Source organism: Trichosurus vulpecula, chromosome 4 (genome assembly GCF_011100635.1).
Source record: "Trichosurus vulpecula isolate mTriVul1 chromosome 4, mTriVul1.pri, whole genome shotgun sequence".
Taxonomy (NCBI): Eukaryota; Metazoa; Chordata; class Mammalia; order Diprotodontia; family Phalangeridae; genus Trichosurus; species Trichosurus vulpecula.
The window spans coordinates 332153263-332225351 of NC_050576.1; the positions used below are offsets into that span (position 1 = coordinate 332153263).

A 72089-nucleotide genomic window follows, 5' to 3' on the forward strand; every position below is an offset into this window, starting at 1 on the left:
GCTTCCCTTAAGCCTGAATAAACACCTTTACTTGACTTGGAAACAGCCTAAGTAAATTCTAGAGATCACACCTCTTTTTCATCCCAACAAGGTCATAGATTTAGAGGCCGAAGGTAACCAATGAGTCATCTGGTCTAACTCTCCAATTTTACAGATAAAGAAAGGGAGGGCTGGTTTAGTGTAAGTTGCTTATCAAAGGGGAGGGAGGGATTAAGCATTTATTAAGCATCTACTATGTGCCAAGGACTGTTTTCAGCAATTTACAGATATTGTCTCATTTGATCCTTTCCAGGACCCTAAGAAGTAAATGCTATTATGATTCACCCCTTTACAATTGGAGAAACTGAGGCAGATAACTGTTAATTGACTTGTCCTGGATTGCACAGTTAATAAATGTTTAAGGCCAGAATTCAACTTAAGTCTTCCTGATTGTGGATCCAGCATTCTATCTACCATGCTACCTACCGTCCTGGGCACGTGCAAAAACCCTAAAACATGTACAAATAGTTTAATGAACACTTTTCAAATGTTTTAAATATTTTTATTTCTCTTTCCCTTAGCGTTTCATTGTTTCTGAAAATCATTAATGAACAATTTAGTACCAATTTTACTTCCTGGTCATACTCCTTCTCTCTGCTATCCCACCTCCATTATTCATCAGATGATCACACTGGCTTTCTATAATGAAAATATTCATAGCACTTCACTTTTCAGACCCTAGTTTTATGTTCTGTACAATGGGAAAAATTAGAATGTCCATATAACAAGAATGATATCTGTAAAAAATTCGGAGAACTTGAGGGATAACAAGTGTCCTATAAATACAAAATTTAATATTAGAACTTTCTTCACTCTGCAAAATCCTCCTTCACAACTTTTAATCTCTAATATTTGTTTGACAAAGTTCCATCAACCCCCACATATTCATTTAAGTTTCTTGATAAATGATAGTACTTAAGGTTGAAGGACAACTTTAATTATAATCTACAGTGTTATAAATTCATAACTTTCTGGAAATTATTTCTGGTGAATAAAAATGTCTTCAGTTTGATTTCAACATAGGAATTAATATTTTATCACAGTTGAGAACAATTTTTGATTTCTCAAAGATTAAAAAAAACCTCTTACTTTTCCTATTGCAATGTTTATAGATTTTAAAAGGTCATGATTTGAATTTACATGTATAACAGCTGGTTATTCTTAGGCTCTTGTCTAAAGGGCAGATGTATAAAAAATGGCCCTCTATCCACAATAATTCTGGATTTGGAAATGTAGTTATGAAACAGCTTATGCTCCTGGTTAGAGAACTGAACTGGCTAACAATTGGTTGGGAGTTAAATAATGCTCCCAGCCCCGAAATAGGAAAGATCATTCTCCTGGGTGACTCCCATTGTCAACCCAGACACCAGACCATGTAAGGATATCACACATCACAATGTCAAGGTCAACCACAGGTGTTTGTAAGAAATATTAATTCTGGCAAATGTATTCTTTTAACAGAAAAAATAAACCCACAATTAAGCAGCAGTAAGTCTTGTAGTTTACTAAGAGGTTTAATAAAATATCACTATTATATGATATCAAATTATGATATTGAAATTGATTTAAAATTGAACCAATATCATATGATACTGAATTAAAGACTTACCCTCCCCCCAAAATAGGACTGCTATACAATATCTAAGAGGATAAACTATTTAAGTTCACAGAATTGAGAATACGACACAAGAAAACCAGGAAAAAAATCTTGGCTCACCTTGTGATTACCTAAGTGACCTTCAGCACATCCACCTCTAAGGGCCTTAGTATTCACATCTGAAAAATTATGGCTTAGGGCACAATTCTTTCCAAGGTTCCAATTCTAAATCGAAGATTATAAAATCATGGCTGATAGGTGAAGGGAAGCACAAATCAAGTGAGGACATTTTCCTAACAAGAGTTTGGTATTACTTTTCTTATTTTATGCATGAGTAAACACTGACTTTCCCAAAGTCACAAAGCTAGCAAATCGTAGAGCCATATCCAGAATCTAAGTCTTGTGACTCCTAGCTTATCACCCCATCAAGAGGTTACCTCTATATGTCTCTTTAGATGAATAACAAAAAATGCGACAAAATCAAGTCTCAGGAATGATGACAAATTTCTAAACATAAATTAAACATATTTGTACGGTAAATTGTTTTGAAATTTTCTAGAAATTATGTGCTCTTAATGGAACATAACCGGAGCCATTTGTAGCTCAGTAAGCATGCACATTAACTGAAAACAGTCTCCTCTTAATGACAGAATCAAAATTATGAATTGGAACATTCTCTAATTAGTCAGTTGTATGAGTATTTTATTTCACCCTGATTTTACATCTTAATCATAAATTCTGAGTCTATCTAGCCTAAAGTAATTGGGAATATCTGGCAATTAGGTTAATTTAATCAATATATAGATAGACAAGCTAAATAATTCAAGTTTTTACAAAGTGTGCCATGATACTATGGACCTTCATTTGGTACTTTTCCTCCACTTGACATCTCACTATTGATAACCAAATTCTAAAAGTCTAAGCAATCAGTCAAAAAGCAAGTTCTATACCCAATTTATTGTGATTCATTTAGACTATATTTTCTTGGTGAAGGGGTAATGTGAAATTGGGTTTAAAAGCTCTGAAATTAATAACATAACACATACTTTCTTAGGAAACTAGAGAGGTGACCCAAGGAAATCCAATATCTGGAAAAAGTGTTTATCCTCAAAATTATAAATTACTAAAGAACAAAAGATACTGTCAGAGGATATTGTTTAATTAAATAAATGTTTATTCAGCATATATTATATACCTACTTTATAAATCATATGTTAGATACATCTTAGATGGGAACAAGACATTCTCTGAGACCATGAGGTAATACAATTTTGCTACTGAAACAAATCATACTCAAATATCCAAATGCATTTGAGAACCCATTGGTGGAAAAATTCCATCCAACCATGTAGGTTACAAGTCCAGATGCCCATCCTGTGCAACTCTTGTCTCTGTCTTCCTTTCTATAAACTCATCACACAAAGCCCAGTACGCTAGACACTATCCTGACTTTCTTTTGCTCTCACAGGTGCATCATTTGATCACACAGGCTACAAATGGCTATCCCTTTCACTTATTTCCTGACCAGAATCTTCTTTTTCACGCATACAAATTTATGATTTAATGAATTGGTTTTTTTTTATTTCTCTATCTTAATTCCTTGTTCATAATGTTCATCCTGTACATCACCATGTATTTTTCTATTACCACACATGAAATAAAGAGGAAAAAAAGGCAGCATTTTATTAATTGCATATCTGAAGCCCATTTTTTTTCTGTATCTACTTTTTGCCTTGTTTATTTTTATAATCATTAGAAATAAACTAGTTAAAAAAGGATTTATAAATCATATAGTTCCATTTTCACAACTGCAGGCATAAAAATTATCCTGGGTAACGCCTCCTTAGGGAACTAACCAATTCTAGGGAATACTAAGAAGTGACTCCCCTACTTCTGCTGTACCCAAATTGTGCTTCACTGCAGCCAAAAAAAAATGCACAGCCTTTTACACAAAGCAAATGAATTCTTGAGGCATTTTATACCTTTTTGAAATGTTAATGACAACTATGCATAACTATCAGCTCGGAATTCATTTCTTCATTCAGGTGTGAAAAGCATCCTTGCAGTTATTTCCCAAAGGACAGAGTGTAAAACCAAACTGAGGCAAACTCAGAAAAAAGGCCTATATCTCTTGCCATAATTTTAAAAGTTTTAGTTATGCATTTATCCACTATTTCAGAGTAAAATGATGGAATTCTTTATGGAAAAAGAATACTTTTTTTAAAAAAAATTTATCAAATGTTTGAAAAGAAAATATCTAAATAATTTATGAATGCTGCATTTGAGGGAGAAAAATTCCTCACTATTTTTTGCACAAAGCATTTTAATTATTGCTAAAGTTGGAAACATAGATATTTTTCAAAAGATAAAAAGCAATGTTTTCTTATAACAAATGGATAATGAGGTAGATGGTGTTGCAGGGGATAGAGTCCTTGGCCTGAAATCAGGAAGTCCTGAATTCAAATCTAGTCTCACACACTAACTAGCTGTATGACCCTGAGTTAATCACTTAACTTCTGATTGCCTGTTTCATCAACTACAACATGTGGATAATGGGACACATCTCAAAGGGTTGTTGTGAGGATCAAATGAGATATTATTTATAAAAGCACTTATCACAGTGCCTGGCACATAGCAGGTACTGTATAAAAAGAGAATAACTCTTCAACCTAGTTCATAGCTTAATGGAAAGAAAATAAGATTTGAAATGCATAAAAATATTGAAGAAAGATATATTTAATAACAAAAAGCTAAATTTAATATTAAAAATAATAATAAAAGATAAATGAAAGAAGTAATGAAAGATCATTTATTAAGTCCTTATTCTGTATAGTGCCTATGCTAAATATTGGAGTCAGAAGACCTTGGAATCAGCAAATTTGCTTCTTAGGGCCAACACAGAATCTTAATAACTTGTGTTAATAATAGGGAAAAGTCACATAATCTCTCTGAGCCTCTGTTTCCTCATCTGTAAAACTAGGTGGTTGAAGTAAATGGCCTTGAAGGACCTCCTTCAGCTCTAGACCCATGAACCTAAGATGGTAGCATTTCATTAATAGAGATCTGTCTTCTATTAAACAAAGAGAACCCAATAGAAAATTCTGGTCATTTTTACCCTTTGACATTTTTAATTTTTATTTTTATTTTGCCTCAAATGTAAGGATTTGAGATCTCAATTGTCCAAAAGTTAACATGTGTCTAAGCAAAAGACAACCACTGGGCTATGGGGTGCAGAAGGAGAAAGGGAAGGAGCAGGCATTGCTGGAAACTGGCAATTGTAGCAGAACTCAGATGCCGGGCACCACATAATGAATAAATTACCAAAAAGGGGAATAATATTTGGTCATTGCAACTGAAAACAAAGAACAGGACACTTCGTGGAACCACTCTGCCAGCAGAGGGCAGCACAGATCCAGCTGAAAATCAGCTGAGACTAACACCCCGCACCTTCTGTGGGGAGCTATGGGGAGAAAGGAATTGTTGCTCATGGGAGAGTTTCTGACTTGATGCCCTTGTCCTGTTGAGGAAACTCTTTTTATTGGGAAATTGCATATTGGCCAGGGCGTTGGTGTCAGTGCATTTGGGTGGTATCAGGGAGTTAAGGCAAAGAATTTAAATGTCTTCCATTGCTTACCCGGCTCTTCATGCCATGATACTCTCTGGCACAAGAGTGCTTTTGTTTTTGTTGTTGTTGCTGCCACTGTCTCTTCTTTGTTCTCCCTGACTTAAGATTGTCCACAGCTACCAACATGATTTTCTTGAAGTGCAGACCTGATCATGTCACATGCCCACACCACCAATAAATTCTAATGACTCCTTATTACCTATGGGATCAAATATAAATTCTTGTTTACTGCCTGAATCCATGCTACTTTTCCAATTTTTATATAGGATACATCCCTTTTTGAACTCTGCAATCCAGCCCATTCAGACCTCTTTACCACAATGATACAAGTCCCATCTCTGTGCCCTGATACTGGCTATTCCTCATGCCTGGAATGTACTCCCTCCTTTGACTCCATGTCTTGGAGAACCTGGTTTCCTTCAAGACAGCTCAAGTGTCATTTTCAACATGAAAAACCTTTCTTCATTTCCCATCTGCAGTGCTCTTCCTTCTAAAGCTGATTATAATTTTTTACATATTAGGTATATACTTGTAGAGGAGATGCTCCTTCTTCCCTCCCTGCCCCTCTTAAAATGGAAGCTCTTTGAGGGCTGGGATTGTTCTATTTTCCTCTTAGTATGGAAGACTTAGCACAGGGTCTACCATAGACTTTACATTTTTGTTGTTTAGTCGTTTCAGTCATGAGTGACTCTTCATGACTCCATTTAGGGGTTTCTTGGCAAAGATACCGGAGTGGTCCACTGTTGGGGTCCTCTGCCCCAACACCCAACTTGTTGGGGTCTGTTATCCCCCAACACCCAGGCCTTTGTCCAGCAAAGGACCTGATCTCGTGGACAATGAATGGGGCGGGAGCTGAAGGTGGTGAGTAACTGTTTTATTCAGGTTAAAAGCAAACTTTTATATCTTTGGTTACGTAGGCATTAGGACTGCCCTGGTCCTGCCTACTCTCCTCCCCTTCTCTTCCCGCACTAACCGGAAGCTCCCTGTGGTCAGGCAGTCCAGACAATGAACAGGAAGTTCCATGTGCTCTGGCAAGCCCAGACAAAGACCCGGAAGTGCCATGTGGTCAAGCAGGTCTGGGCAAAGACCTGGAATTGCTACAGAGGCAACAAAGGCGAGACCCCTCCTCCTGGCTCCACCCATATCTCAGAGCCCTGAGTTTACCTCAGCAGGCCCTGGGCATGGAGGTCCGAGGAGGGCAGGGGTCAGCTCTAACTCACCCCATAACAATCCACCGTTTCCCTTTTCAGCGTATTTTACAGATGAGCAAACTGAGTCAAATAGGGTTGAGTTACTTGCCCCCAGTCACATAGCTAGTAATTTTCTGAGGCTGGATTTGAACTTAGGGAGAGGAGTCTTTCTGACCCCAGACCCCACATTCTATCCACTAAGCCACCTAGTAAGAGCTTAATAAATGCTTATCAATTGTTTGTAACTCTTGAAATTGTCCTAGAACAAGTACTTGATTAAGCAAGAGTTCCCAATAATTAGGACTTTAGAATTTGCAGCTAAAGGCTTTTAAGACCAGCTTTGCTCAATGTTGCACTTCCTCAAGTTCAGGCAAAATTAAATTCCTAAATGTATGGCACAGATTTTAAGTGATAGAGGAGGTCAGAATAGGGACAAATCAATGTGGACAAGAATAGAAGAACTGAGAAAGTTTATGAAGAAGGCTAGATTTGAATTAAGCCTAGAAGCATAGGAGTCTTTTTCCTCCATAATTTAACAACCACCAGCATTTCAGCTTGGTCAAAGAATTGTATAGATTTTAATTCTGAAGGTTTTTTTTTTTCCAATCCTGTCTTGGTTTCTCATGTTTATCTGTTTACTGTATAGTTCTGGCAGTCTATCTTGTATTATTGTGCATGCATTTCTATTGTAACTATAGTAAGCCTATTTTGTTGAACCTCATTGGTTCTAACTCCAGACTGTTTTTTAATTAAGAAACCTGATCCTATTTACAAAGTCAGATAGTTAAAAAAAATTAGGGGAATGCTTTCATATACATGTAATGGGTGTTGTGGAGGGACTGGCCAATGAGATCCCCATTCTTTGAGCATAGATAGGATGATCTGCATATTTGCAGAATGAAGGCCTGGAGAATGAGCTTCCAGATTATTAGCATCTTACAAGTGCTCCAAGGACTGGAACATCCAGAGGACTGGGACTTTCATTGTCTAGTAATGCATAAATGCTAAGAACACACACATACACACACGTACTGACACTATGTATAGGCCAAAAATTATCTGAATATATATCATTTATCCATCTGAGGATTCATCCAGAGATTTATAATATGGTTTCCTTTTCTATCTCCATCTGCTTCTGGTAATTTAGCTGCTTCATTGGTTATATACAATACTTTTTTTTTTTTTATCAGCACTCTGGTTCATTTTTCTTTTTAAATTTTATCTCTTTTTCTGATGTTTTTTCTGTCTCTCTCAGTTATTTTTCTTGGGTTTCGTTTCAGGGATCAGGGGAAGCAGGGAAAGGAAGATGAGGTGAGGAAACAGGCCCCCTTCAATCCTCTCACTCTGATATCTTAGGTTAGGCTCCACTTTGTAAATCTTAAAGCAGCATATGAAATCTGAACTATTTTAATTCTACAATTTTGAAATGTCACAGGAAAGTGGTTTAGCAATCACATCTCCTCTCCCCAGGACCTGAAAGAATTGGCAATTGTCATTGCTGGGTCACTATCAGTGATCTTTGAAAGATCAAGGAGGTTCTGCAGGATTGGAGATGGTAACAGACAAGCGATTTTCCAAAGAAGAAAAAGAAATGTCTACCTGGAGGAAAGTCTGCTCTTCAGTGTCTTAGGAATCTGCTCTTGGCCCTTTACCATTGAACATTTTATCAGTGACCTGGTTAAAGGCAATTATGCTATACTTATGAAGTCTTCAGTTATCACAGAGCTTGGAAGGACAGATAAAACTTAATGGCAGAGTAGAGATCATTGGTCTGAATCTAATTGAAAAAGTTCAAATGTTACAATTGGGTTCAAAAAATCTAATTGACAAGTACAAGACGGGAGGAGGCATAGCTAGAAATTGGTTTGTCTAAAAAAAAAATCAGGAGTTTCTAGTGAACCACAAACTCAATGGGAACCAACAGTGTGGTGTACATGTCAACAAAGCTAATAAAATCATAGACTTTGCTAAGAGAGGCATGGCATTCAAGAATATAGACCTGAAAGTTTGTTGGACTCTGCCCTGGTCAGATCACATCTAAAATGATCTGGGCACCACATTTTAGTTTCATTGATAAGCTGAAGAACATGAAGAGGAAGGCAGCTAGGACAGCGAAGAGACTTAAAATCACATTATATGAAGATCAGTTGGAAAATGTACGGATGTTTAGACTGAAGATCTGAGTTACGGGTTTATGTAGATATCTTTGAATATTTGGATGTTTGTCACCTAAAAAAGGGATTAACTAAATCTCATGTAGAGAGGAGGATTAGAAGCAATACACAGAGTTTACTGAAGTAAATTCAGGCTTGATGTAAAGAAAAAAACAAAAACAAAAACAAAAACCAAACAAAAAATAACCTTCAAACAAAGTGATCTGTTTAAAAGTAAAATGTACTTACTTGAAAATCAATGAGTTCTCCCTCCCTGAAAGTCTCGAAATGAAAACTGAATGTATTTTGTTGGTTGCGTTGTGCTGGAGGAGGGGTGTTGCAGAGGAGAATTCTTGTGGAAGTAGAGATTAGATTACGTGGCTTCTGTCTTCCTTCCAAAAGATTCAGGAATCATTAGTATTTATGGAAATATATGTGTGCATCTATTTGGGGTTGAAGGTAAGGGTTTAAGTACTGACATAAAAGGCTAGCCTTATACATATATATATATATATATATATATATATATATATATATATATATATATATATATATATATATATATATATATATATATATATGCATATCATGAGCAACAGCATGGCATAATGGTGGCTTTATTCCAGGAAGATCCGAGTTCAAAGCCTGCCTCTAACATGTACTGGTTGTATGACCCTGGGCAAGTCAATTAACCTCTCAGTGATCCAGGCAAACCTCTTAATACTATATGTTGCAGAGAAGGAGCTGACCTGAATGGTAGAGGGAATTTATTAATCTGAGAGTTCTCTGTACCAGTGAAGTTACAGATTCCTTATCTAACCTTTATTCTACTTCAGTGTATGATGTCATTGGGTGTTTATGTTCATGAGAATGCAGCAGAAAGAACCCTTGCTCTAAAATTCCTCTCCCATGTCCCTGTAAAGCCTGCTTATAAAAACAATTATTTTTTTTCTCCTATTTAAAAGTTTCTCCTATTTAAAATGAACCTCAGATAGATACCTTATTAAGTTATGAGTGACCATTCACAAATTGTTTTATCAGAGAATTAGGTGTCAGTGATCTCCTGTTGCAATCCTAACAAGGGGGGATGTATAACAGGTAGGATTTTTATAGGCAAGATGGCAAAGGAGTGCCCTCGGAAAACAGGGCACTCTCCTAGACATTGGTCCCAAAGGAGAGGCCAGGTACAGCCCTGGAGAGGCAGGTCACAGCAGCAGTAGTAGCAACAACTCATTGGAAGTCCTTAGAGGTAATCTAGGCTCAAGAGCAGTACTAAAAGAAGTAGAAAGGAAACAGAGACGAACCCTGCCCACTTTCTGTTTTTTCTCTTGGATCAGTCCTGCTGGAATAAGTTATAAAGTATGATGAATCTGTATTAGTTGCTTGTTATATTGTACTTTTCCAAAATGGATGTTTGTCTAATAAATTGCTCCGTATTTCTCCCTTAAAAGAGTAACAATAAGAACAATTAGTTACTCCTTCATGTAATCAGTCTCTTCTACCACTAGACATCCATTTTCATTTGTATTTCTATGCCTCAAAGGATGGGATTTATAGAAGCTTCACACTAGAGTTGCAAAACTCACATGTAAAGAAATGTTAAGAAAATGTTATTTTTTCATATTAAAAAGAGAAGTTTGATGACTTCCTTTCTTCCGTGTTTACTGTTGTTTCTACATTATGGAGCAATAACTAGTCTCTTGGGCATCAGGTTTTACAGCAATTTATTTTTGCTATTTGGATTAGAAATTCATCTTTTGGGAAGGCCATTTGCACAGAGTTTTGACTGAATTTTGCTTACCGAAATTGAAACCAGGTCAAAACCCCCAAATGAATATGATAATTAACCTGAGTCAACATTGAATCACTTTTACTAAGGCAGAGGGCTCAGTAAATATGGCAGGATTCCTTAAAAGGATAAAACCAACAGTGAATAAATGAGATAATCATCTACCATAGATATAGACAGCCTGAGGGCTGAAAGAAAGCCCTATGTGTGTGTACTCATGTATTTTAGACCTACAGAGACAATTACAGTCTGATAAACATTGTAAAAGTCTAATTTCTAGAACTGGAGAGGATTCGTCCTAATTGCTTCTAATCACTCTCAGAGAAAAACTGAAGAGAACATCTAACATTATAAGAATAATTGACTATTCATCAAAAATAACAAATGATTAGAATAATTTGTTTTCCATATTTCTAATTTCAGTTTAAATTTCTGCTCAAACACGATAATTTGTAAACTGTTTGTCTGTTTTTATCACATATTTCTGCTTGTGCACTTTGCTTCATCCAAAACTCGTAAAATATTGTTTAAGAATGACTGTTAGAATTAATATTGATATGAGTCATGTGGGGTTAAAGGAAAGCTAACCACTTAAAATATCAGAGAGTGGCATTTCAGAATGTTAGTCATAGAATTTTAGACCTGGAAGAGATGTGTATCATATAGTCCAAGTCACACATTTTACAGATGAATAAACTGAGGTCTAGAGAGGTTGTCACACACAGCTAGTTAGTAATCATTAGGCCTGAGGCCTTATGACTCTGAACAGAGGACTTTCTTCATTATACCTTGAAAATAAAACAAAAAACTCCACAAGCTGAGTGGACCATGTCAATTGGATAAAATACAATGTAGCAGGTATATGTCATTGAAAGTAGAAAAAAAAATATATATATAATATATATATATATATATCTTATATATATATATATTACAAAAATACAAATGAAATAATCTAGAAATTTCATCTCAGGCTATAGTTTCAACATCTTTTTCTACTAAATCTTTACTTAGAGCTATCAACAGAAGGAAAAGCTGCCTGACCTTAATGTAGTCCAAAGCCTTTCTCTTTTTTCATCTTTTCAGTGGAGGTAGAGAAATGGCCAGAGATCTCACAAAGAGGAATGGCATTAGACCCATATGTTTCAGTGTTGCCAACTTCCTTGGTACTGTTTCACCTGTTAGAATGAAGTGAGCAAATTGCCAGGGAGCAAAGAACCTGGGCTGTAATATTAATCCAAGACAGTGAATAGTCTGTTTTACTGTTGTTCCTAATGGATTGGGTTGCCATTAGGGACTTCTTTGTATCTTATTTTGAGGTGTTACTGGGCTGATGCTGTCACCAGCTACTTTCTTGCCACTTTCTCCTCATTCTCCTAATCAATACGACAAATCAGAGAACATGCCTTAGGGAACCCCCACCCTGGAAGTCTGCTTTCCTGAATGTCAAAAATACCTGAGTTCGAATCTGGCCTCAACCACTTACTACGTGACCCTAGGCAAAGTCACTTAACACTGTTTGCCTCAGTTTCTTTATCTGTAAAATGAGCTGGAGAAGGAAATGGCAAACCACTCCAGTATCTTTGCCAAGAAAACTCCAAATGGGGTCACGAAGAGTCAGATGAGACTGAAAAACAACTGAACATTGACAACTACCTCTTTCACAACAGCATTTGAAGAAAACCCCAGACATGCTTTACTTTACTCTCTCCTCTCTGGTTACATTCTCCACAGCCCCTCACCCAGCTCTTGTGGATTTGCATGACATTTCATTCCTCCACCTCCCCTGCCCTGTCCCCTTGACTTTCATTCTGAAACAATGAACTATGATCAAAACAATTATGCCATTGTTCTTAGAAAAGACTTGTCAATCTACTCCCCAGTGACTCCACACACCATCCTTTCTGGCTAATATCAGCTTAGGTACATTATTTTCACCATAAAGTATGAACAATGTGGTTGCTTTTTTGTTTGTATCTATAGCCTTAGCACAGTGCTTTGCACATAGTCAGCACTTCATAAATGCTTATTCATTCATTTATTTCTTCATTCATTCAATCACTCAAAAGAGTTCAGCCTAATTATTCATAGCAGGAAAACAGGTAGATGAGAAGCAGTTATGATATAGACTATGGCATGCAGTTGAATGGAAAACTCATAGAATTGGCTGAGGATACATATTGGAATAGGCACAGAATTGAACACCTGGAGAAGAATGGGCTGGAGGGAAAAGCTGCACCTGGAGTCATGGAGACTTGAGTTCAAATTTGATCTCAGGCACTTAACTAGCTCTGTGACCCTTAGCCTCTTTCTAGCTCAGATTACTCATTTCTAAAATGGTGATGATAAGAGCTTCTGCCTCAAAGGGTTGTTTTGAGGAGAAAATAAAAAATGTTTCAAAAGTGTTTCATAAACCACAAAGCCCAATGTAAGCGTAGTAGTACTTGTTATTCCAAGTTTTCCCCTGACACACATGGCCATATTTTTTTTAACATCTATATTCTTCTACCATTATATGTCTAAATGCCAGAGTATCTGAAGAATTATTATTGCCTGGGCAGTGGAGGAGCACTTACTTACAAATAGGTTGCAACATATCACCATTGAAGAACTGAACGAGAGAAGCAGCATCAAGGAAATTGGTAAAGAGACATACATCAGGACTTGAAAATGAGCTGGCCATAAGGGGTAACCAATGTTAAGCCTGCTTGCTCAACTGAAGTCCATACAAATATCAAGATTTCTAGAGGAAAACTCCTGCTGGCTGGTGGACTGGGAGCTGATGATTTATGGGAGGAATTGAACAATATTAACACAATGACATAATTTAGATGGGCTATGAATTGTGCTAATGGAGGAAGTACCCATATTAAATTCCATTAGAGTATTTTTCCCTAATATTTAGTGGGGAATCAGATTTTGTCTATTTTAATTTTCCTCTCTGAATTATTCTCTCGTAGCGATTATGACTTTTGAAGCAATACTACTACTACATGCAACTGTTTGAAAAAGATTTGGAGGCAGTAGTATAACAAAATTAAAAATACCACCAAATACATACAATGCTTTTCAGTTTTCAAAGCACTTTCAGCTCTATTTTCACAACAACCCTGTGGAAAAATGATAATTACTCTCATTTCTATAGTACTTTAAAGTTCATGAAGCAATTTCCCCACAACAGTCCCATGGGGATAATCATGGTGTGATGGAAACTGAATTGAATTTATAGACACAGGATCAGAGTTGGAATGCTGACTCTGTCTCTTACTTCCTCTGGAACTTTGGATAGGTCACAGTTTCTTTAGACCTCAGTTTCCTCATCTGTAAAATAACCGGAAGACCTCTAAGTTTACTTCTCTCTCTAGGTTTATGATCTTGTGTTTCCTCCATTTTATAGCACTGAGGGATTGAGAAATTAAGCAATGAACCAATAGCACAGGCCTGGCAGAACAGGGGCTAATTTAATGTCTCCCCCCCCCTCCCACTATATTTCACTAATTCTCCTACATTAAAAGATGAATAAATTAGTCAATCAACATCCATTTATTAAATACTTAGTATTGCTATGCATTGTACTTGATGCTAGATGTTGAATAAATGTTAAAGGAATGAATGAGATCTTGGTGGCAACAAGAGAAGTTAGGTATTCCCATGTGCTCTGGTGAATGACTTCAAAGCAGGAGGTCAGCATCTTGGGCCTAATGTACAAAGGAATGATCAATGTGATGGGCAGGGAAGACAAAGTTGACAGTCTGCATGGCATTTGGCCTATCCCACACTATAGCAATGAGCATACTAACAGGGTTTCCCAATAGGTGGGAATATCAGTCACATTCCTATTCGATCATTGTCTCTGAAAGCAGAATAGACAATGTGCCCACTTAAACACAATCATGCATATACACATACAGGAGATCTGCAGAATTACAACCTCCGCATTTCTAAGTGACAACAGAAAAGTATTAATATTTAAAACCATTGTACGCCTTTATCTCCTGCTGATAACTGTTTTCCTTAAAAGAGCTGTAAAAGACATTTTGAACAGATGGTAGCTGGTTTCCTCTACCCTGAATCTCTTCACAACTGCCACAGAGACTCGCCATTCATTAATCTTCCATAGGCTTTCAGGAGCACAGAAACTAAATTACACACATGCACATACTGAGGCCAGCACTTCTGTCAGGCTCCAAATTAAACCAGAGAGCGCAGTGCCAAGTCTTCTAACCAAACTTCACTATAAAACAGTTAGAAAAATAAACATTTAGCTTGGAGCCTGACCCACAATTGTTCAATCTTAAAAAGAAGAAAAAAAAATATCAGTGCTGGCTGGTCATTATATCTCAGGCAGTCTCTCCACAGCAAGTTAGTGTATCTGAAAATTCAGAAGCAGGAATACTATTTGAAAACATCTGGTTTGAATTCACCTTGATTCATTATAGATTTAGAAGAGGGCAATTTCCTTGATTTTTGGAAGCTGGGAAAAAAATATTAGCGATACTAACCTTCACAAGAGTAGTTATCACCTGCTGTTCAGAGGCAAATAAAATCCTAGTATGCGTTCTTAAATTAGATATTAGTCCAAACACCCTAGACTGTTTTTTGTCTGAAGAAAAAGGAACACTGATCAACTACTTTAAATTGTGCAATCGCCTTTCACAATTCGATATACATTTGCCTTGCTAGGTTTTTTTTTTAAAATATTGTATAAAATGTCACTGTAAGAGGCTAGAGGAGTAAAAAGTTCATTTTTGTGTTATGTTAGATCTTCATTAGTAATTTTAAAAGTTATTTATCAACTTAATAAATAGGATATTTATTTTCACAAAATGTGCCCATCACACAAAAAATAAGTATGAAAAAGCATGGTTTTCTTATACATTAGTTCACACAACTCCCCCCCCCCCACTGATTATCCTCCAAAGATGAGAAGTTAATCAACTATATAAAACACAAAGCAATAAATTAACATCTTAGCATAGCAACAATTTTTGTTTCAACTCTCTATGTGTATATATAAGTGTATATATGTTATATATACACACATATTTAAATATGTATGCATTATATATATATATATATTTGTGTTTATATTTCTTACATGTATAATCCCATTTCCCTAAATTCAGAAAATAATGTTAATACAATATTTTGAAGACAAAGAAAAAAGAAAGCCCTTTCCAAAAGCAAATTATTAAATTCCTTTACTCTTTTTGTTGTAGTATTTTTGCAGAGAAAATAAAGATAAAATTTTACTTGAGAAAGTTTTATTGACTAATCTAATTATTATCATTCAAATGCAAATTTGAGGTTTTAATTTAGAACCAGTGCTATCTTTTAATTGCATCAGTTTTAGTGGAGAATTAGTATTAGGGCATAATCTCCACAATCTCCATAATTATGGAGATTTCTGCAGTGGGAATCAAGAAGCTCAAGATATTATGTACTGAAATTTCTCTATTTGCTTTCACCTATCTTTGTGGCAAATAAAAAAAATAAAAATACAGGTACTCTAGACAACGAGTTCAAAAAGAAGCCTTTTTATTCTGTACTTAAGATTTGATGTTTCAAAATGCTCTTTACCTGAGTCTGAGAAATTAGTTATCTTGATAGAAAATTATATTATGCTTTTTTAAGACCCCTATTTTAGGTAATAGATACATGAATAGATGAACTTCAAGGTGATTTTGAGGAAATCCTTGCCTCATTTGAACCTCAGATTCAGATCTGATCTCTCTGTTCTGTGACATTCCAAGGGATGTTTACATTTGTAACTTAAATACTACCTATGTTAAATGAGAGTAGAAAGGTTGACTGGTTCTGTATTTGTGTTTCAATAGTGCCTCTGGGAACTAACACAATCCCTGATATCTTTGGAATATTAAGACTGTATGTGGATACATTTCTATACATATTTGAAAAAAAGAGATATGTATATGCAAATGGATATATACCCTGCTTTCTTAAAAGGTAGAAATATCAGATAGTAAATCTTAGGTTTAAATCAGTGAACTATATTTATACAGAAATACCTTTACATTCATATTCATAGGTTTAGACCTTAAAATGAGAACCACAAAATAACTTTCTATCAGGAAAAATATAGCATAACTAACTTAGATTGAAGTAAGGTGTGTACGTGTGTGTGTGTGTGTGTGTGTGTGTGTGTGTCTGTATTTGTCTACAAGCATAGGTACCTGAGTTTGTGTGACAGAAAGAGAGAAACACACAAATACAGTTAAGGTTTTGCTTTTTTCTTCCTGTGCCCGTTATCTTTTAGTGTAAAGTAACTTAGGCCCACAGGAAGATGCTCTAAATTTTATAGGCCACTAGAGAAGTTGCTGTGCTTCTCTAAATAACTATCTTACAAATACCAAAAATATTAGTAACTAGGAACAATCTGATTCACTTATTATCAATAGTATTCCTTTATTTTAAAAGTATTAATATAGTTTGTTTTGTCATAAGACACTGCAACAAACATCTGGGGAAAAATGCCTTTGCATAGCACATGCACTAAAAAAGTTTCTGCATTATTTACCAAAGATTGGTTAAGTACTTGCAGAACTTTCAAGCTAGAAGGGGCCTCAGATGCCATTTACTCTAAATATTACTTGAAAAAAAAGCCTTCCATAATAATCCCGCCAAGTGACCATTATACTTCCGTTGGAAAACTAAAAAGGGAAGGATATTCAAATACCTACCAAGATAATTCATTTCAATTCAGGACAGCTCTAACAGCTGAAGTTTTTTTTTTTCCTTAAATCAAGCCTAAATTCACATCTCTATACCCATTGTTTCTATTTTTTCTTCTCTGGGGTCAAGCAGAATGTATAATCCCTGTTCCCTTTGACATCCCTTGTAATACTTAAAGATGTCTATCATGTCTCCCCCTAAGTCTTTTCTTCTCCATACTAAACACCCCAACTTCCTGCAGCTGGCTTTTGTATGGAGTAGTCTCCAGGTCAGTCAACAACCTAGTCACCCTGTACTAGATTCCATCTAAGCTGTCAATGTCCTTTCTACAATATGGCACCTTAAACCAAACAGAGAAGGCTAGATGTGCTCCTACCAGGCCAAAGTACACTAGGATAATCACCCCCTTCCTCCTAGATACTATATCCATTAATACAATCTAGGTTTTCTTTGGCTTTTTTGGGGGGGGGGGAGGGAAATCATTGACTTATGCTGAGTTTGCAATAAACTAAAACCCTCCGATAGGGATTTTATTTTATTATGACATTGCTAGTTGCATTCTAGACATCTCCAAATCAACATTTCCAAAACTATCTACCCTATAAAATTGCCCTTCCTCCACACTGTCATAATTCCATTGAGGGTATCACTAGCTAGTCAAGTTCATAATTGTCACAAGACAGACAGCCACCAAACATTTACCAATCACTTACCACGTGCCAAGCACTATGCTAAGCAACAGGGATAATAATCTAAGCAATAAGACAGTATTTGCCCTCAAGGAGTTTACATTCTAATTGGGGAACACAACACATCAAAGGGAGCTAAAAAGGCGTAGAACTCAGAAAACTTGCCCAAGCTACAGCCGTGTTGAAGTCTCAAGAGTCAGACACACAGGAGTGGAATGAAGCATGGAAGGCTTGAGCCTTTCCTTGAAATGGAGCTCTCCGACCCCCAAAAAGTATTTACTATTGGAATAAAAAGGAACCAGTATCATAGAGGGAAGTTTTAGGGTGAGAAGGAAGCTGTTGCATGTTGTTAAAATCCTGAAAGCCAAAACATAGCTCGCTGGGAGAAAGGTGAATCATTCTTGTTTCTTTCCCTCTTTCTCATCCCTAAAACTAAATCAATTGTGAAGTATTTTTGGTTCTACCTTCACAATATCTTCAATCCATTCATTCTTTTCAAATCACAAAACAGCCACCTTATTTTAGGTCCTTATAACTTCTTATCTAGACTACTGTAAACAGTTCCCTTACTGATTTCCTTGCTCAAAGTCTTCTCATTCAGTCATTCAGTCATGTCTGACTCTTTGTGACCGAGTGCACCACAGCATGCCAGGCCCTTATGTCTTCCACTATCTCCCAAAGACTACCCAAGCTCATGTTCATTGCTCTACTGTCCATGGGACTTTCTTGGCAAGGATACTGGAGTGGTTTGCCATTCCCCTATCCAGTGGATCACCTTTTGTCAGAGCTTTCCACTATGACCTGTTTGTGTTGGGTAACCCTGCATGGCATAGGTCATAGTTTCATTGAGCTAGGAAAACCCCTCCATCATGACAAGGCAGTGATGCAGGAGGGTTCCCAGTCCTCTACCATTTTCTTAATCCATCTTCTTCAAAGGTACTAAAATTATTTTTCTAAAGCGTAGCTAAGACTGTGCCATTCCCCTGATCAGAAAAGCTTAGTAGCTTCCTATGCTGCTATAACGAAATATTAATTCTTCTGTCAGGCATTTAAAGCCCTCACTTATCTGGCTTTGAAAAGAAATGATATTACTCACTTTTATACATTCTGTACTATACCCCAGCTAAACTTAACCATGAGCTAGTCTCAAAACTTGACCTTTCACCTTCTGTGATCTCTTCTGTGACTTCACACAAGCCATTCCCTATTACTGACATGGATTCCTTCCTTATTACTACCTCTCATAATCTTTATCTTCCAAAATGACTCAGCTCAAATTTTACCTCCTCTAATCTTTTCCTGAGGTCCCCACATGGTATTATTTTTTCCCTAATCTACTGGAAGGATAGAAAATGGGCACAGATAAGTAAATAAAATGTATATGTGAAGTGGAGATGCAAGAACAGTTATTGAGATTAGGGTAGGCTCCCTATAGGAAGTGTCACCTGAGCTTAGCCTTGAAATAAGTTAAGGCCTCTGGAGAGGTAGAGGTGAGTAGGGAAATTGCTCCAGGTTTTGGGCAATAGGATGTGCAAAGGTATTGGGGTGGGAAAGGAAAAGTTATGCACACGGGATAGGAAGCCATATTATGAAGAGTTTTCAAATGACAAAGGAATTTCTATTCAACTAATATGCATTAGGAAGCCTATATAATTTATTTTGCAGGAGAGTGACATAGACAGACCTGTCCTTTAGGAACATCAGTTTGGCAGCTGTGCAAAGAATGAACTAGAGAGAGGAGACACAGGGAGCAGAGATATCAATCATAAGGCTTTTACAATAATCTAGGTGAGAGGTTTTGAGGGCTATATGTGTGGTGAGAAAGGAACAGACGCCCAAGATGTTGTGGGGATAGAATAAACAAGACTTGACAACCAATTGGATATGGGTAATGAGTGAGAAGAAAAGGTGAGGATGAAAGATGACTCTGAAGTTATGATCTTGAGTGACTATAAAGAAGGGCTGCCCTTGACAGAATTAGAGAAGTTAGGAAGGTTGGTTCATGAGGGAAAGAGAATCAATTCTATTTTAGGCATGTTGAATTTGAGATACCTCTGGAACCAATAGATGGAAATGTCTATCAGACAGTTGGCAATGTGGGATTAGGGCTCAGAGGAGAATGTAGATTCGAGAGTATTCCATGTAAAGGTGGTCATTGAATTCATGAAAGGTGATAAAGAAGAGAGAGAAGGGCTTGGAAACAAGCCCTATGGTACTGCTACTCCAGTGGGACATGTAGGATAGTCCTGCAAAAGAGAATGAGAAGATTCAGTTAGATATGTAAGAGGAGAACAGGAAAGAGGTGTCATCAGAACTGAAGAAGGAGATTGTAAAAGGTATCAATTAAGAAGTCAGGGGAAGGAGAGGGGTGTTCAACAGAGCCAATATCTGAAGATAATTTGTGGTAGGAAGACAAGAAATTCACTAAGGTCCCCAACATGCAGGTGGGTAGGCATGGTTGTATTGGATACAAACCCCATGACAGACTATTGGAAAGGGTATGTTCCTCATCTTCCCATTTTCTGATTGGTTGATCACACATTCTGTAGAGTGAGATCACAGTCATCTAGGGGTTCAAGGACTGACCACTGAGCTAGGGTATTAAAAGACTAGCTATTGGGGCCTTCAGACTAGTAAGATATCAATACACTCTTGATCACAGACATTTCTGCATGGAGATGAGAGGGCTACATTTCTGTATCCTTGATGTGTGACCTTGGGCAAGTCACTTAACCCCAATTGCCCTGCCTTCCCCCCTCCAAAAAAAAGAGAGAGAAAAAAAAATAAGGATAAGGACTTTGAACAAAAGCCTTTGGACATAATAGTTAAGTTATCATTGGTAAACTCTGGAGAGGAATGTTTCATTTGAGGGGTTGGTTTGGAAACCAGATTTCAAGGGCATGAAAAGAAAGTTGGAGAGAAGGAAATGAAAGCAATGAATGTAAATTCCTCTCTCTAGGAGTTTAGTTGTGAAAGGCCATAAACTTTAGGCACTATGAATGGGCACTAAATGCTGAAATATAAAAATAAACAATTACCTAGGTATGTATGCCTTTCCACTCCTATGCTTGTGCAGTTGAGTTTGCAACCCAAGTTTTGAGCTTTTTGCTTATGTTGCTTATTAAATTTGTCACATCATTGTAGCCTGTTATTTTTTTTAATCATGAAATGATATGGTAAACATTTATTAGGTAAATACTATGTGCCAGGCACTGTATTAAGTGCTGGGATACAAATAAGGCAAAACAAAAACAAACAAAAATATCCATTCCCTGTCCTCAGGGAGTTCACAATCTGAGGTGGGAAAGGTAATATACAAATGGAAACTGAAAATCAGGTAAGGGGAGAGAGACCATCAGACATGGGCATGGTGATGACGATGATATGAGTCAAAATCACTCAGAGCAAATGATGGCTAATGAAGAGATGGCTGGAATTTTGAGCTCTCCATAAGTGAGAGGAGCCCCCCCACCCCACCCCAGCCACACACACACCCTTGCCCCTATAGTCCTCCAATCAGAGTGGCAGAACAGCTGAGAGAACAAATGAGATTTGAGTCCCCAAAATGAAAAAATCTTCATCATGATGATTTTCCTGGTGATGAGCTAATGCTGGAGGGCTGATAATAATGTGAAGTGATTGTGAGGGTGGTGGAGTCAAAACCAAGCAGAACAGTTGATTGCAAATTGAACAGTGATTCTGACTTTTTTTTTTTCTGGCTCCCAACATGTTAGCCGTCCTTTCCAGTCTCAAGTGATGTGTATTTTGATAAGCCATGCCATCTATACCTTTACCTGAGTCGTTGGTGGAAATGTTGACTTGCATTGTCAAACAATTAATCAACAAACATTTATTAAATGATTATTATGTACTGACATCATGTTAGGCAATAGGATACAAAATCAGTAATGAGTCTCTGGCCTCAAGGAGTATGCAATCTATAGAAATCCCTGGTGCATTCTTTGAATGTGGCCATCGAACCAGTTTGATTGTTGAATCCACCTAACTATATTGCTATTTATACCTTTGATCACCAGTCTTGGCCATAGGGAGAGCAAGAGAGATTTGCTCTATCTGTTTAGGGTATAGCACTGATCCATTAACCTCTCAAAAAAAAAAAAGGGAGAGAAAGAGAATTGAGAATCATGGATTGTTTTTGGTGTAGTCACTGTGGCTCTTTTAAGAGATCAATACTTTCATTTTTTTAAAAATTTTCACTAATTATATGTTTCACTAATTATATGTTTAATAATGTATTTCACAGTTTTGCCAGGAATCAAAATGAAACTCATCAGCCTATAATTGAAAGTTCTCTCTCTCTCTCTCTCTCTCTCTCTCTCTCTCCCTCCCCCCTCCCTCTCCTCATCCTCCTCCTCCTCCTCCTTCTCTCTTTTCTCTCTCTCCTCTGTCTCTGACTCTGTCTCTCTGTCCCTATCTCTGTCTTTCTCTCTCTCCTCTCTCTCTCTTGTCTCTTTGTCTCTCTGTCTCTCCCTCTCAGATTGCTTATATAATTACTACGCATGGAAGCAAACCCCTTTAAGAAATCTAAAGATGTATTGTGGGACACTTCCGTGAACTTTTCTGAGATACCAGGAAAGTGACTTGCAGAAGAGATATGACTTGCCCAAAGTTATGCACATTACGGCTGAACCTGGATCCAAGGACTTCTGACTTCCAACTTGTTTTTTCTACTGTACCATGATTCTTCTCATATGCACTATCCCACATAGATATTTTTATACTTGTCTATACACCAGAGAGAAATGTTGCAATTACAAGCAAAATATCAAGTGAGGGAGATGAATTAATTAACTATGATTTCATTTGTGGTATTTTAATTCTTTCTGTACTAGACTTGTGGTGACATTGGTACAAGAAAGTTCTGAAAGGAAACTCTCTCTACCATAGTTGATGGACACCTGCTTAGCAACATCTAATTATAAGGTGTTGCCTTACAGTGTTGCCTCAGGCATGGACAAGTTAAGTAACTCATAGGATCACACAGTCAGTATGTGTCAAAGATGTGACTTGCTCACAAGTCTTCCTGATTCTGAGGTTGATTCTCTTTCCACTAAGTCATGTTGCCTCTCTATATTTAAATGTTTGCAATAATAATGTCCATCTATGGATAAGTGTGCAATATGGAAGTTTCTTATACTGGGCAACCAATAGTGACTTCACAAAGGACAGAATTTTGTTTGTTTGTTTGGTTACCTCTACAGTGTTAGCTGTATTAGATTAATACTAGAGTATTAATCTTTCAGGATATTGCGTTTCTAGAAGAAAATACCCTCCCTGAGACTGCTGTAGGGAATCAAGTCATCATCAATGAGATGTTAGGAATGCAATCACATGTATAGTAACTTCTGTCTTTCCTTGAGAGTCAATTTTAAGACAAACTATGTAGCCATTTACCAGATTTTCTTTACCGGTGAATGCAATTTATAGGAAATGAAATATGAATTGCAAGACTAGAACATCACCTAAATAAGAGATTTAATGAATTCAGTGTATAAAAGGTACCCACCATAGAGACATGTAGATCATGATTATGTGAACTCAGGGTTTCTGCTTAGGGTATAGGTATATCAATATATACCATGTTTCTCATCTACACATATGGTATGAAGGCCACCTCTGAAGTTTGGAAACTCTACGTTAATAAGCAAAATACATAAATGGAACCCTCCATGAGGTTTCCAAATTCACACTAAATGACACTAACTTCAGCCAAGAAGCACATGCTCAGCAGTCATACTGTGTAATAGTGTAGAACATTGCTCCAGTTGCTTAGTTGGCAATAGAGAGGGTTCTAATTTGCTAAGAGATTCAGATGGAAATCCTCATCCTGGCACTCAAAGCATTAAACAAATTGCCTCCTTCAATGTGATTTTCCAAAGTGCTTATGCTGAATTGAAATATTACAAAATGTAGCCATTCTGTACAAGTCCATTTGGGTATATCCCTCTGAGTTTTTTTTTTCTTCTGGCTAAAATGATTATCTGTTGGGAAAACTATATCCAAATATAAAGTAAATCTACTTGTTTGTTTGTGTGGATGAGGTCAAAATCACTTGTTTTCCATCCACAATTATGTATTTATTCAGTTAGGGACTATATTTGTGACTTGATGGGAATAAAAAAATGCAAGAAGAAGGAACACCTTCTAACAATGAAGGTCAGCAATTTTCAAGCAAGTTATAGCCTTAGAAAATTGCTTGCTTGGGTTTCAGGTAAGGGACTATCCCCAGGTCATAAAGTACATGTCAGTGGCAAAACCCGAAACCTAGTCTTCCTAGCTTTCAGATTGTCTCTACATTCACTATGTGATAGAGTATCTGTAAATTCTTCTTTGCTTTTGATTAAACTTGTCCTAACTTTCAATTTAAGTTTCCATAAATTACCAATGTTCCCCACCTCTGTTCTAAGCCTTTCCTCAATGACATTTTAAAGGTACCAAAGAAATTACTACATAGGAAGAATAATGTTTCTAATAGATATATTTGCATGAAATACAAGGAAATCAATTTTACTAAAATATAGCTATCATTTTTTTTTAAAGTTAAGGCCACCCTAGGTTAGGAACTCCTGATAAATGGTCTTAAGAAAGAATTGCCCTTCAGTAAGGAAGGGAGAGTGGACAGAAGGAACAGAATGCTTCACAATTAGAATAACCTACTCTTTTGGCTCCATAAGATTTCATAAAAGGAAGCAAATTCTTCTTTTTCTCATTTGAAGTAAAGGAAAAGAGAAGATTGAAGAAATATTTGCATAAAAACCTGGCAATCTTTAGTATTTAATGTTTACGTAAAGAATTATGTACCAATATTTTATTTTTTTTTAATCTGTGGGGTTATAGATTTTTTACCTCTTTTTTGGGGGGATGCTTGTGTATTTAAGATCAAATTGATAAATAAAATAGGTCTACGTTTCAAAAGTCTCTTACTCCCTGTGTGACCTTTGGAAAATGTTAACCTCCCTTGGCCTCAGTTTCCTCATATATAAAATGAAGGGGTTGGATTAGATATCCAACTGATGTCTGGCTGATCCTACTATTAAATGCCAAGAAAGATTAAAGTTCTTATCCAAGGTTACACAACTAGTCAGTGATACAGTAAGCACATGGACCTATGTGTCTTCCCTTCTGATGCTCATTCCAACCCACAATGTTTCTTTTTGGCTATGTTAACAATCTGGGAATGTTTTTGGATGTACCAAAAGTATATCATGGACACTGCTACAGTCTAGGAAATGTATAGTAGAGCTAAAGTGCAGGGAGACAAAACTGAATTCTATTCATACTACCTAGATGGTTCTCAGAGGCACCTAAGAGGTGCCACGGTGCTTAGGATGCTGGACCTGAAGTCAAGAAGATGTGAGCTCAAATATCTCCTCTTCCACTTACTAGTTATATGAACCTGGACAAGTCACTTAACCTGTGGCCCAGACTCTTCAACTGCAAAATGGGGATAATAATAGCACCTATCTCCCTGGGTTGTTGGGAGGACCAAATGACATACTGCCTGGTACATATAGGTGCTCTAGAAATAGTTATTCCTTTCCCCTCACCTCTCATACATACATCTATTATGAACCCATTGATTGTATATCTGTAAATCAATGTTAGAGGTGTTACAATTATGATGGAATTGATTTATGGATCTATTATTACTTCTCTATTTTTTCTTTAAATCAATTGGTTTTGTTCCAGAAGAGCGGAAATTGCCTTGGTAAGTAAACAGTTGTCTGACTTATTTACCAAGTTGAGAGACATGGTTACCTAAGGCAACACTGAGTTAAAATATAAATTCTTTTTTGATATAACATAAAAGATGATAATTATGAAGAGCATCTTCTCATAAAGTAAAGAGAAGTTATAAGAGAATAAGACCATTCTAATGAAAGTCTGATAAGATATTCAACTAAATTAAGTCATACCATGGAAATTTAGGTATAAAACCAGGAAAAATGGAGAAAAATAGAAGAAGCAATGGGAAATATTTGAAAAATACATTAAGTTAAAGAAATTAATGTAAATTAAGCTAATTAAATTGATTTAAATACATTACATTAAAGATTTATCCATCAAACATAAATCAGACCACCACAGTTAAACCCTAATGTCTCATTCTCTGAGGTGCTTGCAGAATAAGTAGTAGCACTAAAGAAAACAAAGCTAGAAAAAGCATATTTGATATTGTATATAAAAAAGGAATCCATGTTGGAGGTGATTCAGTTGTGATGGAATTGATTGATGGGTTTATTACTTCTCAATTTTAAAAAATGTTTTTAATTTATAAGTCTATTTTCTCTTCCTCTCACTTCCCATACTCTTATGGAAAAAGAAAAAAAAGAAAAAAATTCTTGTAACAAAGATACATAATTAAGCAAAATGAGTTTCCTCATTGGCATATCTCATTCTGCACTCTCAATCTGTCACCTCTGTGTCAGGAGGTGGAGCACATGTTTCTTTGTGGGTCTTCTTGAATGATATAGGTCCTTATACTGATCATAGTTCTTATAGCTTTCAAAGTCGTTTATCTTTACAATTTTGTTATTGTGTAAATTGTTTTCCAGGTTCTGTTCCTAGAATATAATAGGTGCTTAATACATGTTTATTGGCTGACTGTTCATTTCATTCTTCAGATTATAAGAGTCTGCAAAATTGTTCATTTTTATAATCCTGGTGAGAGTGTAAATTGTTCTTGTGGTTCTCACTTCACTCTCTTCATATAAGTTTATGTAAGTCTTTCCATTTTTTTAATCATCTATTTCCTCATTACTTTACAACACAAAACTATGCCATACCATAGCTAATTAAGCCATTTCTCCATTGGTGGGAATCCTTTTAATTTCCAGCATTGTGCCCCCACAAAAGATCTGCTATAAATATTTTTGTACATATAGGATCTTTTCTATTTCCTTGATAATCTTTTGGGTGTTGGTCTACCAGTGGCATAACTGGGTTAAAGGGCATATGTTATATAGTAGGGTTTTTTTTTTCTGTATAATTCCAAATTGCTTTCCAGAATTGCACAGCTCAATCAACAGTGCATCAGTGTTCCCATTTCCCCACATTTCCTCCAACACTGATCATTTTCCCTTTTCGTTATCTTTGCCAGTCCGATAGGTGTGAGGTGGAAACTCATGATTGCTTTAATTTGCATTTATCTAATTACTTGTGATTTGGATTATTTTTTCACATGACTATTGATGACTTGGGTTTCTTCACTTTAGAACTGCCTGTTTATGCCTTAAACCATTTATCAATTCAATAATGGCTCTTATTCTTACACATTTTTCCATTTCTCTAATTTGTTTATGATGTGCCTTTTTTGTATTTAAATCATATATCCATTTATCTTGATAAGATGTATGAGGTCTAAAGCTGATTTCTTCCTTTTTGTTGTCCATGATCCTTGCAGTTTTTGTCAAATAATGAGTCCGTATCCCAGTAGATATGGTGTTGGTATTCATCAGATTCTAAATAATTAGACATTTACTTCTGTATTAACTGTCCATCAGCTGCTCTCCTTGGTTTTGATCCCATGAACTTCATGCCTCCTCCAGGATTAGCTCATGTAACAACAATGCTACTTGCCACTACTGTGGCTGTGTAAGGCCAATAGCACCAGCACACAGGAGGGCTGCTAGCATAGGTGCTTTGATCTGCTTGTCTAAGGAAAGCAACTATAAAGCATTTACAATCTCACTTTAATTAAACATACATATATCATTAACTTAGTTCAGGGGAAAAAGTCAGCACCCTGAACTTCAGAGAAAACACAAACAGAAATTACAAGCAGAAGTTATATAAAAGAGCAAATAACACAAATCAGCAGACAGAAGTTCTGTCTGTTCATAGCAATACATACATATGTAGTTACCAGAGAGAGAAGCACTAACATCTGGGTTTTCAAAGCCAGGAGGGGGGAGCTCCTTAATAGCTACCCAGAGTCTCCACACCAACACTATTCCAATAAGTGAGCCCCCAAAGCAAAATGCTAACCTCCAGGGTCAGGGGGCATTGCAACCATGTGACTCAAACTTATGTGACTTAGGCTCTCTTGTAACTTAAGCAGGTCATCAAAGACTCTTGATTCAATCAAAGGCAAGACTCAATCAAAGGCATTTGACTGCCTTAGTGCTGAGAAGAACTAGAACAAGCATCCAAATAAAGTCCTCCTTCATCTCGACTCGAGGTTGACTTCCAAGTGCCATGGCTCTTCCTCTGTAGGCTGACTGCTCCTGACGCTAGCCTGGATTCACACATAGGCAGCTCTCTGCTCCTGCACTAGGTGTCAGCGCAGGGGAACTGCTCCACTCCAAGCTCCTGCCCAACAGCAGGCTCCAGGGGTTTCTGCCCACAGCTTCTGTTTTTGGGAAAACAAAGCTTAACAGGGAAGCAACACACACTACCAACACCACCATCTCAATTCACCTCCAAAGTCCAGATGCTCTGTGTTAACAGCACAGCTCACTTTAACAGCTCTCAAGAGTGGCTTAAGCTAAGCCTCCTTCCTTATGGGCAGGTCTCTGCCCTACAGCTCCACTCACCTCCACTGACCTTCAAAGTTAGGAAGCTCCTTCAGCCATCAAAGGTCTCCTCACTCTTGGAGATCTCCTCTCTGCTCTAGATGTCTCCTCCTAACTCTTTTAGGTTTCCTCTCAGCTCAGTGCTCACCACTCATTTTTCTTCATCTCTTTTCTTCTCAATGCTGGCAGCTCTCTTGATGTCTTCAAAACCCTCTCAATGTTGGCTCTCCTTATATACAATTCTAGCCAGCATCTGATTGGCTATAACTCAGGTCTCTGATTGGCTGAATTCATGCACATCTGATTGGCTAAAACTCAATGCACATTCAGTCCAGCAAAAATTCCACTTTGCTTGTCATTATACCTCACCAACCACTCCTGCTGGGTTGGTAGGAAGGCAGCTCATCACCTGAAATCTCTTCCATGTGGAAATTGATTTAGCCTTGATACTCAGCACTGTCAGTTGCCTCTCTTATTTCATTGGAGGGCTCAAAGGTAAGGTAATACATGCTTCCCAAAGCCTCCCTTTATAGAGACTTTAGAATTTTTGCACCTAATCTTCCATTTCCCATCAGCTGTTCTGCTGGGTTTTGACTTCAGGAAAATCATAGCCACTGCTGGGTGTCTTTTGGTGGCTACTCTTACCCACCTTTGAAGCTTCCTTTTGTGCATTGTCTTCTTCCATTAGATTTTAACCTCTTTGAGGGCAGGGACTGCCTTTTTCTTATTTGTATCCCTAGTGCTTAGCACAGTGGCTAGAACATAGTAGGCACTTAATAAATATTTATTAGCTACTGATTATTGTTGTGTACTTAATCTGTTCCACTGATCTCTCTAATTTTTTAGCCATCTCCAAATAAAAATTATTGCTTTGCAGAATAGTTTGAAATCTAGTACTACAAGGTTCTCCTTTCTCCCTCTTTCTTTTCATTATTTCTCCTGAGATTCTTGGCTCTTTTGGTCTGATATGATTTCATTATTTTTTTTTAGTTCTGTAAAACAATCCTTTGGTAGTCTGATTGGTATAGCATTTTATAAGTAAATTAATTTAGGTAGTATTACCATTTTTATTATTTGTCTATTTCATATTACAGATTTAATTGCTTATAGGGGCAGCTAGGTGATGCAGTGGATAGTGCAGGGCCTAAAGTCAGGAAGACCTAAGTTCAAATCCAACCTCAGATACTTATTAGAGGTGTAACTATGGGTAAGTCAGAGTTACTCTGGGGCCTGAGATGATTCCAAGTATGTAGGACAGCCAGCCAGTGAAAAGGCATGGAGTTGGGAGAGTGTCCTATATGAGAAAAAGTAAATAGGCTTATGTAGTTGGACCACAGATTGTGGTTGAAAATAAGGAACAAGCTAGGTTGTGAAGAGCTTTAAATGCCAGAAGATTTTGTATTGGACCTTGGTGATAATGGGAAGCCACTGGACTTTATTGAGTAGAGGAGTGACGTAGTCAGACCTCCATTAGGGTTGGAGGGTTGGGGAAGGAATACATAGCAAGCATTTGGAGCTTCTAGTACTAAATAGCATCAGGAATTCCCTGAGTCCTCATGTATGTGGATCCTGAGCAAGACTCAGATAATGTCGTTATCTTTCTGCAACATACTGCTTAGGCCATAAAGAAAATGACTGCCCAGGTTTATGAACCATTCTCTTTTACCCTTCAATGGGATATATCTTTTTGTAGACCTGAGTTTTATATTTTTCTTTAAAGTTACATTTTGCATGGTTCTTTCTTTTTGAAAATATTAAAAAATCTAACGAGAAAATCATAGTCAAGATGCATTTATTTAGTGCTTACTATGTATAAGACACTGCTGGAAACACAAAGGAAAGGTGCTGGGGTGCGGAATCCTTGCCTTTAAGGAGCTCAAGTTTTAATGGAGAAAATAACACGAAAATAACTATGTACGTAGAAAGTATATACAATGTAAACAGAAGATATTCTTAAAGGGGAGGTGCAAAGAGTAGGGAAGACCTGGAAAGACCTCCTGCAGAAGGTGGGATTTGAACTGAGTCTTCAAGGAAGACATTGTCCTGGGAGTCACAAGTGAGAAAGGAGAGCATTTTCAGCATAGGGGATACCTAGAGTTGGAAGTGGACTCCAGATGGAATACCTGATGTGAATGGTAGCAAGTAGGTCACTGGACTGACTTGTGAGTGGAAGAGAGAAGTCATAGGACTGGAAAGGAAAGGTCAGAAGAAGTTTGTCAATGGCTCTAAATTCCAAAAGATTTGATATTTGACAAAGGAAGTAATAGGGAGGTATCTTCAAATGAAGCACTGATGATGTAAGGAAACAGGAACGTTCTTTAATAGCAAGTGGCATTTAAATTGAGCCTTGAAGGGAACCTATAGGTAGGGGTGAAAAGAGAGAGAGCTCAAGGGGTAAGATAGATCTTGAGCAAAAGTATGGAGGATAAATATAGGGTGTCTGTAGGGAAGAGCTAGGAAGCCAGGTTGGAAGAAATTTGGAGGGGAGTGGGGTCAGGAAATTAAAATGAAGCTAAAGAAAGACAAATTAAATCCAGATTGTGCAGAGATTTAAACATCAAATATAACAGTTTGCCTTTTAGATAATAGCCTGCTAACTTTCCTGGCTTCCTTTAGGTCACAACTAAAACTCCATCTTTTACAGGAAGACTTTACCAACCTCTCTTAAATTCCAGTGCCTTCGTTGTTAGTTATTTCCTATTTTCCTGTATGTATAGTTTGCTTTGTACGTATTTGTTTGCATATCATTACTCCCAGTTACATTATAAGAGCCTTGAGGGCAGGGACAGTTTTTTGCTGCTTTTTGTAACCTTAAGGCTTAGCATAGTGCTTAATGATTGTTTATTGATTGTTTGAAAAATAAGGGAGCTAGTAAATCTTCTTGAACACGGAATATGGTCACCCCTGTGCCTTTAAAATAACATTTTGAAGGTTGGGCCTGGAGGCAGGGAGACCAATTTGGAGGCTATTATAACATTTGAGGGTCTACTTGTGTGAGGAAATCAGAACTCGGGTTTTGGCTCTTTTAATATAGGGAAGGGGCAGATGGGAGAGGTGTTATGGGGGTAGAATTAAGATGACTTGGCAGCAGACGTGGAAGATGAGGAAGAGTGAAGAGGTGATTTTTTTAACCTGGATATATTGAAGGATAGTGGTAGTGACTGAGTGTGGGCCCAAGCCAAAACCTTTGCCCATTACCCCAAAAGAATTTGTCTTCCAGCCCAGGAAAACCCCACCTTGAACTCTCCTTGAATTTCCTCACTTGATCCGGTGTTCTCCTGAGGCTATAAGCCTTCCATTATCCCTTAAACTAGCCTAGCCCTCCACTGTCTGTTATCTCCAGATCTCCTTAGGTTACTTCCCACCCTTAATCCCACCTTGGTTCCAGGACTCTGAGCTCTAGTCACCCCAGGGTACTGGCCACTCCCATCAAGATCCTCCCTAGACCCCTCTTTCAATCACCCCAGACTACTTGGCCAACCCTAGGTGCCTCCCACAGTCTTTCTGTATATAAGATCCACCTTGTCTCCAGGAAAATGCTAAGATTCAACCTGGCCTTCTTACGTTAGGGTTACAACTTCTCAGATTCCTTAAGAGTCTATCCAATAAGGCAGATCTTTAATAAACTTTGTTTTTCTTTGGCTGAAAGAAGGCTTGGGTCGGATTCATTCAAGCAGGACCTGTGTGTCACTATTTTGGGGTCCCAGCATCCCTGAACATCAACAGTATCCTTTGAAGAAATGGAGAGGTTTGAAAGAGGATGAGGAAGGTAGGAGAGATACTGAATTCTATTTTAGACAAGGTGGCTACTTTTCTTATCCTTGCTTCTTGAGACCAGAGACTTTCTTTTATTTTATTTTATTTTATTTTTGTATCCTCAGTCCTTAGCACAATGCCTGGCACAAAACAAAAGTTTAATAAATGTTTACTGACTGAATTTTCAGTAAACAACTTATTACAATTTTGTCTAGGGATGGAAAGTGGAGATGGATGGATGTATTTCAGTGACAAATTTTCTGTTGTATGAATTAAGTAATGCTTTTGAGTTCTGCAACAGTTACTAGATTAAAAAACAAACAAACAGAAGAATACAGCAGCAACCGAAGGCATTCTATATTATGAGGTGAGTAGCCTGTAGATAATATAGGAGAAAATGCAGTCTTTGCTATATTAATTGCATATGCTGCTTTTCAGTAAAGGCATTCTTGCTCTTGGGAATTCAGAGAACTGGTAGCTGTGTGTGTGTGTGTGTGTGTGTGTTCCTGCGTGTGTTTTTTTTTAAACATGTACTGGTGTATGAAGATGACTGAATAATAGGAGAGCTTATACCATTGCTATGCAAAGTCAAACATTTTATAAAAAAACAGTAATGACTTTTGTTTGTTTTTTAACAAATACTAGTGTATGAAGTTGACTGAACAATAATGGAATAGCTGGGAGGCAGACCATCACTGCTTTGCAAAGTCAAACATTTTATAAAAGATGTTTGCATAAATAAATATTGAACCTGAATTTTAAAGGGAATGATAAGAAGTAATTTTAGTTGTCAATAGGAGTGAAGAAATCAAAGGGCGGAGTTTGAAGGAATTAAAAAGAATGGAGTAGGAAGCCCTGTAAAAACAAATAGATTTTCTCAGTTAACAAACATAGAAGGGCAAGAGGCTAATTGTAAACAAAACTAAAATCAGTTTAATTGCAGGAGAAAGAAGGAAATTTGAAAGGCAAGTCAGGGGTGTTCAAGGCACTGATCACACACTAGGAACTGAAGGATTATCACCATCAAGGCATTTTCAAACAGTGTACAGTAATAGAAAACAATGCGGGCAAGGCACAAACTGAGATCAAGGCCCTCAGCAAATACAAATGAAGCTTGATGGAAAGGATGCTGAGAAAATGTTATAATTATTCAAGAATCATTACAAGCTGTGTAACTAATCTAGAAAAATGCAAAAGGTAGAATAGAAAGAAATCTACACGACAGTAACAGATGCAGAGGGCATCAACTTAAAATACCAATATGGAGTAAAGATATCAATTATGGAATTCAATATTATTTCAAATACATTTGCTTAACAATAATTTAAGCCTTGAGAATTTAGAAAAGAATCCTCAAATGTAAGGGTTTAAAATATGTTACATTTTCACTGCTGTAACAACAATGTGGCTTGCAGCTACTGTGGCTGTGTAAGGCCAACAAGGAGAGCACACAGAAGGGCTGCCAACACAGGTTCTTTGATCTGCTTTTCTCAAGGAAGCAACTTTAAAGGGTTAACAATCTCACTTTAATTAAACATATATATATCATTCACTTAGTTCAAGGGGAAAAGATTAGCACCCTGAACTTCAGAGAAAACACAAGCAGAAATTATATAAACAGAGCAAATAACACAAACCATTTTATCCATAGCAATACGTAGTTACCAGAGAAGCATCGACACCTGGTTTATCAAAGCTGGGGGGCTGTTTCAATGGCTTGGTCTTGTCACCAACACTCTTTCAATGCGTGTACCTCCAAAAGTCAAACACTAATCTTCCAGTACATGTATGCTGTTCAGGAGCCTGAGGGCTCACAGGTATGGGAAAGTTAGTTCTTCAATCACTTACACCAGGGTGTGGGAAAGTTGTTCAATCACTAGTGCCAGATCTTATACATTGTTTGCACTCAATGACTCCCATTGCCTTAGTGCTCAGAAACATTTTACCCACCCCATTCAAATGAAGGCCACACTCATTAAAGGTGCTTGATAGCCTTAGCATCCTAAAAGAGAAGAAGACCCAAAAATCCTGCCCTGATTACCATTACAACCACTTTTTGGTGAAGTATGTTACTGTATTCTAGCTCCCTCAAAAACACTCTAACAAAAAAGGAAGATTTTAGTTCTGAGATTCATAGATGTGGGCATAGGTAGCTTGTTGCTTGTTCATAGTGGAATTTTCCATGATTTTTCAGCGGTATAAGTGATGGGGTACAGGCCCCAAACGGAGACCTTTCTCCTAAACCCTAAAAGGCCCATTTGTCTTTAGGCCCTGGAAGAAACCCCTACCTTGAACTCTCCTTGACTCTTCCCAGTTTGATTCGGTTTTGGCCTAAGGCTATAGCCTCGCATTATCATTAGGCCCAAATCTCTACTGAAACCTTCCCACCCTTGATACTATCCATATTCATGCCTTCGGCTACTTCCCACCCTTAATCCCATTACCTCACCTTGCCCTCCTTGGACTCATCCTGAAGACCCTCCCTGAACCCCTCCTCTAGTCACCTCAGAAGACCCCTCAATCAATCTGTATTTAAATCCCATCCGGCTTGCAAAAGGCGCTCAGATTCTTTAGGAGTCTAGCCTATGGCGGGGCTGCTGGAGGATCTGGCCACTGTAGCTGGTCTCTAATTAACTTTCTCTTTTCTTTGGCTAAGAAGGCTTGAGTCGAATTCTTTCGGCAGGACCCGGTGCGTCAATATTTCGGGGTGCCCAGCACCCCTCAACCTTAAACCTCTTCAATAAGGACATTGCTACGTGCTATCTGTGTCATCTCTAAACGAGTTATTTTATTACTTGGGCTCTTAGTTTTCTTATTATGTAAAATAAGGCAATTAAAATAGTTCACTTCAGAAAGCCAACTCTGAAATTCTATGATCCTAAAAGTATTTCAATAAGTAGAGATTGGAAAAGGAGAGAATAGACTTTGCTTAGGCTGTGGGAGGGCTTGGACAAAGGATGTTTCGTAAATGGCAAGGAGTCTGAATTGTGAGGAATTAGAACATGTGAAAAGTGCTATAGCATGAAAAAAGGACTATATTTCTCCCCCAAAGTGACTAAGACTTTAGGGGCAACTCCCACCCTGTGTAAATGTAGACAAGTACACATCTAATCATGTCACTCTTGCTAAGTTCACTGACTCTTTAGTGGATGAAGGTCCACGTATTGGTGATATTTATTATTTACGGAGGTATGATTTAAATGAGTATAGTCTTAATTCTTACCCATAGAGTTAAAAGAATTAAAGATAAATATATAAATGATCATGAATGTAATCAGCTCCTCCTATACCCAGGCAACTGACTTGTCTATAGTCATACTGTAAACACAAGAGAACTTGTACACAATGCAGGTGCTTAATTTCGTACCTTTCTATGAGCTATTCCTACTGGGAGCTAACAAACATCACTAATACTAGAACTAACAAACATCCCTATTGCTGGAATTAGCAAGCATTCTCCAGTTGTTTTTCCAGTTATCACCAGTAATGTCAATGTCCAGTCAACTCTGCCTGTATTTAGTTTCTCTCTCCAATCACTCCTGTCTGGTCACTGCTTAGCTTCAGTGATGCCTCTCCTACATCACTGTTGACCTCTTGATCTTGCCCCTTCTCAGGTTATTCCTCATTTTAATTGTATTGGCAACCCAGTGGATAACTATATGTTTCTTTAATTATTAAAATCTATTTTTCTTAAAGAATGTTTTACAGTTGTACTTACATAAATTTTGGCTGTATCTTAGCAGACCAGCACCCATATAGCTAATTTGAATACTTCTATTATTATAATTTTTTCATGTTTTTAGTACCATATAGAAATGCTAATGATTTCCATGAATCTATTTTGCATTTTTCTACCTTACCTAATCTACATAAATCACCTCATTTACTGATTCTTTAGGGTTTTCTAAACATTCTATCATGTAAGCTGAAAAGAGATAATTTTAACTCCTTTTTTGCCAGTGTGATGGGGTACAGGCCCTAGAAACCCCCTTAAACTCTCCTTGAATCTTCAATCTTCCCACCAATCTGGAGTTCACCTAAGGCTATAATCCCCTCAACTGGCCTTCTATTATCACTATGCCCAATTTTCTATTACCGTTAACCTAGCTCAGGCCTTCATCTGTTACCTCCGGATTGCCTCCAGCTGCTTTCCACCCTTGATCCTATCCCTACTCCATTCTCTTGTTTCTTAGAGGCCCTTTAGTCACCCAAGCCTACTAGCCACTTCCATCCAGCTCCTCCCTAGACCCCTCCTCCAATCATCCCAGACTACTTGGCCAACCCTAGATCCCTCCCACAGTCTTTCTGTATATAAGATCCATCTCAGCCTCCATTAAGGTGCTCAGATCAATCTGGCCATTTGTGTTAGCTATACAAATGCTTAGATTCCTTAAGACTTGGTCCCATGTGGTGGATCTTTAATAAACCTTGTTTTTCTCTGGCTGAAAGAAGACTTGGGTTGAATTCATTCAGGCAGGATCTTCATGTCACTATTTCAGGGTCCCAGAACCCCTAAAACTCAGCAAGTGTTTAATTGTGCAGTCTTGTCTTTTTGACAAAAGTATTTATTAGTATTTATAGTATTATTAGTACATATAGCTACTATTTATAGAACCATGTCAAATAATAATAGAGAGAAGGGAATGTTCTTGTTTTACCTCTTTTTTATGGTGAAGTTTTCTGATGTTTCTCCATTGTGAATGTTTTATCTATGTCTCTTCATAGATATCATTTTTAGATTTATAATATTTTACCACATTAAAGATTGGCTCCTGTAAGTGTCTTAAGATGTTTAACTTAAATGAGTACTCTTTTTTATATATTAAGAAGATGAAAGCTCTAGAAGTACTCTAGAAAATCTGAATTTCTCACTATTTTTCAAGTTCTTTTGATACCATCCTAAGCAACTTAAAAGTTAGGATTTACATAAAAAACAAAGTTCTATCTCTTCTCTGCTTATCCTCTTAGCACCTGTTGGAACAGAATGTGGAAATATATCACATTATTATAGTATATCAGTGTTAACTATATTCAAATTGTGCTTCATTTATCTGTTACATAAACCACTCTATAGGAATGATATGATGTTTTTTCTGAGTAGAAGAGCTTATGTTTGGCAGGTCAATAAAATTATAAATAGTAATCCTACAAATATTTCTGAATAATGGTAAAAAAGATAGGAATTGTCTTTTCAATACCTCTAACAAGCAGTCATCTACTTTCTGTCTAAAGTCTTTAAGAAATGAAGAAATTTCTTGTTCCCAGGGCAGCCTATTAAATTTACATAATATCCAAATTCTCTAATTTCATATAGAAACATAGTTTTGACTATATATGTATGTATGTATGCATATATCTATATATGGAATCTCTATTCTTTGATATGCAAAAGTATAGCACTGCTTACCTTAAAGGGGATACTTCTTCTTGACTATGACCCTGGTATAGTTTTATTCAAAAATTCTTTAAACAAATAATATGTTTTAAAGTACACATAATGTTTTCTTACTAAATCATTCCTTCATTTAAATATCATATTAACAAGGGGCCCATTTATTGCTAGAGGCTTCACATATAAGGAGAAGCTGATGTGTAGCAAGGGTATGTCCCCCATATGTAGCATGGGGATGTTGTTGTATATCTTGAAGGGAGGTAGAATAGATATCTCTATCCTTTTCTGCCCCCATCTTTCTCCAAGAGAGCCTTCCTGCCAGGAAGGGAAGCAGGAGGTTAGGACTGGAAGCCACTGTTCTGCTCCCTTGAATATTATTAGTCTAGGGGATGTGATCAGGTTCAATCTAACTTCCAATCATTGTGTCATTATTGGTGGGAAGTAGGACCCTAATTTCTATATCCGAGGTTTCACCCCTTTTCCACCTAATACTTGTTCCACAATGCACATATATAGTGAATAGCAAAGATAACCATTTATCCAAAATTGTAACAAAACAGAGATCAGAGAAAGTATATATAGGAGAATATATACCGGACAATATAGAGTAAGGAGTTCTCCTATTGGGAGATGAATAACTCAGCTCAACCAAGAGAAAGAGTTCCAGATCTCATCCAAAGAGAAGTTCCCCAAGGTGTCTTCAGCAGCAAACTGGGGACAGTGGCATAAGGAAGACTGTCAGATTCTCTCATATTTTCTCAGTTGTTTTTTTTTTTTTTTTAGTGCAACCTGAAATGGAGTTGCCCTCTTCCATCTTCTCTCTTGAAACTGGAAGCCAGAGCACCCAACTTAATTCTTGAAGAGTCCTGAAGAAGACTGAAAACAGCTGGAACTCTCCCACTCTCGTTAATTCTACCTTTCCTTTCATGCAAGGCAGGATATTCATCTCCACCAGTAAGTAGAGACTCCCATACCAATGGGTTTTGGGACAAGGGTTGCTCATCATTTATGGAGCGTCTCCTACTTACAAAATACTGTGCTACAAAAATAAATATAATTATCCCTGTTCTCAATGAGCTTACAATCTTGAAAAGGAAATAAAACATACACACCCCCAAATATAATGCAGTTAATAAGGAAAAAATAAAACCCAGACATTATACTTTTAAGGGATTTTTGGGCCATTTTTATCATTATTCTAAAAAATCTTAGTTGATATCTGAATTTTAGTGAAAATTAATGTGTACAGAAGAATCCTAAGGCCTAGAAAGGCTAAATTACTTTCCTAGGGAAAGTATTGGCCCAGATGGTCTTTAAAACCTCATACCACTCCGAACCTGATGTCTTAAAATCCCATTTTAGGTATTTGGAAAGAAGTAAGCATTGTAAGAAAACACTGGGAACCAAAAATTATGATTTCAGTAATATTTGCATTTTTGATACTATAAAGTGGTGAAAGAAAAAAAAAAGAATCTTGGGCCCTTTTCTAGACAATCATCCTGAGTGCTTACAGCTATCAGAATCATAGAATCTTAGAGTTGGCGGGGATATGAGGTCATCTAGTATAACCCATATATGATTCAAGAATTACTCAGCATACCATATTTAGTCTAAGGAATTTGTAAGCCTTATGAGAATAAATCTTCAATGTAATAAATTTAAATCAGTTTGAGGATAGTATTCGCTTTATATAATTTTACTTTAAATTAAGTTCTATTTAAATTCAGTATAATTCAGTAAACATCTAAGTCTTTACTGTATGCAAAGTACTTTGTAGGAGATGCAAGGGTGAAAAAGGAATCAGTTCCTGCCTTCATTAAGTTTACAGTATGAGAGAATACTTGCAAGAAGCAAGGGATATCTATATGTAATAATTGATATTGATATATTGACAGATATATATATATATATATACACACATTTTTATTTCCTATACTTGAACTATATCAATCAAAAAGCAAGTCAATCACCAAGAATGTATTAAACAACTACTATGTGGCAGGCAATTTGTTAAGTACTAGATATGCACAAATGACAATGAAACTATATCTGCCCTTAGTAGTGCAAGGTTCTTGCACATATAAGTATATATGCAAAATAAACAAATGGTAATATGAGAAGGTAGACACTAGCAGATTGGGAACTCAGGAAAGTCTTCAAGTATAAGATAATATATGATCTGAGTCTTGATAAATGACAGCGATCCTTAGAGGCAGAGGTGAAGAGGGAGTCCATATCAGGTATGGAGAAATCTAGTGCAAAGCTAATGAGAAAGGAAATGGAGTATCCTGTGCAAGAAACAGCAAAGGCAGTTTTGCTGCACACCAGAGTATACGAAGGGAAATAGTGTAAAATAAAGATGGAAAGGTAGTTCAGAGCAAGGTTTTAAAGGGGCTTTAAATGATAGAAAGAATAATTTGTCCTTGTTTCTGGAGGTAATGAGAGTCACTGGAATTTATTGAATAGAGAAGTGACATTAGCAGATTTGTGCTTTAGAAAAACCATTTCGGCTATTATGTGGAAAATGAAAAGGAGACTTGATTCAGGAAACTCAATTATTGCAATAATCCAGGCAAGAGGTGGTGAGGGCCTAAACTAGTACAGTGCTCATGGGAGTAGCAAGAAGGTGATTGATCTAATCCCTTGTGAAGCCAGAATTAATAGAACCTCTCAACTGACTGGATATGTGAGGTAAAGAGTGGTGACTCAAAATTATAGTCAAAAATATCAACCTGGTTGACTGAAAGTATGGTGGTACTCTCCACAGAAATATGGAAGTTTGGAAGAGAGGTGAGTTGAGGGCAGGGGGTAACTTAAGTATAGCCTAGATCTGCTGTTATTTTTCAATGTCTGCCTATCATCTCCCTCTCCTCCCCACTCCCTCCCTCCTTCCATCTATCTATCTATCCATCTATCTATCTATCTATCTATCTATCTATCTATCTATCTATCTATCTCCCTGTCTCTTTAAAAACATCTCATCTTAAGAATGTGACTGAAATATCTAGGTAACCTATACATTTGGATCAATGTATATTTTAGAGACTTTTAACATTCCCCCTATACATTTACAGTGATTACATATAAATGAACATTTTAAAGATGGAGCTATTTTTAAAGAAATAGCAATAGACATATGCTACCTTTTAAATGAAATAACATTTGAACATTTCTTTAAAGAAAGCAAAAATAATAACAAAATTATATGCAGGAGGATATATCTATGCCATGCACATCTTTCTCTTTCATTTCCAACGATGTTGCACGTGCATTTGTGGCACAAGAAAACTTGGAACATGGATGATTGGTGAATCTTTGCTTATGTAGTTACAGCTGTCCCTGACATGTAGCGTGTTGTGAGACTGAAAGCAAGGAAGAATCAACATTGCTAGCCTGCTTTCCCTTCTACCTTTCTGTAAGAGAGAATTTAATTCCTGCCCAGGGTAGGTGATGGTGCTGATGCAGAGCAGGAGATTGAGACCAGAAGCTTGGCCACTGTGTTCTATTTAGAGAAAGGATGTACCTGGCTATAATTATATCTATTTGTGCCTTTAAATATTATTATTCTATCAGATGTTGTTTTCAGGTTGACCTAAACTTCTGATTACTGATCACTAATGGGTCAAGGAGGACCCCAAGTTTTATCTACACATTTTGATAGCCTTTTCACAAAATACCAGTTCCCCAATGAACAAACACACAGCCTGCAGCAAAGAAACTCATTTATCTAAGTCATTAGCAAAACAGAAATCAAAAAAAGTATACATAGGAGAATATATACCAGACAATACCAAGTGAAAGAGCTCTCCCGTTGGGAGTGAGATAACTCAATTGAACCAAGAGAGAGAGTTCCAGGTTTCACTCAAAGAGAATATCCCCTGAAATCTCTAGAATAGCAATCTGTAAATGGGGGCATGACCAAAGCTCTACATGTCAGCTTCTTCCCAAAGTCTTATTCTCCCCGTAACAATCTGAGGTGAGGTTGTAATTCTTCTTTCTAGAAGCTATATGCCAGAAGCACCTGCGGAAACTAATGAGGCTCAAAGAGACTTGAAGAGACTGAGGAAAACTAGAACTTTCCTCTCTCTTGCTCTCACCAACTTTGCCCTGCCTCTCATGTAGTTGTGGGGCATTAATCTCTACCAATAAGGACAGAGAGTCCCATACCAATGGGTTTGGAACTTAGATTACTCTTAGAATGGCCATATATCAGAAATCCCATACACACTGTTCACTTTCACTCTGCTTTACCTTCATAAGGTACCCTATAGTTTTTTGCTTTCTACCTTTAGGCATTGTCTTCCCCTATTAGAATGCACACTTCTTGAGAGTAATGACTACTTTACTTTCTTGTTTTTTATCCCCAGAGAAATTCATTTCTCTAATGTCTTGGAGTAGCTCCTTGAGCTTTACAATCTCATCTTCAGCAGAAGGTGCCCCAACTGCCTTTACCCTTTCATTCAGCCTTCTCTCAATGGTGTTTTAAGACTTGGTAAATTGAGAAATCTTACCATAATTGCTGTTGTAAAATTAAGCCAGGCCCACCATGGGCCTCTAAGCAATTCCAATGGAGGGTGAGTCAGGCCTGGAATTCCTTTATGGCCTGGCTATAATTTTCACATTCAATGTTTACCTATCTATCTATCTATCTGTCTATCATCTATTTCAATTCAAAACTTATGCCCTTTTAATAAACTCAATTTATTATTTTTTCATTTGAAAAGAGGAAAAGTTTGTCACAAGTGTAGTTATGCAATTATCATGACTAATTCTCTAGACTGCCTTTTACTTTTACATCCTTTTTCAATTTTTTAATTATTTAAATTAAATTTATTTATTTAGTTTTAATTTTCAACATTCACTTCAATAAGATTTCGAGTTCCAAATTTTCTCCCCATCTCTCCCCTCTCCCACCCCAAGATGGCATGCAATTTGATATAGGGTCTCTATATATATTCCTATTAAAGCTATTTTCACGTTAGTCATGTTGTAAAGAATAATTAGAACCAATGGGAGAAACCTCACAAGAAAGAAGAAACAAACCAAAAGAGAGAGAGCAAATAATATGCTTTGATCTGAATTCAGACTCCATAGTTCTTTCTCTGGATGTGGACAGTATTTTTCATCTTAAGTCTTTTGGAGTTGTCTTGCATTGCTAAGAAGAGATAAGTCTATCAAAGTTAGTCATGGCAGAATATTTCCATTATTGGGTACAACGTTCTCCTGGTTTTGCTCCATTCAGCATCAGTTCACATAAGTCTTTCTGGGTTTTTCTGAAGTCTGCCTACTCATCATTTCTTATAGTACAATAGTATTCCATTACATTTACAAACCACAACTTGTTCAGCCATTTCCCAATTGATGGGCATCCCCTCAATTTCCAATTCTTGGACACCATAAAAAGAGCTGCTATAAATATTTTTGTACATGTGGGTCCTTTTGCCATTTATATGATCTCTTTGGGATACAGACCTAGAAGTGTTATTGGGTATGCACATTTTTATAGGCCTTTGAGCACAGTTCCAGATTGTTCTCCAGAATGGTTAGATCAGTTCACAATTCCACCAACAATACATTAGTGTTCCAATTTTCCCACATCTTCTCCAGCATTTATCATTTTCCTGTTTTGTCATGTTAGCCAGTATTATAGGTGTGATGTGGTACCTCAGAGTTGTTTTGATTTGCATTTCTCTAATCAATAGTGATTTAGAGCCTTTTTGAATAAACTCAAATTAATGAAGTCTTATGGAGTAGTTCCTGTACCCTTTATGAAATCAAAAAAGGGAAATACTTAGAAGACTAGAAGGAAGGAGAAGAGGACTGGAGAGGCATCAAAACAGAATACCAGTCTCATGGAATTTCAGAGGAAGACAAGCTATACATGCCAGTATCAGTGAAAAAAGTAGATGAATAAGAAGAAATCTTCATTTGAAAGATATCCAGTGCTATTCACAAGAATACAAGGAAGGGGGCAACCTTTCTGAGGGAAGTTACCATGGAAGATGGCCTGTCGATATTCTAAAAAATGTGGCACCCAGAATTGAACATAATTTTCTAGGTGTGGCATAGCTCAGTGTAACAGCAAGCACCCTAGCATACCCAGGATGGCCTGGTAGCACAGGTTCTTTGATCTGCTTTTCTAGGAAAGACTGCTCAAAAACGCATTAACAATCTTACTTTTAATTACATTCACTAGTTCAGGGGAAAGGTCAGCACCCTGAATGTCAGAAAAAATTGAAGCAGAGAAATTAGCACAAAGACCAACAGATAGGGCTCTAACTGCCTGAATCAAAGCAATATTGCTATATACTTTATATACATCACTGTATCAAGACAGTCTTTATATCTGAGTAGTCAGGGAGCTCTGAACAAATGGCTACTCAGAGTCTCAACCAGAAATCAAAAGATCCTTCTCATAAGCAAACCCCCAAAGCAAAATACCAACTTAAAGTATATCTACACTTCTCAGAGCCATGACTCAGTGCCTAATCAACTTAGTACCAAAAGGTGTGAAAGCCTTCCTACCAGCAGGAGTCCCCTAAGCTTGGGTTCCACTTGAGGCTTATTAGTGGGTGCGAAAGATCTTCATATCCTATTAGAGTTACACCAAGCTAGAAAGCAGCTGGATTGTAACTTAATTTGAACCCTATGCCTCTATTAATAAGGCCTTTGATCAGAGAGGTCACATAGAAGAATAGAGAGAAAGACAACTTTTGAATCAGATTCATACAACCATGGAGTCAGCCACCTAGTCAGTCTAGTCAGTGCCCTACTAGCTATGTGCCCCTTAATCTCTTAGTGTCCCCAGTAAAATCTCTAAGACAATAAGTTGCAGATGAGTTATTAGTACTGGAATTTGCACTGGTAGAAGGAATTTCCACACCAGAAATTCTCCACACCCAAGAGCTTGAACAGGTGTTCAGACAAGTAACTAACTTTGACTCTCCCTATGCACATACGATAGAAAAGGAGCTTTAAAGAGGAGGGCTAAGGTTTCCTGCTTCCAGGTTTTCATGGCTCCTGAACTAGGAAACCCCAAGGTAGCAAAACCTCTGTCCAGAAAACTCAGCCTGCACTGTTGCCAGCCCCCTGAAAGTGGCAGATGTTTATTCAGCCCAGTCAGAGAACATTTCTGAAGGAACTTTTTTATGATGTCAAGAAGTATTTTTAAAATTTATTGTTACATTTTGTCTTGACAGATCAGACACAACAAATGATCAAATTTCCCTCCAAAGTACATTCTCTGTAACAGTATATCAACTATTGCAAAGCAGAATTAAAGTAGCTCGAAAGAAATGTGAGATGTGCAAATTTAGAGAATCCACCCCAAATGTTCACATGGACTTTTATGCCCAAACTGTGGTAGGGCTGTCAGAGCTTGTATTGATTTGATAAGTCACAGTCAAACAAACTATAACTTGACTCTAACATAGTGATGTCATTTTGGTCCTCTTTGAGAACAAAGGACAACAACCACCATATTGACTTAAGAAAAAGGAGTGGGTATATCTTTTAACTTTGACCATCTGCTACTTTGACTATCACTCACAAGTATTTGATATATATTTTTTCCATCTCCACTCAGACTTAATTTCCATTATAGTAGTGTATATTAATTTTAGTTCTTGTTTCCTCACCTTATCACTTCATACATATCTTCCCATGGTTTCTCTAAATGTTTAATATTTTCATCCACATTAATATTCAGTTGAATTTACATAACATAGTTTGCTCAGTCTTGTTATGCATTTTGTAACTAGTCACTACAGATATGCTTGCCCAATTTCTCCTAGCTCTTTGTAAAGTGGCTGCAAGCAGGCATACTTTCTGGATTGGGTTCTCTTCTCATATGGGCACATTAACACAGAGCACCCAGAGTTAGCAAAGCAGAAGCAATTTGTTGGAATGGAAAGAGTTCTGTCTTTGGAGACAGGCTACATGGTTCAAATATTGACTTGAGAGCCTACTATCTATGTAACCTGGGGTAGGATATTTAACCTTTATGAACCTTAATTTTCTCAGTTGTGAAATGAGGGGGTTGCATTAAGTGATACTGAATTTACGATTCTATGCTCCTATGAATTGAATTCCAGATCAGCTTTAGGGATATATGGGACCTCCCTAAAAGCTGCTTCTTTTGAGCTCTATTCTGAGTGGCTTACCAAACGAAAGTTAAGAATTTGGGTTTTTTTTCCCCTCTTAACATCGAGAATTGTCTGACTTAAAATGTTCTTATTCAATATTGTAATAAAAGTACACATTGAAGAATTATTTAGTAATCTTGTGATAGTCTTAAATAGGAATTTCAGATCAGAAATTATCTGGAATTTGTTATCTGAGACTCAAGTGGCCAACTGGAATTTTGTAGAACCTGTTTTATATGAAATATCTGTGTTTCCTATGCATGTGATAAAAATTCTATCTCTTGGACAGGTTTGAATTTATCAAGACTCTAAACACACTCTATCCTCAAAAATACCAACAAAGATCAGTCACCAAGTGAATAACACAATGAAATAAAAAGTAAATAAATGAGCTTTAAAAAAGCTGAGTCAGTCAAAGTTAAGGAACTGTTATTCTCATTTATTTTACTTTCACCTATAAATTTCTTTCTAAGGGTAGATGTAAATTTAAACAATAAATCATACTATCCAATATCAAAGTTAATTTTCTCAAGGAGTTAAAAATGAAAAAAAAGTTAAAATACATATTAAGACTTTTTAAATGTGACTCTATAATATGGTTTCTAGTCTAATCTCCCTCACTTTGTTAAGTTATGGAGGACTGAGAGCCATGCCATAAAAATGAGCATAGCCAGTGTAACCTGAACAAATATATTTGCTTCAGTTGGCTTATAATTATAAAATCTGGGTGGTTAAAAGGATGACTTGTAATAGTGTTTAGTGCAGACATTTTCTACCATCTAATTTAGATATACTTTTCCTTGGGTGCAGGACTTGGAGTCAGAAGAAAAAAATAGGTTCAAGTCCAGTCTCTGACACTCAACAGCTTTATGTGACCCAGGGAAGAGGCTATGTTCCTCAGGCAACTCTATAGGAATTATTTACTCACAGATAATAATGATACTTGCACAGTGTTTACTATGCACCAGGCACTATGCTAACCATTTTATAAATATTGTCCCATTTGACAGTCACACCAACCTGGGAGCTAGGTGCTATTATTTATTTCCATTTATTTGCACTTTACTGTTGAGGAAACTGAGCACTCCATGCTGGGGATACAGACAAAGATGAACCAAGAAATACCTGCCCTCACAGAGCTTATACTCATCTGCAATATAGATAGACAGATAGAGATCTATGAATGCACATGTATGTAGATGTACACATGTACACACACATAAAAATGTGGTTTTGTATGTATAGATGTGCATGATCTGTACTAAGCAACCATGAGATTTTATGGAGAGCCACTAGTAGCTAGGGAGATGATGAAAGGCCCAATGTAAGAGGTGTCATTTGAACTGAGTTTTGAAGGAAGCTTGGGATTTTAAGAGGTGAAGGTGAAAAGGGAGTTTATTCCAGGCTTGGGGAACAATCAGGTCAAAGACATGGAGATAATAGATGCAATGCATGTGAGGAAGAGCAAGAAAGACAGTTTGATTGGATGATAGAGTATGTGACAGGGAACGATATGTAATATGTAACATATAAGCTTTGACTGTCTTACATAAAGTTGAAAGCTGTTCAGAGCTTCTCTATTACTATACTAGCTGTTTAGGGGTATGTGGGGGGAGATGATCATTTTCAAATCACAGAAATCCAGGATGTACTTCATTTAACATTTTTCCCCCAAGGAAATACCATGTACTCTATTTTTCTTCCATGGCCTCACAATAAACTAAAAACAAGTTTTTAAAGCCTGTGTCTCTGGATATATTTCAGGATATGGTAGAGAGCTTCACCTGAAATAATTTCCTTTTGCAGTGTTAAAAATTGAGATGATTTACTGAAGTGATTACTAAATATATTGCTTAGTTTAACAAAGTAATATTGGTATTTAATTAAATATCAAGGGAATTGAATCTCCAATTAAGAGTAAAGGCTATCTAAACTAGTATTATATATGTTGAAGAGAGAATACACAAATTTCTAAAGTAATTGGATTGTCAAAGTTATTTTTCTCCTAGAAAATCCAATACTGCCGTGATGGTCATTTTGATTCTAAAACTAAGACCTGATAATTTTCAGTGAAATAAAAGGCAGCTCACCCATATTCCTCCTATTTAACAAAATATCAGGTAAAATAAGTTCCACTTGATATTTATTAGCTCTGATCATAAAAATAAAACCAACAGGGAACATTCAAAACCATCTAGAAATTCCCCAGTATTGAAAACCCCAAAATCATCTTTGCCTCTTACTTCTCCTTTTATAATTCTACTGTTTCCTGGTCTCTTCCACATCCAGGGATCATTTCCAAGATGCCATGGTCCTCTTCAAGAATGAAGGACAAGCACAACCTGTGGGTAGCTTCTCCTCTCCCCTGCCCTCACCTGTCCTGGTACATTTCAATGACCAAGGCTGCCTCCTTTATTTTGGGTTTACTGGCTAGATTTCTTTCTCAAAAACCAAGCCCTAAACCCACCTCACTCTGGAGCTCATAGATTGGATAAAGGTCCCTGGCTTCCTAGCACAGAGTGAATGTAAATACTAAATAGTAACTGTTTCTCTTTGGACCAGGAATCCTGAGCATATTCCCCTCCCAGTTTGATTTTTTTTTTTGAGTTTTGATTAAAGAGGCCATCCCTTGATTAACTTCTTAAAGAGGCCTATGGATTGAATGGGCATTACCTCACTCACAGTGAGCACCTGAAAGGACCTTAGCCTAAAAGGGCCAGGGTCTCCCAATGCATGCTGGGCCATCCCCAGTCGTCCTGGTGAATATCCGGCCACTGGACCCAGATGGTCCTGGAGGAGAAAGTGAGGTTGGTAACTTTGTACAACCCTCCCTTACTCAAATCAAAGTCAACTGCAAGTCATGTCATCATTTCCATGATGTCATGGTTCTCTTCGAGAATGAAGGACAAAAACATTCACATCTGTCTCTTCTTTTCTGTGTTTTTTGCTTCAACTACTTCATTTAGATTCTCAGCTCACATTTGAATGACTGTAGTGAGCTCCTGGGTAATCTTCCCATTCCTATGATCTCCTATTCTGCGATGCATATTTCATGTTGTTCTTGTTGTTTGGTCATTTTCAGTCTTATCTGAATCTTCATAGCTCCAGTTGGGGTTTTCTTGGCAAAGATACTGAAGTGGTTTGCTGCTTCCTTCTCTGGCTCATTTTACAGAGAAAGAAATTGAGACAAACAGGGTTAAGTGACTCGCCCAGGGTCACATAGCTAGTAAGTATCTGAGGCTGGATTTGAACTCAGGTCTTCCTGACTCCTGGACCTGTGCTCTACCCACAAATATACAACATAGATCAGTCAGCTGTGCATTCATTCAAAAACCATGAAAACATTTTTCCATGACTCCTATGTTTTAGGTATTGTGCTAAGAACCATCTTACTCCAATCTAAAATCTTCTATAGCTCCCCATAGTTTACAAATGCAATACAAACTGCTCCATGTCCACCAAATATTAGATTTGGATCTCATTATTCCACTACAGAGACTCTGTTCTCCTTACATTAGCCTAGGTGTCATTTCTCAGGCTCAACTTTCATACTCTGCCAGTGCTTCTTTACTGGCCTTATTCCTTCTGCCTGAAACGACCTCTACCTTCAATTATTAAAATGTTGTGCATCCACACAATTCAACTGCCTCTTCCTCAGGAAAGCCTTTTTTCATTATTCAGCTAGAAATGATGTCTGCCTCCTCCAAACACTGCGTTTACTCCTCCGAACATTTCTCTGCATTACTCATTACAGTTTACACAGGCTATTTTGGATTGCGGTTTCTAGATTTGTCTACCTGTCCATCTCTGGGTAGGTTGTTAACTCTTTGCCGGGAGTGTCTATTTCACTACAGCCTCTTCTAGTGCTGCATAGTGTCTTTACATGTAGAGGTCACTAAATAATTAGTGCATTGAAAGTGTGGGAAGACAGGAAAAGATCTATGAATTATTTCTCCAGAGTAGAATTCCTGGTGTGGGAATTCATTCCTCCAAAGTAACAACCTTTCTACAACTTAGTTAAAGTCACATGGAATTTTCCTGACTCTAAGCCCAGCACTCTATGTCATGCTATTTCCATATGCATATAGTTATATATAATTATATACAGGGAAATGAATAGAAATTGAAAGAGGAATATTTACTTGTAGTATGTTAAAATAATTTAACATATAAATACAGACACATATATAAATATATATTCTTATGTTTCCACCTTTCTCAAAGAAAGTTTTCAAACTCTAAGGCCCATATTTTTATAGAAACATATGTACATATGCATGTGTTTGTGTGTAGACCTATTTAAATCTGCTTTAAAAAGTACTTTCTTGGGGCAGCTAGGTGGCGCAGTGAGTAGAGCACCGGCCCTGGAGTCAGGAGTACCTGAGTTCAAATCCAGCCTCAGACACTTGACACACTTACTAGCTGTGTGACCTTGGGCAAGTCACTTAACCCCAATTGCCCTGCCTTCCCCCCTGCAAAAAAAAAAAAAAAAGTACTTTCTTATTGTTACTTCCCTCTCCCGAATTACTTCCCCCCATCTTCAAACCCTAAAGCAGGAAGTAAATGCATGGATACTTCAACAAAAGCAAAATCATGGTTAAAGTAGGCCTACTAGAATAATGATGTTTTTTTTTTAAAAAAATATTAGATATCTGTGAAACCCAGAATTGTCAATAATGGTGGGAAAAAGACTAGGGGATTTGGAACTATAAAAGACATAAGAAATGATGAAATAATGAACTTTCATAGTGAGTGAGGAAGCAAAAGAAATGAATTTGCAGAGTGTTCAAAGCCTTGGATGAAACTAATTGTGAATGATGTTTTCCTCAATACCCATAAGACTTTTGTCTTTCTTTTTTCTTCCCTCTGACCCAGGATCAAGAGACCTATACTCTACCACTAGGTGGACTTACTCAAAAACTTTCATGATTTTCAGTTTCTTCATTTTGACTTCAGGGCCAATCTGCCTAAGGTATTACCTGCAGCTAAGGTTAAAAAGGCTGATCATGGAGCATTTGGAAAATGGGAAAAGTGGGCTCAAGATTGAGTTGTCTATGTTGCTCACCATTTAACCAATGATCTCAGAGAAGAAAGACTCATTTGCTTCCTGGAGACATAAGATCCAAGACTTTTAAGAGGTTGCTCCTGGACTAAGGTCAAAAACTTAATAAAACAGAGCTTTCTGAATTTTCACACTCAGAAAAGTTTAATTTATTAGCAAGCATATCATAGATCTTAGATCAGAGATGAAAGAATTTCTTAAAGAACCTCAAGTCCAATCCTTTATTTCACAGATGAGGAAAATGAAGTTTAAGTCATACCATTAGTAGTTGTCTGAGGTGGGATTTGAATCCAGGTCTTTCTGAGTCTAATCCAGTAGTTTATCAACAAGAACACACTGACTGACCTAAACTTCCCTCCCAAATCCACCCCATTCTCAATTTCCCTATTTCTGTTAAAGGTGCTACCATTCATCTAGTAACCTAGGATTAAAACCTTGGTGTTACTCCTGTCTCCTGTCACTCATGACATAAATCCAGGCAGTTATCAAATATTTTCACTTCTACTTCTAGAACATCTTTCATACATGTCCCTTTCTATACTCACAAAACTACCACTCTAGTTCAGGCTGACATCCCCTGTCACCTGGACTATTGTAGTAGCCTCTGAATAGGTTTTCTTACATCATGTCTTCCCATACCAATCCATCCTATACACAGATGCAGATAAAGATGTGTTTTTAAGGGTTTTTCCTCCTAAAGCACAAATCTGGCTGTGTCACTTCCTAACTTAGTAAACTCAAGTGGCTCCCCACTGACTGTAGAGGCAAATACTATTTCATCTTTCTTGCATCCTTTTTTAGTTTTTATTTTTGTGTAATTTTTAGGACACACATGATTAGTATAGTATGTCGTATATACAATTTATATATAAGTAAATATTGAAATATGGGGAAGTACTCAATTTTTATGTTGTATTCACTAAATGAATGTTTATTTACCAAAAATGAAATTTTTTGTCACTTAACACCTATTTGAAAAAAAAATCATCAGATTTGGTAATACTATTTCAGAAGAACTGATGACCATAGTTTTCCATATTTTAGAATCAAGACTTAAATGTTTCAATGGCTCATGAGCTCATAGACATTCATAATCCCTCTATTTTGTTGACATATGTTTATTTGGTGTCTAGCATTTGTTCAAGTCAAACATGCAAGAATTCTACCTGCTTTGACAAAAATATTACATTTTTAGCATTTATAAGGGTTCAGGAATAATTTGGTACTTGGAGCAACCTCACTGGTTTGAGTCTGCTTATTGTCAAAACACCCATATCTGCTTCTAGGTGGATTTGAGTATTTGATAGTGTCTTAAAACTCAACTAGTAAGTCTTCTGACCAGATAGACTTGGTCTCATGTTCCAGTCCTTTTCTGGGCCAGATTCTCTTCCAAAGTTATAAGAAACTCTGGGCCTTGCCTGTGCTATAACTTAAAGATAAGAGTCATGGGATAGTAGAAAGCATTTTTATTATTATCATTACCTTTTCTTATCTTCAGCACATGCCATAGACTTTATTCTTTGAACTCCATTACTTGGGCTTCCAATTCTATGATTAGTTTTTATTTTTGTTGTTGTTGTGTTTTTACTTAGATGTTTATTAGTTCCCTTAGCCCCTGCTTAGATATGTGTATATTGAGATTGCTCTACAGATGGAAGTCTACTGTCATTGGGAATGCCTGTGAGAATGTATCTATTCATTATCAACAAATAGTTGTTGAATTCTCTGGAGTTTCTGGTACTGTGCGATGGACTACAAGGATTTACAAGGTTTTTAATTAGACATGTTTCCTCATAGGAAGACAGGATAAAGAAACAGACTCACACAAATATGTACAATTTAATTTAATCCAACAGAGTTTAATTCAAGGCAGCACCTATTTCACCAGAGATACTGTACAAGGTGTTATTATGCACAAGTGACAAACTGATATATCTGATATGTATAATGAATAAAATGGATCAGTAGAATTATTTTGGGTGGTAAGGAGGTTTACATTAAATAGAAAAAATATTTATTTATTTATTGAATACCATCCTCAATGAGAAAGTGGTGAAGATACTCTTTGGCATGGAAATGGTTTGATCAAAACCTTAGAAGTAGGAAATGGACAGTGAACGTTTGGAAAGATAGAGAATGGTGTTCTAAGACGTGTTTAACTAATGGATTAAGGGTTTGTGTAAGAGTCTAAAGGGAGTTTAAAGCCTTAAGATCTGACTTAGAGTGTTAAAATCTATGCATAAATGTTTGTACCAGCCTCAGAACAAGATGTGGTTTTGATGATATGATGGAAGAAGGTTATTGGAATGGTTAAATAAAGCCCAAAGGATGACTGTCTGTCAGGTTGAATTCAAGGCATGGAACATTTGAAAAGCTCAATTCTAACTCCAGGTAAGGGTCTTTGTTCAAGAAACTATTGTTGGGATTCCTTCGAATGTTTTACATATTGCACTGTATCATTTAACTTCAGAAAAATACCCTGTGCCTAATGCAACTGAAAAGGCAAACTTTTACTTGGGAAACCATTGTTACTCTCTCTCCTTAGTAAAAGAAATATGAGTATATTTTTAGTTGAAATGTAGCTATACATTTTTCACTTCGTTGGCAATACCCCAGGATTCTCTAAGACACTTTTGGAAGGCCAAGTGAACTTAGAATATATGTCAAAGAATTGATGCACAAGTAAGTCCATGGCCAATTAAAAGACTGAAAATCCTAAAGTAAATATCAAGAAGTTTGGAACAGAGATGCCAGCTCATTCAACCATTTATTTAAATATCCAGAAGCACAAAGTAGGGATCAAGAGCAGCAAGAAGAGATTGCATATCAGAAGGAAAAAGAAAGTCATGGACAACTAGATAGTGAGCTTCAGTACATGGACATGGCCTCATAATCAATGTGTGACTACACACATCCAGCAGATGTGCACCCTAAGGAACTGAATTGTTGGATTAAAGGCAACCATGTCTCACTCTAACATCTTTGTATCATTGAATAAAGGACAAACTAAAGATACTTGCGTGTGTGTGTGTGTGTGTGTGTGTGTGTGTGTGTGTGTGTATGCATGTGAATATTGTTATTTAAAGGTTAAGTAGAGTACAGTATCTTCCTACTGAACAAACTTTAAAGGTGGAAGGGACTATCAACTTTATACACCTGGGTACATCTCAGGACGATGTTTACCTGTCACTGATTTGTTTGGGGTTTTTTTTTTGGATACAAGATAAATTTTTAATAAATTGGTAATTCATCACCGGGCTAATAATCTACAGGACACTACTTCTACATAGTTTACTTGTAAAACATTTCTTTAAAAAAGTATTGTAGCACTCATTGTTACATATTATCATCATCTGATTCACCATCTTCTTTCAAACATTCCTTGGCATATTTCTCTGCTTCTTCTCTTATATTTCTCGAAACAATTTCACACTTTCCTTTGGTTACTTCTCCAATTCAAATGAGCTCCAGTTCAAAAGCTTTGTCCTTAACTTCATCATGTATTATATAGATTATTTTTGCAAATTCTTCAACAACATCCCAACAAGTCATTCTTTTTTTTCATCTAGAGTTTTTCTCTCTGTTTGTGCTGCTTGTCTGGCTTTATCAATGGCACATCCCCAATAACCATAAGAAACACCCAATCGGTCAGTCATATAGAGTTGTGCTCCATCAAACTGCAACCAAAAGGTCTGATAGCATTGTAGAGTGTGTAAGCATATACTTATGTGGCTACTCTGTGTCCAAGGTGCTTTAGTGGAATATTACAGCCATAGTAGGATCTGAAATTGGAAGCTTCTTCTCTAGCTATGTCTGTTAAAGAACAAGCATCTGCTAGCAAACCTGCTACTGCCATTCCAATGTGTCCATCAACATTAAAGGGGCATTTGTTAGCACCTTCTTCATAAAGTTTAGGAAGAACTGATTTTTCTATATCAAAGTCAACACCATCTTAACATCTGATTCCAATAGCTACTCTTTTCCACTGTTTTCATAGCATATTCAACTTGAAAAACTCTTCCATCAGGAAAGAAAACTGAGACTGACAGATCATAACCTGTCCTGATGGAGCTCATGGTGCCTAAGCCACCACAGAGACCTGGACAGATCTTTCAATGCCTAAAGCACCACCACTCCTCATGCCACAGACCAGTGCAAACGAACAACACCTGCTGTCATTGGTCTGAATTTCAACCAGCAGCCTCCAGGAGGTGGACCCTTTCTCTTGCCAGCTCTAGCAGCCCAAAGGTGCTGGCAGAAAGCATGCATGTGCAGAACTCCATCGCTGGGGGTTTTGAAGTATACTCTTGCCATCCTCAATAGATGATGACATCCAAGTGCTTTATTATTTTGAATTTCCTTTTGTGACTGAACCAAATGTTTGCCCACCCAATCAGCAACCATATCACATTTCCTGCCAAGTGGTCCATACCATATTCTAGATGTAGAGATTGTCACTACATTTCACTATGGAAACTAAATCATGAAATAAGATGCATCTAAATATTTTTTTCAAGAATATTTTCTAGTCCTGATAGCAAATTAAGTGAGTTTCCAGCACATCCATCTTCAATTCTCCCTACAACCTTCTTGTGCCAGTTGCATCAGAGTTCATCCTAGTTGTTCTGAGCTGTAGTAGATGGAGACAGCACACTATATTTACTAAGTTAACATACAAAGGGCTTTATTCTCTTTCCACTGTTTGCTCATAACCTTCTTTCACTCTAATGGGAGTTATGCATGTGTAATGAGAGGAAAACAAGACCTTATACACCAATTACCAGCTAGATTTCACGTTCATTTCTAGGCACTCTTCTTAACCTACAAAACATGAAATTGAAAGGTATCCTTTGAAAGAAGGAGAAGAAGGAAGAGAAAAAGAAGAAGGAAAAGGTGAAGAAGGAAGAGAAGGAGCAGAAGGAAGAGGAGGAGGAGAAGTAGAAGGAGAAGGAGGAGAAGTAGAAGGAGAAGAAGAAGAAGAAGAAGAAGAAGAAGAAGAAGAAGAAGAAGAAGAAGAAGAAGAAGAGAAGGAGAAGAAGAAGAAGAAGAAGAAGAAGGAGGAGGAGGAGGAGGAGGAGGAGGAGGAGGAGGAGGAGGAGGAGGAGGAGGAGGAGGAGGAGGAGGAGGAGGAGGAGGAGGAGGAGGAGAAGGAGAAGAAGAAGAAGAAGAAGAAGAAGAAGAAGAAGAAGAAGAAGAAGAAGAAGAAGAAGAAGAAGAAGAAGAAGAAGAAGAAGAATTTCTTGGTTTAATAAAATACAGGTAGGACAATTTTTTAATAAGGTTGCTTAAGTGCATATCCCAAAAGAAAATAATATATTAATTTCGGCTTGCATACTTATATAAGTTAATAACTGATAGTGGATTTTTTGTGATATGCTATAAAATTCCTATTGTCACAAAAGTGTCAGGTAGATGATTTTCAGTGAACTGGCAATGGCAAAACAAGGATTATCTGTTCTCACAAGTCTCTCTCAATTTAAATAGCTAGAATTTTGCATACTTAATGTTTCAGAAAAAAATTATTTGAAAATTTTCTTAACAATTGCTTCCTCAATACATGTTTTTACTCCCTATTTGATGTACGTATAATCATATAGGGTGTACATATAATCATATATGACAAAAATATAATCATATATCAAGATAAATCATTTTTCTAAAAATATTACAGAAGTTAAGATTTCCAAAGACTGTGAAAATAAGACATACAATTTCTCTTCTGAAAAAGTTTGTCTAGCTACTTGAAAAATTCGTAGGTTTATTTCTCATAAACCTCCAAATACGAAGCTGGCATAAATAAACAAACAAAAAAAAACCCTACAAAGTTAATGAAGTAGATAACCAGAAATTTTAGTTAAAGCTAGAAAAGAACTAAGTCAATTGTGTTATTTCTGGGCCTGTTAAGCATTATTCATTTTAATTCTCATTAATTTCTCTTCATCTCTGTAATCATATGATGTGAACTAGGAGCTCCAGTTACTTGTTTGTTTGTTTGTTTTCCATATTTCTTAGGAATAAGATTCAGATGATCACTAGAAATCCTATCTTGTAACACCATTTTAATTATACAAATTGAGTTCTTCATTTGACTCTCAAAAATAAAAGAACAAAAAATAAAGCCATCTAATTTTCTAGTGTAATGGAAGTGATCAGGGCAACTGCCTCTCCCTCTACCACCCAGCATCCTGTTGTGCTATTCTAGAGCACATTTTCTTAAGTTCTAAGCATGCCACCTATCATGGTTGGTATGTTCTGGTTGGTGGGTTCCTTCTAAAGGAGATTCAAAATCAAAAGCTTCTGATTTGTTCTGTATATTGTCATGCCATCATGACAGCATGTTTTGTCAAAGAAAATGGGGTCTTAAGCAACGAAAGCTGTGCACTCAACATAAGTAACAGGAGAGAGAACTTCAACTCACAATTCTTTTCTTCCTCTTTTCTAAACATGGGATATCAGTTTTCTCATGGAGTTCCCATGAGAGCTTCTCCCTCCTCCTCCCTCCCCCCACCCCCAGCAGAAATGGCTATTTTCTATACATTGCAGCAGCAACAGCCAGTACGTATCCTGGCCTAGAAAAGATCTGGGACTCGAATTCAAGGCTTTGATTACCTCTTGTACTTTGTATTTCTTTCCCTGAGTACAAGTGACCAAACATTGATCCTGAGAAGGTTGTTTCTAATTTCGGCAGCAACATTGTGGGTTTGAGGGTTTGGGAACTCCTGGTTCCCTCAGTTGGTGCCAACCAAGCACAGAAGTGTTTTACAACTATCAGAAAACTAAAAATACTCAGAGAAGATAACTGCTGATAGGAGCATGAGCCCGAGCCGTGCTGTTTTGCCAGAATGTATGGACCTTGAGGGAACTCTTTGAACAGCTTCTGTGGTGTGTTTAATGGACTTACTGATCATTTTCATAGATTTACTTACTTTAGGTAATCATAGGCTCTTTTTCTTCTTCCCTTCCCACTTTTTTTATAATTCTCCAAACATATGTGGGGTCACTCCTTTTCTCTGAACTTCTTTTGGTTGGTTAGTTTGTCTCTTATGAAATTATGTGGAACAGTAGCTAGAGCACCAGACCAAAAGTCAGGAAGACCTGAGTTCAAATATGACCTCAAATACTTATTAAATGTGTGAATCTCATGAAGTCACTTAAACCGTTTTTGCATCAATTTCCTCATTTCTACCATGGGGATGATAATAGTGTCTGTCTCTCAAAGTTGTTGTGAGAATAAAATGAGATAATATGTGTAAAGTGCTTTGCAAACCTTAAAGTGTATATGAATGTTAGCTGTTTTTATTATTACATACTTACATGTATGAATATTGAATGTTTACGGTCTTACCCTTCTTAGTATTCCTGGTCCATTTCCTTTCTATTGCCATGCTTTTGCATAATCTCTCTTCCATTCCTGCAATGCATTATCTTCTACCTTCCACCTCTTGTAGTCACTAGCTTTCTTCAAAGTTCAGATTATGTGGCCTACGGAAATCTCTTCTTATTTTTTTACTTACTAGAATGTTCCCACTGAAATTACTTTATATTTACTTAATATATGTATATATATATATATATATATATATTTATTATATGTATACATGCTGTTTTCCCTCAGGAAACTGTAAACTCCTTGAAGGCAGATAATGTTTTCTTTTTGTCTTTGTGTCTCCAGCACCTAGAATGGTGTTTGGCACACATAGTAGATAATAAGTACTTTTTGAAATAATAATAATGTATATGGTGCTTTAAGATTTTCAAAGAGCTTTACAAAAAATGAATGAGTACAAATGAATGGATAAATAAGATGGAAGTCTCCTCCCTGGTTCCTTTATTTTTAAGGAGAGCTGTGGATATATATGTGACCTAAAGTGGACAGGCAGGACCTGAGATTACATCCTGATGTAATTGTGGGGCCTTAAATTAAGAACAAAGTCTTCTGTTTTCTGAACCTGTGAGTAATAGATCCTAAACTTCCATTGATTCCAGTAAGGTATAGTACCCTATGAGAAAACTTAAAATGTCCATCTTCATTAACCACTTGGACTTATCTGTACCTAAAGCCAACACTGCCCCAACACACACACACACACACACACACACACACACACTGATACTCTACAAAATAAAATGAGAACATAAAACTCAAATTGGAAACTGATTAGCACATTCTTGTACTCAAAATGAAGAAGGGTACCAGGGAAACATTTTATCCAAAATTCAGGAAAAGAAGCATTGGCACCTGACCTTTTAGAGAAATGCATTCCTCATCTCTTCACACACTGTTATAATTTTAAGGTAAAAAATTTTGATAAGTGCAAATATGTATTAATTGTGTACTGGCAGGCATGCTACTACGTGTTCTGGTGAATACTATCTTGGGGAGAAGCCCCCTGGTTAATGCTATAGTTATAAGCTTACCTATTGATATTTTATGTGATTTATGCCATAAATCGGTGGCTTTTGTTGTTATGAATTACACTTTAATTCCCAAGAACCCCGCAGAATGAAATATGACACACTGAACTCCAAAGTAAGGTAAAGTGAAAGGAGGTGGAAAAGAGGACTTTGGTTCTAGTTCTGGGCCTAGTTCTAGAACTTTCTGTTGCATAAGGGCATTGTGAAGAACTTTTAGAGGCTACTGTGAGACAGTGGGACACTGTTACTCTTATTTGCCTATTGATGATGTTTGCTTGTCTTTTAAACAAACTTCAGTATCATGGTCATGATGCTAACTCGCATTTACATAATACCTTAAATTTCATAAAAGTATTTTCATCCCCAAATCCCTGCAAGGTTATGGAAGGGTCAACAGGAGTTTGATTTCTTCACTATGTGCATAATATCGAGTCTCTGTAGTTTTATACCCTTTTCACTGAATACAGCTGGAGGAAGTCTCACAGCCGTAGTTACTGGGTACATTATAAATTCATTTTATTCAACCTCAACTAGGCCCTCACTGAAGCAATACAATCCATTTATTCCTCCTTAATGATACCTTAACTCACTCCTCATAGAAACTATTTTAAATCATGTCTTCCCTTCTTAACCCTCCCAATATTCCTTTTCCCCCTCTCAGCTTAATGGCCTTGACTTTATGCTGAAAAAGAATTGAGACTATTCAATGTGAGCACCCTTTTTCATTCTCTCCATCTTAACAATCCCTTACTATCATATCTCACTGTTTCTTTCTTCCCACAATCTCTGGGAAAAAAAAAAAACAGGTTACTTTTGTCTTTGACAAAAGCAAACCCTCCACTTTATCCAATCCTATGTGGACTTCATCCAGTCCTATCCTGTCTTCTATTGAGAATTATATCCTCAATCAGCAACCACTCTCCAATCTTCAACCTCTTCCTATCTATTTGTTCCTTTACTTCTGTGTCCAAACATGCCCAAGTATCCGTTATCCCAAAAAAGAAAAAAAAAGACAGCAGTAAATCTTTTCTTCCCTTCAATGTATCATCCTATTTCTCTTCTCTATTTCTAAGCCAAACTTTTTGAAAATGCTGTCTATACTCACTTCTTCCATTTCTTTTGTCTCCTCTCATTCCCTGCTTTCTCTACCATTTACAATTTGGTTTCTAATCTCATCACAAACCACCCTCTCCAAAGTTATCAATAACTATTAACTGCCAAATCTGATGATCTTTTCTCAGTCCTATCTGCTGCAGGTTATACTTTTATGTACTTTCCTCCTGGATACTCTTCTCTATGGGTTTTTGTGGCACCACCCTGTCATAGCTTGCTTTCTACCTGTCTGAACTCCTCTTTCTCAACCTCCTTTGCTGGCCCATCATCTATATCATGCCCCTAACTGTGGGTGATCCCCAAAGTTCTGTCCAAAGATGTCTTCTCATCTCTTTCTACATTCTATTTCTTGGTAATTTCATCTGATCCTATGGGTCTATCATCTCTAAGCAAATGTCTCCCAGCTCTATAGGTGCATTCACAATCTCTTCCTTGAGTTTCATTCAATCATCACATCATCAGCTGCCTATTGGACACTTTGAACTTATAGTCCCAGAAAAAAAAATCAACTCAAAAAGCCAAAAACTGAACTTAATATATTTCCTCCTCAGCCCTTCCTTCTTTTAAATTTCCTCATCTCCATTGAAGGCAACACTTTTCTTCTAGTCTCCCACATTTATAACCTGATGATTATCCTAGACTCCTCATTCTCCCTCATCTCATATAGCTAATAAATTGGCATATGTTGCTATTTCTGCCTTTTCAGCCTCTTTCACTGCTGAACTCTTCCCTGTATTCATACAACTACCACCTTAGTTAAGGCCCTCATTAATTTTCCCTTAGATTATCATGAAACACTCCAAATTAGCCTCCTCGCCTCATCTGCCTCACAAAATAATTTTCCACAGATGCAAATCTGAATCTGTGAATCCCCTACATTCCAGTGGCTTCCTACTGGATCTAAGATGTGTGTGTGTACATACGCACACACACACACACACACACACACACACACACACACACACACACGTGTGGAGAGAGACAGAGAGATGGGGGAGGTTTGTTTGAATTACAGAGCTTAGGAAGAGATTAATGTCCAATGAAATGGGAAAGAAAAGAAAAAGTTGGGGTCAGATATAAGGCTCTAAGAGCAGATTATATATTATAGATGATAATATAACATATAATTATAGATTATGTAACATATACAGTATAAAATCCATTTTATAATGCAGCTTACCAATCTAACAATATACTCTATATTATAATGTATATATTTCAATATACAATTATAGATTATGTAATAATATATAATCTGCTCTACTTAGGTTTTACAGCTTGTCTGGTCCTGACTTTTCTTTCCAGTCTCATTGGACGTTGCTCTCTCTCATTCTAAACTCTGTAATATGGCCATACTACACTTAGCTCTATTCTACCTTCATCTCCTTTCTTTGTGCCTTTCCACTGGCCATCCCATATGCCTTGAATACATCCCTTCTTTGCCTCTGCCTCATAAAATCCTTCCCTTCTTTTAAGATGTTACTAAAGTATCATCTGTTACATAAAACCTTTCCTCATGTTCCAAATGCTAGTTCCCTTCTTATAGCACCTTGTATTTAATTACTTAATCAATAAACACTTTTTTTAAAGTGTCTATGATATGCCAGGAGCTTTGCTAAGCACTGAGGATTCTAAAAGAGGCAAAAACCAATCCTTACCCTCAAGGAGCTCACATTCTAATGGAGGAGACAATAAGCAAATACATGTACAAACAAGTTATTAAAAAGGAAAGATAAGAAATGATTAAAAGAAGGAAGATACCAGTGTTAAGACTCATTAGGAAAAGCTTCCTTGTGGCAGATGAGGATTTCAGTTGGGGTTTGAAGGAAGCCAGGGTAGCCTGTATGAAGAGATAAGGAGGGATGGCATTCCAGGCAAAGGAAACAGCCAGAGGAAATGCCTAGAGACAAGAGATGGAGTGTTTTCTTTGAAGAATAGTAAGGAGAATAGTATAACTGGATTGAAGAGTTTGTGGCAAGGACTGAGGTATAAGAAAAAAGGAAAAGTATGAGGGGGCTAGATTATGAATAGTTTTAAACAGCAAATACGGGTTCTATATTTGATTTGGGAGGTGGTAGAGAGTTTGTGGAGTTTATTGAGTTGGAGGGTAATATGGTCAAACTGAAGCTTTAGGAAAATCACTTTAGTAACTTAATATATTTGACTACAGAGAAACTCAGGCAGGCAGACCCACAAGCACCTAGTGTAATAATCTAAGCATGATGTGATGAGGGCCAGAACCAAGGTACTAGCAATATCAGAGAGGGGGATGTGGCAAATTGGAGAGATGTTGCAAAAGAGAACTTGATAGGCCTTGGCAACAGATTGCATATAGGGGGAGAGAGAGTGTGAGGAGACCAGCATGACATCTAGGTTGCAGATTTGAGAGATTGGGCAGAGAGTATTACCCTTGACAGTAACAGGGAAGTTGTGGGGATAGTGGAAGAGTTTAGAAGGAAAGATGCTGAGTTCAGTTTTGGACATATTTAGTTTAAGATATTTATATGTATTTTTACTTATTAACCTTACATATATATTATATATTTTACTGTAGTATATGTACCATTAACTCCCTGATACTAGAATGTCAGTTCTTTGTGAGTAGGACTTCCTTCATTCTTTACACTTATGTAACTAGTGTCTGGCACAAAGTAGGTATTTAAGAAATATTGTTATTTGATTGAATGATTTATAAAGGTATGGTTTAGCTTTTTAGAATTGTATGTGTGGGGGGCAGGGGGTGCCAAGATGGCCACATGAAAACGGTGTCTTACTGGAGCTCTCTCACAAGTTCTGTCGGATACCTCTAAAAAAGTGATTCTGAACAGATTTGAGAGAGTTAAAAGCCGCTAGCAGACTGAGTAGGGCAAATTTCCAAGCCAGGAGAGTCCAAAAGATTGATGGGGTGGATCTGATCTGTAGGCTGGGAGAGTGCCCAGTGTGGGGAGCTGCACCAGAAAGCACCAAAGTGGAAGCAGCTGCGGAAACTAGCCAACTATCCAGGCTGGGAGAAAACTGGGCACCCGAAACCAGTGGAGATCCCCAGGCCTCCCAACACAGGATCGGAGTCTGTCAAAGCAATGGGAAGCAGCAGTGCAGCAACTGCAACTGCGAGACATCCACTCCCAAGGCTTGAAGCCCAAAGGTTTGAAACATGCCTTCTTGAACTTCGGGGAGACGCAATGGCCAGGTAAATGGCTCTCATCCCTCCCTCCCTCACTGACCAAGAAAATTCCTTGGGAAAAATGCTGGAATAGAGGAGACAGAAGTGGAGCTTCAGTAGCCAAACGGTGGGAATTCCTGAGTCCAAGAAAGGTGGAGCCAGCAAGGGTCAACACCAGAAACCCAGATGTGCCTTTGCACAGCCAGGGAAAGTGGCAGACACCAGCACAGACAACAGCTGAGACCACTGGTGCTGGAGAGCACCCCCAGGGGAAGAGGAGACTTCCAGCAGCCAGACAACCCCTCCCCCACACCTCAGGAAACCCACAGGCCATAATACACAAAGCCAGTAACTAGGCTCACAATTTCCAGAACAAGAAACCTAGGACAGAGATCCCTGAGCCCCAAAAGCAGAAATCCATTGTAAAGCCAGGAAAAAGCTAACCAATGTGAATAAGAACACTAAAAAACTGAGGACATTGATTCTTTTTATGGAGACAGGGCAGATCAAAATACCAATTTGGAAAAGGACAGCATTGACACTATACCCACATTTGATACCTCAAAGGGAATTTGAACTGTTCTCAAGCCCAAAAAGCATTCCTGGAAGAGCTAAAGGAGAATTTTAAAAACCAAATTAGGGAGGTAAAAGAAAAAAATGAAAAAATAAACCACAGATGAGATCAAATCTTTAAAAAGTAAAATTGGCAAAATGGCTAAGGAGATTCAGAATGTAAATAGAGAAAGTGACACACTGAAAGGTAAAATCAACCGACTGGAAAAGGAGACTTAAAATCAAAATGAAGAAAGCAACTCATTAAAAATTAGAATCGAGCAAATAGAAGCTAATGACTCTATGAGGCATCAAGAAGTGGTTAAACAAAATGTAAAGAATGAAAAAATAGAAGAAAACATGAAATATCTAATTGGAAAAACAACTGACCTGGAAAATAGATCCAGGAGAGACAATTTAAGAATTATTGGTCTACTGGAAAACCACAATGAAAAAAAAAGAGCCTGGACAGTATCTTTGAAGAAATTATCAAAGATAACTGCCCAGAGGTCCTAGAGCCAGAGTGGAAAATAGTCATTGAAAGAATCCACCTATCACCCCCTGAAAAAGATCCCAAATTGAAAACTCCAAGAAATATTATAGCCAAATTTCAGAATTACAAAATCAAGGAGAAAATACTGCAAGCAGCCAAAAATAAACAATTCAAATATCATAGAACAACAGTCAGGATCATGCAGGATCTCTCAGCTTCTACATTAAATGACAGGAGAAATTGGAATATGATATTCTGAGGGCAAAGGAGCTTGGACCACGACCAAGGATCAACTACCCAGCAAAATTGAACATAATTTTTCAGGCAAGGAGATGGACATTCAATGAAATAAAGGAATTCCAGACTTTCCTGATTGCAAAGGCCAGAACTCAATGGAAAATTTGTTCTTCAAATACAAAACTCAAGAGAGACATAAAAAGGTAAATAGAGGAAAAACCCCCACAAACCTTGTTAATCAATAAGAGCAAATTCTTTCCATCCTTATATAGCAACACATTGTTTTATGTATGTTATATATACATGTATGTATATACAGATACATATATATGTCAATGTTTAGAAGGGCACACTTATGATAATTGAAAGGGATAAACATAGACTGTGGGTATCAGTATAAAATAACTTATATAATGATAAAAAACATAATTAAGAGATGTAAAAGGAAGGTTCTGGGAGAAGAGGTAAGGAGGTAGAAGAAAACGGTAAATCACATCAAATGAAGAGGCACAAAAACACATTTTAGTAGAGGGAAAGATGGGAGGGAGAAGAGTAGTATATGAGCTTTATTCTCATTGGATTTGGTTCAAGAAGAGAATAACACACTCTGAAAAGTATAGAAATCAAACTTGTCCTACAGGCAGTAGGAAGGGAAATGGGAAAGAAAAGGGTGGGGTGGTCAGAAGGGAGAGAAGAAGTAGCAAAGGGAAAAGGATAAGATAAGGGAGGGAAATCAAGAGGGAAGAAAAATTGAGCAAGGCCGTGGTCAAAAGGAAAACTCTTTTGAGGAGCGGAAGCAGGGAGGGAGAAATAAAAGCATAAATGGGGAGTCTGGGGAGAAACAGGATGGAGAAAAAGACACACCTTGTAATCATAACTGTGAATGTGAAAGGGATGAATTCTCCCATAAAATGGAGGCTGATAGCAGAATGGATTACAAACCATAATCCTACAATATGTTGTTTATAAGAAACACATTTGAAAAAGAGGGATACACACAGGGTAGAAGTAAAAGGATGGAGTAGAATATATTGTGCTTCAGCTAAAGTAAAAAAAAAAAAGTAGGAGTAGCAATCCTAATCTCAGACAAAGCAAAAGCAAAGATAGATATAACTAAAAAAAATAAGGAAGGACACTACATCCTGCTAAAAGGCACCACAGAAAAGGAAGCAATATCATTATTTAACATATATGCACCAAGTGGCATAGCATGCAAATTCTTAGAGGATAAGTTAAGGGAGTTACAGGGAGAAATAGAGGCAAAATCATACTAGTGGGGAACCTCAACCTCCCCCTCTCTGAACTAGATAAATCTAAGCTCAAAATAAACAAGAAAGAAGTTAAGGAGGTGAAAAGAATTTTAGAAAAGGCAGATATGACAGATCTCTGGAGAAAACTGAATGGAGATAAAAAGGAATATCTTTTTTTTTCTCAGTGGCACATGGTACATACTCAAAAACTGACCATGTACTAGGGCATGAAAAGCTCACAATCCAGTGTAGAAATGCTGAAATAGTCAATGGATCCTTCTCAGATCATTGTACAATAAAAATTATTTGTAATAAAGGACCATGGAAAGATAAACTAAAAATTCATTGGAAACTAAATAATCTAATCCTAAAGAATGAGTGGGCCAAAGAACAAATCATAGAAACAATTAATAACTTCATTCAAGATAATGACAATAATGAGACAACATACCAAAACTTATGGGATGCAACAAAAGCAGTTCTTAGGGGAAGTTTTATATCTCTAAATGCTTACATGAATAAAATGGATAAAAAGGAGATCAATGAAATGGGCATGCGACTGAAAAAAAACTAGAAAAAGAACAAATTGAAAATCCCCAATTAAATACCAAATTAGAAATACTGAAAATCAAAGGAGAGATTAATAAAACTGAAATGAAGAAAACTATTGAACTCATAAATAAAACTAAGAGCTGGTTTTATGAAAAAACTAATAAAATTGATAAACCCTTGGTCAATTTGATTTAAAAAAAGAAAGAAGAAAGCCAAATTACCAGTATCAAAAATGAAAAGGGTGAATTCACCTCCAATGAAGAGGAAATTACAACAATAATTAGGAATTATTTTGCCCAATTGTATGCCCATAAATATGTTAACCTCAGGGAATTGGATGAATATTTACAAAAATACAAATTGCCCAGGTCAACAGAAGAGGAAATAAATTACCTAAATAACCCCATCTCAGAAAAAGAAATTGAACAAGTCATCAATGAATTCCCTAGGAAAAAATCTCCAGGGCCAGATGCTTTTACTTGTGAATTCTATCAAACATTTAAAGAACAATTAATTCCCATACTTTATAGACTATTTGGGAAAATGGGCGAAGAAGGAGTCCTACCAAATTCTTTTTAAGACACAAATATGGTACTAATACCCAAACCAAGAAGAGTCAAAACAGAGAAATAAAATTATAGACCAATTTCCCTAATGAATATTGATGCAAAAATTTAAATAAAGTATTAGCAAAAAGATTGCAGCAACTTATTAGGAGAATAATACACTACGACAAGGTAGGATTTATTCCCAGAATGGAAGATTGGTTCAATATTAGGAAAACCATCAGCATAATTTATCATATCAGTAATAAAAATAGCAGAAACCATGTGATTATCTCAATAGATGCAGAAAAAGCTTTTGACAAAATACAACACCCATTCCTATAAAAAAACACTAGAAAGCATAGGAATAAATGGAGTTTTCCCTAAAATTATAAATAGCATCTACCTAAAACCATCAGCAAGCATTATATGTAATGGGGATAAGCTAGATGCATTCCTGATAAGATCTGGGGTGAAACAAGGATGTCCATTATCACCTCTACTATTCAATCTGGTATTAGAAATGTTAGCTTTAGCATTAAGAGAAGAAAAAGAAATTGAAGGAATTAGAATAGGAAAAGAAGAAATTAAATTATCACTTTTTGCAGATGATATGATGATTTACTTAGAGAATCCTAGAGATTCAAGTAAAAAAGTACTTGAAATAATAAACAACTTTAGCAAAGTTGCCGTATATAAAATAATCCCACATAAATCCTCAGCATTCCTATATATTGCTAACAAAGCCCAACAGCAAGAGATAGAAAGAAAAATTCCATTCAAAGTTACTGTAGACACTATACAATATTTCAGAGTCTACCTGCCAAGACAAACCCAGGGCCTATATGAACACAATTATGAAACACTTCTCACACAAATAAAGTTAGACCTAATTAAATGGAATAACATCAGTTGCTCATTGTTAGGCCAAGCTAAGATAATAAAAATGGCAATTTTACCTAAATTATTTTACTTATTCAGTGCCATATCAATCGAGCTACCAAAAAATTATTTTACAGAGCTGGATAAAATAATAACAAAATTCATCTGAAAGAACAAAAAGTCCAGAATATCAAGGGAATTAATGAAAAGAAATGCTAGGGAATGTGGCCTAGCCATACCAGATATTAAACTGTACTATGAAGCAGCAGTCCTCAAAACTACCTGGTACTGGCTAAGAAACAGAGTGGTAGATCAATGGAATAGATTAGGTACACAAGATGCAGAAATCACCTACTATAGCAACCTACTTTTTGATAAACCCAAAGAACCCAGCTACTGGGTTAAGAATTCACTATTTCACAAAACTGTTGGGAAAATTGGAAAATAGTATGACAGAAACTGGGCATAGATCCATATCTTACACCATATACCAAAATAAAGTCAAAATGGGTACATGATTTAGGAATAAAGGCTGATACTATAAGCAATTTGGGATAGCAAGGAATAGTTTTCCTGTCAGATTTATGGGAAAAGGAAGAATTCATGACCCAACAAGAGATAGAGAGCATTATAAAATGCAAAATGGATAATTTTGATTATTGTAAACTGAAAAGTTTTGTATAAAGAAAGCCAATGGAACAAAGATTAGGAGGCAAGCAGAAAATTGGGAGAAAATCTTTACAACCAATGTCTCTGATAAAGGCCTCATGTCTAAAATATACAGGGAACTGAGCCAAATTTATAGGAATAAAAGTCATTCCCCAATTGAGAAATGGTAAAAGGAAATGAACAGGCAGTTTTCAGAGGAAGAAATTAAAGATATCTATAGGCATATGAAAAAATGCTCTAAATCACTATTGATTAGAGAAATGCAAATCAAAACAACTCTTAGGTACCACATATCTCCTGTCAGATTGGCTAACATGACAAAACAGGAAAATGATAAATGCTGGAGAGGGTGTGGAACAGTTGGCACATTAATACATTGTTGGTGGAGTTGTGAACAGATACAGCCATTTTGGAGAGCAATTTGGAACTATGCCCAGAGCGCTATAAAAATGTGCATACCCTTTGACCCAGCAATACCACTCCTAGGGCTATATCCCAAAGAGATCACACAAGTGGGAAAGGTTCCAATATGTACAAAATATTTATGGCTGCTCTTTTTGTGGTGGCAAAGAATTGGAAATCAAGGGGATGCCTATCAATTGGGGAATGGCTGAACAAGTTGTGGTATATGAATGTAATGGAATGCTATTGTGCTATAAGAAATGGGGAAGATATGGACTTCATGATAACCTGGAAAGGCCTACATGATCTGATGCTGAGTGAGAGGAGCAGAACCAGGAGACCATGGTACAGAACCACAGACATATTGATTCTGTGATGGCTAACTTTGATAGACTTGGCTCTCCTCAGCAATACAAAGCTCAAAGACAGCTTCAAAAAACTCATGACGGAAAAAGCTAGCTATATCCAGAGAAAGAACTGTGGAGTCTGAATGAGATTGAGGCAAACTATTTGCTCTCTCTTTTTATTTCCTCTTTTTTTTTGGTTTTGTTTCTTCTTTCTCATGATTCATAATTCTCTCATGATCATAATTCTTCTTTGCAACTTGACTATTGTGTAAATAGATTTAATGTGAAGGTTTATGTAGAATCTATATTGGACTGCATGCCGTCTTTGGGGGCAGGTGGGAGGGGAAGGAAGAGAAGAAAATTTGAAACTGAAGAACATGTAAAACTAAGCGTTGTAAATTAAAAACAAAAAATCTAATTAAAAAGAAGAATTGTGTAGGGGAAAGTGTTATCCTTCCTTACACTGAGGGAAATGAATTAATATTGTTTCCTATACGATAAATATATGCATGTACACATTTATTCATAATTTTATCATTAAGTCCTTTATCATACTTTAGAATCTTTGAACATAAAAATGTATTTCTTCTCTGCTTTGGAATCCATGTTAGCACATCACATGTAAAATCCCCAAGGTAGGGAAAACATACCTCTAAAAGGCCTTTTATTCCTCACATGGTAGAATAACCTAAGGCAGTTTTCCTGGCACTTGCCAGATAATTAGTATGCATACTGAAACCTTTCATTTTCCTTTAATTTTTTTTCTTTCACACCTAAAACTAGCCGAGAAGTTCTCATCCTCTTTTCAAAATAACCTTATAGATAAGGTATGCATTTGATCCCAAATGGTCATATCAGACCTGGCATCATTGATAAGACCCTCCATGTCCCCCTTTTTACTTAACTTTGAGTAAATCAGGGAATATTCCACTCTCATATTCTCATTCCTCTCAAGCATTTACTGCTCCCAAAGGTCTCATAGCACAAGTCTAAAAGGAGAATTAATGATTGTCCTGGATCCCCTGAGAAGAGGGAACATCTCCACTGTGCATTGAAAATTGGACTATTCCTATCAAAAAACAAAACAAAAACAAAAATTGAGAAAAATAGGATTCTGTCTTTCGAATTGCCAAAGCATTGTAAATTGGGGCACTGCTGTACCATCATACCATTCTGCATGCACATCTGTTTGTCTATAGTATTTCACTCCTCCATCCAGACAGCTAGAAAGAATATTCTTTAATAAATCTCCTGTTGGATAAATTATTCTTATAGGTAGGTTTCTATTCCTCTCCTAAAGGTGGACATGGAGTTATCACATACATGCTCATTGGTAGAGGCATTTGCCATCAAATGAAAGAAATGAAATGGGTAGAGAAACTGTTCAAGTCTCTTCAATTTCAAACCCTTTAAATTCAAGAAACTCCAATCTTATTGCTTCGGGGAGAGGTCTTAATTTAGAGGACCATTTTACAGATGAGGAAACTGATTCACAGAGCCATTTTGATCTATTTAGATCGTACAACCAGTAAAATACATAACTAGACATCAAACCCATTATACCTGCTCTCCTTTTCCTGCTCTCATTCAAGGAACCTCTCCTCCCATCAGTATAGAAATATTTTCTTTTTTACTTCCTACTTTATTTTACTTCTCAATATCTTTCTTCTTAAACATAATCACCGTCTGGATCTATTACCAACTAACTTGAAATTCTATTAGCATGAAGATAAGATTCCCAATCTTATTATTATAATCCAAATTCAAAGGAAGGCCTTGTGTCATATAATCCACAAATTCACAGCTAAAATGCTAGGGTCCTGATATTTGATTCATAGACTTTCTTAAGCACTTACATAGATATTCACATACACTCATTCACACACATACCCTTATATGCATACTTACAACAATGATCATACACAAGTATAAAATGTCTTCCAATTTTCTTTGGTAATAAGATAAATAATTATGTTATTACCCAGATGGTAGTTTAGAGAATCATCAGCAAATGTGTTTCAGTTTTTAGCCCATTTGTATTCTTTTTTAAAAAATACACATTGAAGATAACACCCCCTCTTTTTTGCTTCTGCTCTCTTTATGGGATATGTATTGAAAAGAGTGCTTAACAGAGCAGTGGCTTGTTACATGGGGGAATAGGAGGTTTAATGAATCATACATACTTTATTTGAAAAATATCAATAACCATTCACTGGTCTATTCTTGCATAAACTGCATGAAAATCCCTATGTAAATGGAGCATAGCTTTTTTATGAATCATGCTCTATTTTTTAGTATAATGCTAAATCATCTTAAAATGTGTGGCTTTACCTGCCAGGCCTAAGGTAAATTCCCATCAGTGATTAAAGACTAGTTCTATTCCCTATAATCCTTGTCAATTATATGAATAGGCAGTAATGGAACACTTTATTTTCTCTGGTTATTAAAAAACAAAATAGTAATGCAAATGCACTGTACAATGTCTCCAGTACAGATTGGCAGTGTAATTTATCTAATCAAATTCAAGAGTCAAAGACGGAAAAGCAGGAGCTTGTATCTAAATCATTTGATAGAAGATAAAAATTTGTGTAGGTATGAAATATCCACAAAAGCTCAGAATGCTACTTTTAAAATATTCTGAAGCACTTTCCCACCCCAACAGACACATGTAATTTCTACTGGGGAACAATTCATTGTCAAATCTCCAATATGGTCCATTCATGTTCATTATGAAAGAAAAGAATCAGGACTAATGCCTTATGAATGTTAGTAACATGATTATTTACTAAGTCCAGATAGAAC

The 72089-nt window shown here is 36.8% G+C and overlaps 1 pseudogene; it reads right to left on the reverse strand.

The window, feature by feature from the left end:
* Nucleotides 1–54003: 54003 nt before the first annotated feature.
* Nucleotides 54004–54743, reverse strand: LOC118849009 (annotated as a pseudogene).
* Nucleotides 54744–72089: the final 17346 nt, after the last annotated feature.